The sequence below is a fragment of the Danio aesculapii genome, chromosome 16 (assembly GCF_903798145.1).
Source record: "Danio aesculapii chromosome 16, fDanAes4.1, whole genome shotgun sequence".
NCBI classification, from domain to species: Eukaryota; Metazoa; Chordata; class Actinopteri; order Cypriniformes; family Danionidae; genus Danio; species Danio aesculapii.
The window spans coordinates 16,835,310-16,907,398 of NC_079450.1; positions in this window are offsets into that span (position 1 = coordinate 16,835,310).

The window sequence follows — 72,089 nt, forward strand, 5'->3', positions numbered from 1 at the left end:
GGGGCATATCATTATATAAATATAATTCAATAATTCATTTAAAGCATATAATTCACAAAAATAAAACCATATTAATTATATGAAATTAACATCTGCACTGGAATATGGAAAATATTTAACACAGCCTTGTACAGCATGCTTAATTTGAACAAAATATTCATCCTAAAACATTAAATAAATATTATAGAAAGCAAAAATTTAACTCTCTCAAACATCAACATTTGGTACAAGATATTTTATTATTTTTTTCATTCAATTAATAAGCAGACTGATTGTATTTGTTGAAAAGAAATGCTTCAATGAATGATCTGCCAGATAGAACCTTATACTTCCAAGTGCAAAATGAAAAGGTTCTATCTGCATTTGCCCTGTTTTTTTACCCCAATTTGCAAATGTAAGAAAATTTTGGTAATTTACATTTAGAGCACATTAAGGGTCTCTGTCATGGTAATGTATGAAAGAGAACTCTTACACACATATTGCTTGCTATATGGGATGCAAAAACATTGAAGCTCAATATCTCAAAATCCTTTAGAACGCAGAAAGAACCTTATAATTCCTAGGCGAGAATATGGCAACAATGTCCAATAGTGAATCTAACTATCTAATTTAAAACATTTCTCATAATTTATAATTTTATTGTTGAAATGTTGTTTTAATTTAATTGGTGTTGCAGTATTATAAGCTTTACCACAGAACTTATAGTTGACACCTTATACATTCCAACAACTGATATTCCAACAGCTTTCATTTATTCCATTCTTTTTGCTGAATATTATTGAAAACAAACATAATATTGTATTATCATGTGCACAACATAAAGTAAATATATATACTGTATTTTCTCCAGTAAATATTATAACAAATAATTAACAAGTCTAATATATCAAGATGCATCAGAATAATGTAGCTACTAGCTAACAATGTTTATATATTATACTATATACTACACTACACCTCTCTTATCTGCCTTTGAGCTAACTTATCTAAACTGTTTCCATCACTGCTCCTATAAAATGTCCAATCTGCATCATGGTCATGGTCACTAAAACCCATCTCATCCTCACTTTCATCTGCAGAGCCAGTTCTGCCTTTTTCCTCTTTCACTTATCACAGAACATGGTGGTCCTCACTAATACACTGTTCCCTGTATTTATATCCAATCTAAAATTAGATTTTATCCACAATGCTGCAAATGTCATTAACATATGACTAATAAACATAATATTATTAGCATTGATGTTGTTATTGTTACAACTTAAAAGATGACCGCTGACCTTGCTAGCTAGCTAACCTGCAATATTGGACATTCCACTATTGCCCAGAGTTGCCATTTGGCTGCACATACATTTGATCAATTTACATAAACTAGTTTGACAAATACTTTTTTGAGTTGTGAATATGTCATCATAATGTGATGTCTCAGATTTCTCATATTTTTTGTGGATCTGACATGAATTGATTCTTTGTTTTTATTTACGTTTTCATTTACATTCAGCAACTACTCACTATAAACACCAGTCTGTCAGAAATCACTCTACAGAAAAACACTGCACGTCATGTGACTTAACCAAAGCACATCATTGGCTAAACTAAGGTCTTTTCCTTCCAATAAAAAATTAGAATGTTGGTCTTAAAGAAACAGGGGCAGGAAAATAAACATTAATATCATGTTGCCATAAGGCAACACGATGCAGTACAGGGTTAAGATATTTTAAATCTGAGAGTTCTATCATACTCCATAGACCAGTGTTTCCCAACCCTGTTCCTGGAGGCACACCAACAGAACATATTTTGGATGTCTTCCTTGTCTGACCCGTTCGTTTCAGATTTTAGAGTCTCTTATAATGTTCTGATGCGTTGATTCAGGTTTGTTTGATTAGGAAGAGGTTAAAAATGAGTCGGTTTGCTTCAGGAACAGGGTTGGGAAACACTGCCATAGACAACAAGGTTCCCATACCATAAAAACATCCTCAAAACATATGCCTTTAGTGGTTCAATCGGAACATTGTCAAGCTACCAGAATACTTTTGTGTGCACATAAAACACAAATAATTACTTTATTCAACAGTTTCTTCTCTTTGGTGTCAGTATAAGCCACTTGTTCAGGTCTCAATGCTTGGTATTACCTCAAATATGCCTGCACTTTGTTTCAAACAGAGTGAAGCCCTGTGCACAAGGGCCGTCAGCGTTGACGCTTCCCATTGACTTTGAATGGAGTGAAGTCAACTGTTGCCGAACTGAATGGTGGATGCTTCGAGTTGCTTTGAGTCTGCTGCTCAAGGCAGAAGATAAAAAATTCCAATGGAGGTGTCATCCAATCAGATTTCTTTATGCAAATATTAGTATAGATGCTAGCCACTCCCGTTTGTGCAATGCCAGAGAATAGTGATGTGTCAAAATGGAGGAAAAGCTTAATATCACGGTTGGTAATCTCCCAGTGCTTTATGATCAATCTTTATATACATCTTACTACTACTACTACTACTGCTGCTGCTGCTGTGTATTTTTGTGTTGCAGTCTAAGCTGAATGTGATTCGCTGTCTTCACTATGACGTCAGTGTGACCTTCAGACACACTCTCCAGTGGAAAGGGTGTAAGTCACACTGGCATCCAGGGGGGCACACAACACTGCACAGTGATCATGAATGTGCGCAATATACTGACACTGAGGAAAAGAAACTGTCATATAAAGTCATTATTTTTGTTTCATGTGCGCACAAAAGTATTCTCACAGTATTCCAATTGAACCACTGAAGGCATATGGTCTGTTTTGAGAAAGTTTTTTTGGTATTTTTCTGAACTATGGGGGAGTTGGGACTTCTGCTGTCCATGGAGGATGAGGGAGCTCTCAGATTTCACATGTAAAATATCTTAATTTGTGTCTCAAAAATGAATGAAGGTCTTGGGGGTTTTGAACAACATTAGGGTGAGCAAATAAGTGATTTTTTTTTCAGTTTTGGTTGAACTGTCCCTTTAAGAACAAGGCAACAATAGAAAAACGGAGCAGAAAGTATTTATATTGCTTAATATTTTTAGTTTACAAACCAGTGCTTATACATATAAATTAAAATAATCTGTCTCGTAGCAAGCGTCTTACTCTTTGAAAAAGTGCTCTCTATTTTCAAAAAAAAAAAAAAAAAAGAACTGGCATTTAGTTGCTTAAAGTGTATTTTAAAAATGAAGCTAACAACACATCATTTTGCCATAGCACTTACATAGTATTACTCTTTTGTTGAATTTGATTGCCTCTATTGTCTGAGCTGTCCGCTAAGTCCTTTAGTCGCTGTCAAGCAGCAACTACAGATTACATTTATTCATCAACACTTCTATGTGCCCCTATTGTGCCTTTTTGGATATCATCTGTCTTGTAATATGTAATGTAAATGTGCCATGTTTTCAGGCATGTATATATACATTTTAGACAACACAATACCAATGGTTTAACTTTATAAAAGTTAATTAAGCGACATTTGATAGAATAATCCTGGACATTTGTTATACTGAACAACATTTTAAGACGTTATCAGACCTTCATAAAATGCAACAATACATAATATTGGTCACACGTTATTAGGTTGCATTAGTTAATGTATTTACTGACATGGAATAAAAATGAACAATTTGTTAATCATAGTTCAACATTTACTGATGCAATATTAAAATCCAAAGCTGTGCTTGTTAATATTACACTATAAAAATTTTCTTGTCCTGCAGCAACTGGATGTTTGTTGCCATTAAGTTACTGTTAAACTTAACATCCAGTAGTTTCTGTATTTCACACCACAGTAAAATTACAGTAAAACTAACTACATTAGCGATTAACTAACTGTAAAATTCAAAACAGAATTTTACTGTTTGTTTACCATCACAACAATTAAGTTGTACCCCCCCCCAAAAAAAAAGTAGGAATTGTGTTAATTCAATTTATTGAATAAAATAAGTAGTTCGAACAAGCAGCTAAAGGTTTTTTTTTTTGTGATGTTGAAGCACAGTACTGCTGTAATGAGTGTCGGGTTGCAACAGAGGCAACGTTACAGATGCAGCTTTATTTAGGCAAAGAGATAGTTAGAGAGGCAGGATCAACAGGAGCAAATGGTAGAGCATGGGTAATCTAAAAGATTAATCCAGAAATAAGGGCAAATGGTCAGGTAGAGATGGCTGACATGAAACAGATGTTTTGACACAGTATTGAGATCCAGAAGCACAAGTCTTTCGAAACACTGCATCGAAGCATGATCCAAAACACCCAGGTCACGTGACTAAACAGTTTCAAAACACCAGGTCACGTGACTAAACTGTTTCAAAACACCAGGTCACGTGACTAAACTGTTTCAAAACACCAGGTCATGTGACTAAAGCGATTCAAAGCATCAGCAATTTCAGAAGTGTTTCGAGATTTGGTGAATCTGCGTTTTCCTGACATGGTTGAAAAAAAAAAAAAATCACATGTCGAATCCCGCACAAATATTCTGAAACTATGGCTTGATGCATTTTAATTATATTACTTTTTAATGACCAAAATAAAACATATATTTACAAAGCGTTTGCTAGGATGACAGACCAATGTTAAAACAAAACACGTTACAAGAACAGAGCATGTAAAAACTAACATCTATAGCTGCATCACCCTCAATACGAACCCATTATCTCTGCATGCTAGTCTTGAACTCACCTCTTCACCAAATCACTGGAAACCTCAACTCTACAACGTGGGGTTTAATACCTCAATTTGCGTAACTGTTTCTTTGCTGAAGCTGTTCCAGAGCAATAAACAAAAAATGACCACAAGGTGTCACTGTAGAGATGGGTTTCAAAAAATTTCAAGGCTTTGACACATTTGCTTTGACCATTTCAGTGTTTCACAATGCCTCGCTCTGCCCACCACTAAGTCAGACAGGCAGGGTCAACAGAAGCAAGCGATACAACATGGGTAATCCAAAAGGATAATCCAGAAATACAGGCGAATGGTCAGGACAGGCAGCAAAACAACACAACAGTAAAACAAACAAGGGTCCAAAAAACACGAAAGGCAAAACACGGAAAAATGTTAGAAGATGCTCACAGTAACCAAGACTCAGCAACAATGTGTGTGTGTGTGTGTTTATAGTCCATTGATTACTCCTGAACAGCTTCAGCTGTGTGTGTTTGCAATCAGGGGGAATCTGGGACAGGTGTGTGAGTGAAGTGCATGATGGGGTCTGTAGTTCATTAAAGTGGCAGATTTGTAGTTGTCCAGCTATCTGCAATATGCTAGATCACTGGTGATTGTGCCAATTGCACTGTTATTTTTAAATAATACTGAACATTATTATACGGTAATTTTTCATATTTAGGCCAGGCAAGGCTAGTTTATTTGTATAGCACATGTCATACACGATGGTAATTCAAAGCGCTTTACATAAACAGGAATAAAAGAGACAAATATAAGAAAATAAAAACAAGTAATAAACTGAATAAAAACAGATAAAAGTGGATTAAAATGTGTTAAAAGAATAGGTTTTAAAAGAATGAAAAAGAAACGAAAGGCATAATAGTGCGATCTGTCAGACGTAGCACAGTGCTCATTCAGTAAAAGCACAGCTAATCAGATGTGTTTTTAGTCTTGATTTGAATGTGCCTAATGTTGGAGCACATCTGATCATTTCTGGAAGCTGATTCCAGCAGCAGGGGGATGCAGTAGCTGAAGGCTGATTCACCCTGCTTTGACTGAACTCTTGGAATTTCTCATTTACTTGATTCTAATGATCTGAGTGATCTGTTTGTGTTCAGTAAGCACATCTGTAATGTATTGAGCTCCTAGGCCATTTAGGGATTTATAAACAAGTAATAATACGTTAAAATCTATTCTGAATGTAACTGGGAGCCAGTGTAAAGACCTGGGGACAGGTGTGATGTGCTCTGATTTTTTGGTTCTGGTCAGAATCCTGGCAACATTGTTCTTGATGAGCTGCAACTGTCTGACTGTCTTTTTGGAAAGGCCAGTGAAGAGTCAATTTCAGTAATCCACCCTGGTGGTGATAAAAGCATGAACAAGATTCTTCACTGGAAACAAAGCATCTAATTCTTGCAATGTTTTTAAGATGATAGCATGCTGATTTAGTGACTAATTTACAGTAAACTTTAATTAGTTTAATTATTTTTAGAGTATATAAATTTTTCAATTTTATTTTTAACAAAAAAGTGGTTTCAACATTCTGCTCAAGAACAGATCCTTGAAATTGCAGTTAATCCTTTTTTTTAATGAAACACTGCAGCACAAATGCCAAATGATTAATCCAAGCACACCATTGCTTTTTAAAATGAATGTGCCCTTGTGGTGTTTAATCAAAATTACGTCTTTCTTGCAACAAACATCTTTCTCTTCATGATGATGTGTTTACTGGCAGGAGGGCGGGACGTCTTGTCACTTGCATCAGATCAACCAATAAAAAAAAAACAACAACAAGCATCCAATCAACTCTAAATCAACTCCCACGCTTTTCTTGTTCAACAAACAGATCCAATCAGATACACTATAACAACAGGGAAGAAAATCACACCGTTCAAAGTTGTCACAAAACTGCATACACGTCAGCCCACTGTTATCTGTAGTCATCTATAAATAGATCAGACCTACTGGTGGCGTTTTATGAATTTTAGAAATGACGGGTGTCTGCTGGAAGTAATACAGTTCTTTGAGTTTGTGTTCGTAACATCCATGATGTCTCTTCACAAAGCTGTCATGATTTAACCGAGATGAGCGCCAATGATTGAAGAACCTGAAAGGCTTCAATTCTGATACACACATATGAACAAGCACACACACACATGACAATCTCGCAGAGGGAGACTTCACATTAAGTTCATTGCCAAACAATATCTTTTGGAAAACAAATACAAAACTCTCTCTTTCTCTCTGCTTTATGATACATCACTTTATGCTGAATGTCACTCCACGTTCCTTTAAAACAGAGCCAAAGAATGCATAAAACCTACTCATAAAAAACTGAAACGAGTGGCTGATTCATAGCATAGATTTTTTTTAAACATTCAGGCTGTTTAGGGATTGAAAAAAATATTTGGTAAGTGAAATTCATCAATAAAACTTTTGTTAAAGAGCGGAAAGAAATCAATTAAATGAACATACAATTGCTCTTCTAAGGTAGTTCTGAAGATGAATGTTAAAGGATAAAATACTTTTATTCAGCAAGGACACATTAAAATGACTAAAAGTAGCATCAGAGAGATGTGTAATGATAAAAATGATTTGCATTTTAAATAAAGGCTGTTTGAATGTTCTTTTCATAAAACACTCAAAGAAATGTCTCAAGGTTAAATATTGTTTTCAAAACTGATTATAGCATCAATCGTATATGCACTCACTGGCTACTTTATATCATCATTTGTAACTACTCGTCAACGCAAATATCTAATCAGACAATCACATGGGAGCAACTTAAAGCATTTATGCATGTAGACATGGTCAAGAGGATCTGCTGCAGTTTAAACCGAGCATTAGAATGGAGAAGAAGGTAATTTAAGTTACTTTGAACGTGAATGCCTTGTTAATGCCAGAGGAGAATGGCTAGACTGGTTCCAGCTGATAGAAAGACAACAGTAACTCAAATAACCACTCGTTACAACCGAGGTATGCAGAAGAGCATTTCCGAATGCACAACACGTTCAACCTTGAGGCAGATGGGCTACAGCAGCAGAAAACCACACTGGTTGCCACTCCTGTCAGCTAAACACAGGTAACTGAGGCTACAATTCGTACAGGCTCACTAAAATTGAACAATAGAAGAATGGAAAAACGTTGCCTGGTGTGATGAGTCTCGATTTCTGCTGCGACATTCGGATGGTAGGGTCAGAATTTAGTGTCAACACCATGAAAGCATGGATCCATCCTGCCTTGTATGAACAATTCAGGCTGGTAGTGGCGGTGTAATGGTGTGGGGGATATTTCCTTGGCACACTTCAGACCCATTATTACCAACTGAGCATTGTATCAATGTCACAGCCTACCTGAGTATTGTTGCTGACCATGTCCATCTCTTTATGACTACAGTGTACCCATCATCTGATGGCTATTTCCAGCAGGATAACGCACCATGTCTTAAAGCGTGAATAATCTCGCACTGGTTGCTTGGACACGACAATGAGTTCAGTGTACCCAAATGGCCTCCACAGTCCCCAAGTCTCAATCCAGTAGAGCACAGATAGAAATTTACAAAAACGTGAACAAAAGAAAATAAAAAACATTCATTATTTCAAACATTTTAAGCTGTATATTGAAATAGAGATTAAATCGCTGTCCTGTTTTGGTATGACAAAGTTTAAAGGTGATTTTATATCTATTAAAAGCATATTACTTTAAATAATGCTTAAATAATAGAAATAATGCTTTATTGCAATTCAGCATAACAGATGTATTTATGTAACAACGCGACAATTTAAAATATATAAGAGTAAATGATCATAATAAATGTTATTTTATTTTAAACCATTAAAATAAACTGACAATGGGTAAAACCTATAATGGTTTTAAAGATGACATAGTATAAAGATTTAAAATTACATTTAATTAGTATTCTAAAGAGATTTGTGTGGGTGTCCTTTAAATATCACCATAAAAAAATTAGAAAAATATATGTAGAAAATAAATTATGTTTTTAAACTGAATAAAATTTAATTGAAAAAGTAAAAATATTAATATATACTGTATAAAGCACAAAAAGGTTTACCAAAAAATAAAATTGTATGTTTATATTATATTTAAAGTTATGTTTCAATACTCCTACAATAAAACAGCATTGTGAAAGATTTTTTCAGCTTGCAAGTGCTGTGGTCCGTAATTAAGACTTCAAAGACAGATGTGGGCAAGACGTCGACCACATGGTGGCAAATCAGACAGGAATTGTAGAGAAGCATTTTTTCGAGGGGAGTGATCCTTCAAGTGATAGAAAGATCGCAGAGAAAGTCGAGAGATAAATGGAAGGGGACTCCCAAGACCAAAGCTGTGATTGGGACAAATTAGTTTGGATTCTGAGGACCAGCTGCAGGGGTCTCTTTCACACTCACACACAAATTCTCACAGACACACACACATGAAACAAAATTGCTGCTGCTGAAAAGGCAAACGGAGCAGGAAGCCGGTTTATAAGGCGAGAGATTGTGGCAGAGATTGTGTATTATTCAGGTTTTGATTGTGACATCTGCGGCGATGGTGACTTAATCTTTGCTGCTCTTCGCTTCAGAATGGCTGGCTGCTCAGCGCCTTTTGAGTTGCGTTAGATCCCATCTGAAGAGAAAAAAATGTGACAGCTGCAAACCCCCCTTCCCTTCCCATGGAGACTCGGTTTCATGATGGAACGAAAGAGGAACGGAGGAAAGATGGAGAGTCAATCTAATTAACTCATTCCTGATCGCTCATTGTGTTACACCTGCTTCACTTTTGCAGATTGTGCTTGGTCTTTGATCCTCTGCTATATTACATTCTCTTACACTTGCTAAAATAATTTATGAGTGTGCCTCGGACAGGTGAGTGGGCTTGACAAACCACCCGTAGAAACACTCGTATTTCTACACTCACTGGCCACTTTATTAGGTACACCATACTAGTACCGGGTTACCATTTTGCCTTCAGAATGCCTTAATCCTTAATGGAACTGCCTTCATGGAATAGATTCAACAAGGTACTGGAAAATTCCTTAAAGATTTTGGTCCATATTGACATGATAGCATGATGCAGTTGCTGCAGATTTGTTGGCTGCACATATAGGGATGGACATGATCAGCATTGTTGAGGTAGGCTGGGGCATTGACACGATGCTCAACTGGTACTAATGGGCCCAAAGTGTGCCAAGAAAATATTCCCCACACCATTACACTGCCAGCAGCAGCATTAACCGTTGATACAAGGCAGGATGGATCCATGCTTTCATGTTGTTGACACCAAATTCTGACCCTACCATCCAAATGTCGCAGCAGAAATCGAGACTCATCAGACCAGGCAACGTTTTTTCAATCTTCTATCGTCCAATTTTGGTGAGCCTGTGCGAATTGTAGCCTCAGTTTCCTGTTTTTAGCTGACAGGAGTGGCACCCAGTGTGGTCTTCTGCTGCTTTAGCCCATCCGCCTCAAGGTTGGACTTGTTGTGCATTCAGAGATGCTCTTCTGCATACCTCGATTGAAACGAGTGGTTATTTGAGTTACTGTTGCCTTGCTTTCAGCTTTAGCCAGTCTAGCCATTTTCCTCTGACCTCTGGCATCAACAAGGCATTTGCACCCACAGAACTGCATGCTCACTGGATATTTTCTCTTTTTCAGACCGTTCTCTATAAACCCTAGAGATGGTTGTGCATTAAATCCCAGTAGATCAGCAGTTTCTGAATACTCAAAACAGCCAGTCTGGCTCCAACAACTATGCCATGTTCAAAGTCACTTAAATCGCCTTTCTTCCCCATTCTGATGCTTGGTTTGAACTGCAGCAGATTGTCTTGACCAAGTCCAGTGTTTATATTTATGATTGTTTTTTTATGTAGCACTGTGTTCCTGAGAGACATTACAGTTCATTCCACTTTATGTAAACACATGTAGTGGAATGTCAATAAAGCTCTTTTACTAGATGGGTTTCCATCCTAACCTACAACAAATCTTTTCAAAATTAGCAAAAATATAAATAAATATACCAAATGCAAATCAGGTACATTTCATCATACGATAGAGTGGCTGACTATGGTATTGGTAACCTAGTAACTTATAGTAAACAACGCAAGCATAGGGGAGTTACACAGATGTAATGTTGGTTATGTCAGTTTATTTGACAAATGAGTGTCTCTCTCGTAATCTCCTATTAATCGCATTAAATGTTTTTGCATAAGTCCAAAACCACCTCAAGTAGGCGTAAAAACTTTTGGTAACACATTATAATAACTACACACTATGAATCATTTACTAGGCATTAGCATCTAGTGAATTCATCATTTGTTAAGCCTTAACTCTAATAAACGTTAGTAAGCAGTTTATAACTGCAGCTACAAATGCTGTATTATTGATTTACAACCACATTTATAATGTGCTTAATAATTGTACTTTCATACTTTGTTAATGATTTATTTTTAATTACTAAAAGAAGTATCGCATTATTGACAACCCATCTGTATTTAAGAGTAGTTGGTGGTTAAGATAATTCAGAATGAGTTAGTAAATGATTAATAAATTATTAAAATCAACATTTATATATCTTATTATTTAGGAATAAAGTAATGGTTACTATGTATGTTAATAAATGCTTTATTAACTCAACTTCATGATGTTTTGTGACCTAATCTAAAGTGAGGACTATTTATGCTTTATAAATCCCTTATAAATGACAAGAGAACATGCAAACTCTACACAGAAAAGACCCAGCCGGGACTCGAACCAGCGATCTTCTTGCTGTGAGGCGACAGTGCTAACCACTGAGTCACTGTGCTGCCCCTTCCGGTATGTAGAACTTTTAAAATCACATTTATTTTATTATTCTTTTCGTCCATATTCAACCCAGCTTTGGTTAAAACAACCCAGCCTTCTTTAAATTTAGTGTGGAGATCTCTAAATCGTGTTGGTCTTTTTTTTATCTCAAAAAGATAGATAGATAGATAGATAGATAGATAGATAGATAGATAGATAGATAGATAGATAGATAGATAGATAGATAGATAGATAGATAGATAGATAGATAGATAGATAGATAGATAGATAGATAGATAGATAGATAGATAGATAGATAGATAGACAGATCTCTCTAAAGATTTTGGGTTGTTCGAACCAAAATGGGTTAAAATATGGACAAAACCAATGTTGGGTTATTTTTTTTCCCAATGAAATTAAATTGACACTTTTTAACTCAGTATTTGGGTTTGTTCATATCTATCCCAACATACTTTACAACAGCATTTTTTGAGGATGGATGGACGGATGGATGGATGGATGGATGGATGAATGGACGGATGCATTTATAGATAGATAGACATAGACAGATAGAGCATTATTGTCTATGGCCTTCTGGTTCTTAGAAGTGCTAAGTGTGCAAAAAATTAACCTTAATGAAAAATTCATTTCGTGCTCCTTGACGATTGTGCATTAATTACAGGGCATTTTCTGAAACGTCAGCGTCCACCTTTGGGAAATTCAAAATGTATTCATTCAGCTGCGGCGTAACATTATTCTGTGTTCTGTGGCTGTTATGAGAAAGGATGTGCAGGGGCCGACAAGTTCTAGAGCTTCGCCATCCTCAATGAAATTAATTACCGCTGCTCGTGGGCATGCAATCCAATTTACATTTTCACATAACTTATGTCATTAAGTTTTCTTCACAGCTTGCCACCGTGTCATTGCACAAATATCTATTATGAAAGAGATGTTGTGCAAATTAATGGAGAATATGAAGAAACCTTGAGGACGCAGTGGTTTTCCCTACAGAATAATGTGTAGGATGTGATGTGCTGCATTTCAAGTGTTGCATTTAAAACGTTATAAGAGGTTGTTGTGGGTATTAAGGCCACATTTACGAATACAAAAAAAATAATAAAAATCACAAAAATGTATCATGGTTAATCACATAAATCAAAAATGTACATTTACAAGACAGTGTTTGGTTCAAAAAACATCTGCATTTAACCAAGGTCTTGTAAACTTAAAAAGGTCTGCTGAATGAACATTGCAAAATGTAAACATCTAAAATACAATTCATATGTATTCTTTTTAACATGTAGACATGTATGTTTATTTAACACCCCAAAACTGACGTCTAAAGGATATTTTGCAAATCACCAAATTTTGTAAGAAATGTACAATCCTCCAGATGTAAAGACAAACATTCAATTCAATTTATTATTATTTCTATAGCACTTTTACAATGTAGCTTGTGTCAAAGCAGCTTAACATAGAAGTTCTAGTAAACTGAAACTGTCAGTCCAGTTTTCAGAGTTGAATTTCAGTTTAGTTCAGTTTAGTGTGGTTTTATTTTCACTTCTGAAAGTCCAAACACTAAAGAGCAAATCCATCAATGTGCAGCTCCCAAATCAAGCAAGCCAGTGATGACAATGGCGAGGAACAAACTTAACCAATTGACGAAAGTGAAGGGGGAAAAAAACATGAGAGAAACCAGGCTCAGTTGGGCACAACCATTTCTCCTCTGGCCAAAGTTCTTGTGCTGTGCTGAGAGTCTAGATGCCGGAGGCTGGAGAACAATGGACGTTCATCGTGGAGAAGCTGCAGGTGAAAGTAGGTCACCGGTGGGTGTTCAGGCGAGCCCATGGGATCAATGCAGTGACTCATCAGTCACTTAGGGTCTTTCAGGAATTCACTGCTGAAAGTCCAAACACTTGCTCTCCACTCCTTCATGACTGCCATGGATACCTCTAAAAGTCCCCTATGGTTGGCATCATCTCTTTGAATGTGTTGTCCTTGAGGTCCTCAATGGTTGACATCATCAAACAAACATCAAATAGATGTCTCTTCTATGTATGCATGCTATTTAACCACTATTTACCATGATTTCTCAGGATACAGCCTGGTCCAGGATTATGGATACCTCTAGAAGTCTGCTATGGTTGGCATCATTTATTCGTATGTGTGGTCTTTGAGGTCATCGATGGTTGGCATAATCAAATAGATGTCTCCATGATGTATGCATGCTATTTAACCACAATTTACAATGATTGTTTTAAAAATAAGCTGAATTAATGTGAACAGATGGGGTTAGCAAAAGCACATATCATAAATGAAAATGTGCATTTTTTTAAAAAATAGGCATGGCACCAAACCCCACCTCTAAACCTAACCGTCATTGGGGGATGAGCAAATCATATTAAAATGTACTAATGAGATTGTACGAATTCATACACTGTAAAAAATAAAAAGTTTAGATAACTTAAAATTTTTAATTTTAAAAATAAAAATTTTGAGTCTATAAAGCCTCATTGGTTGAAGTTGTGCTAAATCATTTGTTCAATTTGACTGAAAATGCTGGTTTAAGTCAAGTATACTTTACAGAATAATTTGGCACAATTTCAACCACTGAAGCTTGATAAACTCAAAATTTCTTTGCAGCCAGTTGCTTTAAAATTTTAAGTTAACTCAACTTTTTATTTTGTACTAAACGCTCAAATGAAGAAATCAAAGTTTAAAGGCTCCTCAACTGAATTTTTTACTTTCATTGAACAAACAATTCCAAACATGCAGTCAAATCATTTTTATGTGTAAATTCAACTCTGATCTCAAAAATAAGTCCACCTAACTTACAATATAGAGAGGTAACAATTTATAAGTTGGATTTTTTTACAGTGTACGAATTAGCCACTAAATCAAAGAGTTATGAATTGCAGCGAGATAGCATTGAAATTTCACAACAGTTAAAATTAAATGGACCTTTTACTACTGGAACTCAAAAGTATTTGTCAATTGATGAAAGCAATGAGAGGAATGCAATAGGACATTGTCTAATTCTTTCATATACAGCATAAAAACAAAAATGCCAGCCCTAAGTGGTCACTTTATTCAAATCTGAGTGTGCTGGGCCACTCATTTTTAAACAGTACTAAAAGGGCAATTCTCCAAAATCCCTTGGCCACCTACTTGGATAATTGCCTGTTACACAATATATCCACTTTATTGGAAATCAATTTAGTTCAATAGTGTCTGCAAATATTAAGAGTTTGTCTCTTTCCGAGCATTTGGAGAATCAGCAGATAAATCAGAGATGTTGCCCTTCCTCTACTCCGATAAAGGACTTCAGTGTTAAAGCACTCCATCTCAAGGACTTCACGAAGAAGATAATCTACCGCTGTTTGTGTTTATTGTCAATCCAAAAGTGGGCGAAAGCTCTGATGAAAAAGCCTCAGGCGTTCTTTTAAAACACGTTCAACAAAAAACTAAACTCTCTTTGTGTGTTTGACAGTGCTATTGTTCTGTATGCTAAAGCTGTGTTAAACTGAAAGATGTCACAAGTGGAAAACATGAAGAAAAAAAAGCATAAAAACGTCCCCTGTTGACTGTCAGCTCAAGGAAGGTCTCTGGTCTAGAAGAGAGAGGTGTCTTTGCCGTCTAATTGAGAAAAATTGCAGACCGGCAGCCTTTTCAAAATCACTTAGACATCAGATATAATTGTGACGACTCTCTCTGGTTCTGTGCACATAAATACAGTAGTGTGTGCCGGGCCGTGCTTTTAAACCCTGATTGCAATTAACGTGGAGAAGTTACAGGGGAGGAGAAGCATGTCACTTTTTTCGAAGTCTCCTTTTGCTAAGAGGCCGTGAGATGGTTGATGGTGTTTCCTCTACATGTGGGAGATTTCTAAGGGTTCCACTCTTAAAATGACACTATTGATTTAAAAACAGGTCTGTATCCAAAAATCATCATTCACTATTCCCTAGAATAGTCCACTAATTTAGTCCACTTAAAGGAGTGAATGAAAACAAGTGAGTGAATTTAAGCACTGAGAGCACCGGAAGGGATGTCGTTTTGTTTGTGCTTTGCTGATTGATAAATCCCTCGGACATATTAGATTTCTTCTAATAAAACTTCTTGGTTAGAAATAGGCTCATTTTACAACTCCACTAGACTTAAAATGTCGAGTTTTACCATTTTTGGATCCATTTAGTCGATTCCCGGGTCTGGCAGAAGAACTTTTAGCTTAGCTCAGCATTAATTAATTAAAGAGGATTAAACCAGTGGTCCTCAATCCCCGGGCAATTAATTGGTACCAGGCCGCACACGAAATAATTAATTATTTCCGATTTATTTATTATCTGGGTCTGAACGATATTTTATTTTCAAAAATCTTTTATTTTGATAAATTAGTCACTTGAGTGCCAAAATTTAACCCACAAGCTAGCAAAATTAACCAGAGGTCTTTGGGACGTTTCATTGCAAAGAGGAAAAGGCCCATTGAAGGACCCATAAACTGCCAAGAAATAGATCTGCAACCCATTTGTCAACAAATCAGGTGAATGTGGGTAGATTTTTCCGATGAATCATCTGTTAAACTGCATTCCAATCATCACAAATACTGCAGAAGACCTATTGAAACCTGCACAAACACTATTTTCACAGATATCAGCCAAGCTTGGTGAAGGAAAATCATAGTTTGGGGTTACATTCAGTATAGGGACGTGCAAGAGATCTGCAGAGTTGGTGGCAAAATCAACACCTGAGGTATTAAGACATTTGTGCTGCCCATTACATTACAAACCACAGGAGAGGGCAAATTCTTCAGCAGGATAGCGCTCCTTCTCATACTTCAGCCTCCACATCAAAGAAAACAAAGAAGGTCAAGGTGCTCCAGGATTGGCCAGCCCAGTCACCAGACATTAACATTATTGTGCATGTCTGGGGTAAGATGAAGGAGGAGGCAATGAAGATGAATCCAAAGAATCTTAATGAACTCTGGGAGTCCTGCAAGAACGCTTTCTTTGCCATTCTGGATGACTTTATTAATAAGTTATTTGAGTCATTGCAGAGATGTGTGGATAAAGTCATCTGAGGTCATGGGAGTCATACACAATATTGCATCGTGACTTTATATTCTATACTGTACGTTATATCTGTTAAGTGGCAAGACATCTGTCTAAGCAAAGTCAGACCTTACTGTCCTAATTAAATAATTAATAATCGAGGCTTGATCATATTTTATTTTGGTAAGTAAGCGTAATCTAGAGGCGTTTGTCTTTCATATAAGCCACTTCTGATACCAAATGATCAACTAGAAGTCAAGTTATTATTTGTTGATCCTAAAATTTGGATAGATGACAAGATTTTTATCAGGTAGTGTACTGTATGTGTTAAACTGGATGTTTAATCATCTGCTGTATGTGCACTGAAATCATGGCTGTTTTTGATGTTTTCAAAAAATTCTAGACTATTAGATGTGCATGTATTTCACTCGTCTCTGAGAAATGCACCTGTGGTTTTCATCGTTTGGCAGGAGCAGAGCCAGATGCTGTGTATGTGAATTTATGATGCGGGACGGGTCACGTGGCCCACTTAAAAAAAAAAAACTCCATCTGTGTCTTTAAAAGCGTGAGAAAACGACGCCAGTTTTGTTCTCCTTTGTCACCGCAAAAAGTTCACGCTTTGCACAAGCCTCTATAGTTCACAAGTTCAGCAGTTATATTTAGGGACAGATCTCAATGCTGCCTGTGGCTCTCAAAACCCAGACGTTTTTTTCCCCCCTTTAACTTTGCCATATTTCCATGAAGCAGTTTTGATTTGTCACACACTCACACACACTGGCGGTGAAACAAGCTCTGCACATTTAAGTTGTTAATAAGAGACAGTGTACGAAGTGGAAAATGTGAACCGTGTCTGACTGCATGGTGTCCAGCCCTGACGTCTGCACTCAGACACCATTAACCCTCTTTGGCTGCCGCACATTTTGGGAAAAAAGTAAGACTACATCTACATCCAGAGATGTTTTTGGAGAGCCACTACACTGAGGAGTAGAGCTCCAACCGTAATTACACACACCTGAACCTAATCAAGGTCTTCAGACTCACTTCTAGGCATGTATGTTGGAGCTAAAATCTATGGGACATTGAAGCAGGATTGGACACCCCTGTGGTCTACATTCATCCAGACATGTTTAAACAGCTATTTTCAATCCAAAACGCTTTTGGTTCACATTAGCGATTTTCAAAAGTTGCACATTCTCAATGAAAAGTTGGAAATTGTTTAAATCATTGTGCTGCACATGTGGAAAACATAATAAATGCTCTCTGAAATGGTACTTACAGACCTCATGTAATATATTTCTCATGATATTCATTTGGCTAATTTGGTTTATTGATAAAATATTTGTGCGGCATGGTGGCTCAGTGGTTAGCCTCACAGCAAGAAGGTCGCTGGTTCGAGTCCCGGATGGGTCAGTTGGCATTTCTGTGTGGAGTTTGCATGTGGAGTATTTCCGGTTTCTCCTACAGTCCAAAGACATGTGCTATAGGTGAATTGAATAAACTAAATTGGCCATAGTGTGTGTGTGTGTGACTGTGAGAGTGTATGGGTGTTTCCCAGTACTGGGTTGCAGCTGGAAGGGCATCAGCTGTGTAAAATATATGCTGGATAAGTTGGTGGTTCATCAGGGTGACCCCTGATGAATAAAGGGACTAAGCCAAGGGAAAGTGAATGAATGATAAAATATATATTTGCAGGTCTCACTTAAACGGTTAGTTCATCCATGTTCTGTTCTAAATTACTCACCCTCACGTTGTTTCAATCCCGAGACCTTCGTTTATCTTCAGAACACAAATCACGATATTTTAGACTGTATGGACACATTCAAAATCCAGAAAATGAAGCAAAATCAGACAAAACATTACCTGTGACTTCAGGGGTTCAACAGTAATCATACGAAACTCCAAAAACACTTTTGAGGAACAGAAATCTGTAAAATAAATATATGAATAAAACATTGTTAGTCTTTGTTTCTTTGTGACAGGGTGCATATTTACTACAGGCAATATGACGTATTGTCATTACAGTCAGAAACATAAGCCTTGAATTGATATTTAAAATAATTTCTTAGTCCCTTTTGTGGTACTAAACATCCTTTGTCTATAAAAACTGATGTAATAAAAGCCTCTAAACATATACAATACTGGTGTAAAATGTAAATTATTTGTATACGAGCAACTTTACAAACACAAATAAATCCTGAAATTGTGGCACTAACATTGATTACTGTGTATCCGGAACGTATTCATGGCGCTTCCAAAATTGATTAAACTCGTTTATTTCCTCAAAATTCTACACACAATACCCCATAATGACAATGTGAAAAAAGATTTATTGAAATTGTTGCAAATTTGTTAAAAATAAAAAACCTAAAAAAAATCAAATGTACAGAAGTATTCACAGCCTTTGCTCAATACTTTGTTGATGCACCTTTGGAAGCAATTACAGCCTCAAGTCTTTTTGAATATGATGCCACAAGCTTGGCACCTGTCACCTGCTGGGTGGGAAGTGACAGTGTACAGCCATTTTCAGATCTCTCCAGAGATGTTCAATAGGATTTAGGTCTGGGTTCTGGCTGGGCCACTCAAGGACATTCACCAAGCAGGTTTTGATTCAGGATCTCTCTGTACATTGCTGCATTCATCTTTCCCTCTATCCTGACTAGTCTTTCAGTTCCCGCTGCTGAAAAACATCCCCACAGCATGATGCTGCCACCACCATGCTTCACTGTAGGGATGGTATTAGCCTGGTGATGAGCGGTGCCTGGAGCTCAGAATGTACCTGAACTCAATTTAGAGCTTCACGGCAAAGGCTGTGAATACTTATGTACATGTGATTTTTTTTTTCAAAATAAATTTGCAACAATTTCAAAAATCTTTTTTCACATTGTCATTATGGGGTATTGTGTGTAGAGTTTTGAGGAAATACATGAATTTAATTCATTTTGGAATAAGGCTGTAACATAAAAAATGTACATTTTTTTTAGCCTCTAATATGTACAAACATGACATTTAAATATAACATACAATACTTGGGCACAATAAAAACGTTTACAAATGATTATTATTAAAATTATTTATATATATGAGCAAACACAAATAAATCTTAAAATTGTGACATTAACATTTTGATTATATTGCATTGTTGTTATATCAGCTGCATCATTTAACATAAAACAATTGTTGCTTTAAATTTGATGACTTATATCTGCATATAAACATTATAGTATCTGCTCATAAACAAGCAACAACCTGACATTCAAAGCAGCATTATAACACACAAAATGTGGAAGACTGCAAGGGTTTAGAGGTCCATGTACTGTAGGTATGGGCCATATTTTCTTGACAGATTTGCACTCTGAAACTGATTTTAAAATCTTTTGCATTTTCCAGCCCTGAAAATGCTATTTTCATGTAAATAAATGTTAAAAAATGCATAAACAGTTTTACACTTTTAGTTGAAAATGTTGCTGTGTACATGCCATGTAAGTCAGTATGTTCTGAGAAACACAAGCACCAATCTTTTTCTGCCTCTGATTCTCAGCTAAAAGCAAAAGGTCTTCATTGGATCTGCATGAAAACAAGGCTTGGATGTATCAGTTTCCCGCTCTTACATCCTTAATCACCTGTGATCCTTCATCTGTGTTTCACCACTGATGTTTCTTCAGATCCAGTTGGCTGATACAAAGGCGAGCGTCAAACGTCTTCAGCTTTCCTTTTGCGCTCTCCTCTCTCCTCCCCCCTCGCTCTCCTCTGGGTTCGTGTCACGGTGATGGATTTAACCCAAATAAACTCATTTATCTTTCAATTAGTGCCAGGCCCATAATATGGTGTGGATTATGAAGTAATCCAGACACTAAGCTTTGCGAGGAGGAGTGGGACCGCACCTATTTAAACACTGTCGTGGAAATCACACACAACGCAGCCAAATGTACGTCACCACTGCTGCTTTCATGGATCGTTTCCTCAGGCTGATTTGAATTTTGACTATTATCATTACTCTGATTTATTTGTTTGGCTGTGGGTGAGTAATGCGGTCAGGAGGAGGCAGGGTGCGGGTTTCGATTCCAAAAGTAGCAGGTACTTGGCTGCTGTGTCTGATTATCAATCCTAGTCATCTGTGAAAAAAAAGACCAATGTCATGTGTGGTCTTGCTGGGTTATGGCTTTGCATTATAAAGGTCAGAATCTCTAAGCAAAAGCTCTCTACCAAAACACCTTTCTATGTATTAGACCTACACGAAACTGAGAATGATCAGCTAGCGTTCCCATTCATCTTCATGGCAGCAGTTCAGCATGCGCCGGAGCTCCTGAAAGTATACGATTATTGTGTGATATTGCTTTTATACAACAGTCCAATGAACAAGAAGTCAATACTGAGAGAGCTTCATTTTAAAAACACTATTGCCTGGGAAATCTCAGAAGAATGAGTGTCTTCTAACTTCACGATTATACAAAAACCAGCGTAATTATACATTGCCAGATTCAGATTCATCTGTGTCAGATAAACTAAACACATAAATGATTTGTGCATTCATCAAGCTGTTTTAGGACTAGTCACAGGACAATTTTCACTGAAAGTGGTACGAAACGTACAAGAAATATACTGTAATAGACTTTATTAGAAGTTACTAACATTACTTTGTGTGTTTTTGGGGTGACCATGAAAATTGAATTTTACAAAACATAAACTTATATCAATGTGCAAAGGAGACCCCAGCACATCTATTTTGGTTTTCTTTATTGCTTTTAATGGCAAAAGAAAAATATATACAGTTGAAGTCAGAATTATTAGCCCTCCTGAATTATTAGCCCCCCTTTATAATTTTCCTCCGATTTCTGTTTAACCGGAAACACATTTCTAAACGTAATAATTTTAATAAATAATTTCTAATAACTGATTTCTTTTATCTTTGCAATGATGACAGTAAATACTATTTTACTAGTTATTTTTCAAGCTACTAATATTTAGCTTAAATTTACATTTAAAGGCTTAACTAGGTTCATTAGGTTAACTAGGCAAGTTAGTGTAATTAGGCAATTTATAACAGTGTTTTTTTTTTTTTTTTTTTTGTAGACAATCAAACAAAAATATTGATTAAGGGGGCTAATAATATTGACCTTAAAAAATTTAAATGATTCTAGCCAAAATAAAACAAATAAGACTTTCTCCAGAAGAATATTATAGGAAATACTGGTAAAAATTGATGTTTTTCCTCTGTTAAACATCATTTGGGAAATATTTAAAATATTTGCAATTGTAATTTAGTTTGTAAAGTAGTTTTTAAAATGTGTGCTTTTACTTTCACTTGAGTACATTTTTATTGCAGTATTGGTACTTTTACTCCACTACTTTCCTTCAGTTTGCAGTCACTACATTTTTTCTTGTCTGTGGGGATTAGAAAAATCAGTCCTATTGTTCCTGTCCAATCAAATCGCACATAGAAGATGTAAATCGTATCATAATGAACTACCTCAAGACATGGGCAATTTGTAATTGCAGCAAACTGTTTGGAAGCATTAAAAGGGTCCAATAATATGTCCAAAGCCTTTAAACGCATTGACCCAGAGACTGTTTAGATGCATGTCACTGATAAAAAGATGACGAATGTTTACTGTATGATGACCGAAATGGCCTTAAACACCCAGCAGGCACAAGACGTCAACATGACGTCAGATTGACGTTGTACCCTAATGTCATGGGGACGTTGCGTTTTGTTTGGGAATGAAAATCGGGTTGACATCAGAACCCAACATCAAGCTGACATCAATGTCCAACGTCAAACCTAAAATCAACCAAATATCAACGTCTATTAATGTTACAGCTTGACATTGTGTGGATGTTACCACTATGACGTCTATCAGATGTTGGATTTGGTTTGCCATACCTGATGAATAAATGTCAGTATTTGACGTCAATATGACGTTGATTTAAGATGTTGGCTCAATTGGATTTTGATCGCTGTCCAACACAAACTAAAATCAACTAATATGATCAACGTCATTTGACACCATTAGTGGACATCAAAATGTTGTCCAAAGACAGTTTTGGTCACCTGACACAACAACCTAAATCCAACTACATAATGTTATGTTACACACATTCACAAATTACATGCAAATGCATTAGCTTTCTAGAGTGTAATACTTACTACTCACTACTCTTAAGTACTTTTAAAAAAGGGCTACTTTTTACTCATACTTTGAGTAATATTTACAAGAGATACATTTTAGGCAAGTAATGGTACTTTTACTTAAGTATGATTTTTCAGTACTCTTTCCACTACTGTGCATGACCTTGACCTCTGCTATAATTAGCAAATCATAAAATACATAAAACAGATTTTTTTAACAATGCTAAATTTCTAGTTACTTATAGCAGAACTACAATACATCAAAACAGTCCTAAAAATGGTCTGTAGTTCCAAATCAAGCCACAGCTGAATTAACAGCAGCTCAGTAGTCCCATTCCTGCAGTTTTAAAGCTATTTTTCACTCATGATTCATTGACTCACTGTCAACTTATGTCGATGACATAATTTGGAGCCCAAGTTTCCAAACAAGTGACCATAAATTGAAGCAGCAGTCTCAAAGTTACACCAAAGTCTTTCAGACCCAATCATAACCACACAATCATGACAACACATCCCATTTTTATAGCATCAAAACACTAAGTAAACTTATTAGATATGACTTATTTTAACTAATATATATATATATATATATATATATATATATATATATATATATATATATATATATATATATATATATATATATATATATATATATATATTCTTTTTTTTTTTGTAGCTCCTTGCTTTTTAGTTTGGTGTACATAGATAAGTCTTTTGAGCTATACTGCAGCCAGCCACCAGGGGGTGATTGAAATAGTTTGGCTTCACTTTTCAGGACACTTTTCAACACTTTTGCAATGCTACACTAACAATCAAATTTGACTACAGGAACTAAAGATTTTATAGGAAAGGTGTTTTTTACAGAATAGTTAAAGGACCTTCAATAGTTATAGAAGTTACAGTTTCTAGGTTGCATTAGCGCTGTCACTAGGAACTCTGAAGTGGTGGATGCTGGCCAACAGTGGCATCTAAGCACATCATTCAACAATGTGAATAACTGGAGGATGCCTTGATAACAGAGATGGAATGTAGATGTATGTGTTGTGCAACTAAAAAAAGCAAGATGAAGGGCCAAGCGTTAAAATCAAAAGTTGTAGTGCTGCATATTCTATCGTGGCTAAGAAAAGAACACAAGGGATTAGCTGTCTGTTTTTGTATATCTTTTAACACTTTAAATACAGTGCTGGTATTTTGTATGGCATGTAACCGGCCAAAATAATGTTGGTAATTCCTATTATGCTGGGTTAGACCCTATTCTAAAAACTTAACCCCAAACATGTTTCTATAATTAAAATGGTGTCCAGGTCCTACAGTGTGTAAAGTGAACACTTTTGCTAACAGTTCTAAGAACCACAAAACATTCCTCCACCGCAAAGGTCACCCTTTAATTATTCATGTAATGTAGAGGGGAAAAAAATCATAATCTGATTCTTTAACAAATGAACATAAAACAATTATACCACTTATCAGCCTATAATTTAGGCAGTCACTTAAATTTAATGTCCACAGTGCTAAAGGAGCATGTGAACTTGTTGTGGGGAAAATTCGGTTCGACACCTCGCAAAAGCCTCTAATGAATTTGAATGAGGACTCTATTTGTTTTCCATGTTTTATTTATTTTCGTGCTTTTCCCAGTAAATTAAATCGACCTCACCAATGCCTATATTAATCCTGAGTAATACATCGGCCTGCCATTCTGATTATGTTCTTGTTGCGGAGCTGTTCGTTATTGATTTCCCCCTCCCCCTTTTTTTCATCTCTTTCCTTTTAACCTACCCTCCCCTTCTTCCCTTGTTTAAGACTTTATAGAAGTAGTTCACCCAAAAATAAACTCTTTTGTCATGTACTCGCCCTTATGTTGTTCCAAACCCATATTATTATTTTTTTTTCTTTTATAGAACACAAAAGAGATTTTTATTTTCGGAATATCCTGTTAAAAAATCCATAAAAATGTCATAAAAACTAGTCCAAATGTATACTCTCTGTAAATCAATCTGTTTTTTTAGCTGAATCTTTAAAATTATTCATAATTGTTCACATAAGCTTATAAATTTGGTTTGCAGATGTCTCTCACAGACTAAATTGAGTTTTTTGCAAAGCTTAATATGTGTTAAATGTACTGATATACTGGTGTGATAACAGTTTGATAATAGCAAAAATGTATTTTTTTTTACTAGTAATCAAAGAATGAAAATACTTCTGGTAACACTTTAAGTACCAATTCCCACTATTTAACCAGCTTATAATTAAGATATTGGTTGTTTATTTGTACTTATACATTTTTAATATTTGCTACATCCCTAATCCTACCCAAAACCTAAACCCAACTAATACCTTACTAATTTTTAATAAGCAGCGCATGCTTTATTGAGCTAAAAGTCTTAGTTATTGCTTTGTTAATAGCAGCAACTCTATCTTAAAATAAATAGCGACCAAATGCTTTAAGTTCACTGGGGCCTATTGCACTATTTTAAAGGCTCCATGTCTTCTACAATAGGTTTACAAGGTAAAAAAAAAAACTAATTTCTCACAGTCTAACATGATCTGATTGAAGATTTATTTTTTTCTAAGCCACTCCTTTCAAGAGCCTAATCAACTTTGATTGGTTAAATGGCTTTGTCTTCTTTGGTCTAACAATTACAGCATGTTAAAAGCAATTTTAGATTTTTTTTTCTTTCAAGGTGAATATGAAATGGGTAAACTCTGAAATTATTGGTCACACAGCACCTGATTTATATGTACTGGATTTCTACTCATACCAATAATTCATCAGAATCAATATTAATATTAAAAACAGCAATGCAAGTTTGTAGCTCTCATTATATAATACTATTAGATTATTTTAAGGAAAATTTTATTGTATGTGTTTTAGACACATTTGGCATGTCCAATTGTCCTTGCTGTGATCTGAAAGGAAAAACAAACAATTTTTCACTTCCATTTCCACTCCGTTGCCTTAGTTAAACAAACAATGTGCATAATTTTAACAAATTAAGCCAACTTAGCAGTTCCAAGTAAAGTCAACTTATCGCTTTTAAAGCAATAGGTTTAGCCACTTTTTTATGTAAGGTAACTAAGGGCTCTATCTTAACGATCTAGGCGCAAAGTCTAAAGCGCATGGCTAAGAAGCAATATGCTTTGCACTGCGGTGCATGGTCTAACAGGGTTGTGCTTATTCTCTTAATGAGGCAATCTCTTAATGATAACAATAAAAGGAAAGTGTGGTCAAAAAACTGAGTTATATCCAAACACACGTCCTGTTCATATGCCCTAAATGGTGATGCATACATCTCCAAAACCCGACAGGTGGACAAATCTAAACTAGTTTTTATTAAAAGCAATATAAATATGCATGTAATAAATAATACTGATAATAATAATAACATGATACAAATGCAGATTGTTATGAATGAAAAAAACTGAAAAAAGGCATGGAGGCATGAAGAAGGCATGGAGGCAGTGGTTTTTATGTTTATGTAGAAAATAATATTTTTTGTAACATTTTAATCTTTTATTTATTTTCATATGTAAAGATATAAGTTATATAAAGTTGCTTTATATAAAAGCAACTTTCAGTTGGTCAGTGGCGCAGTCTATTTCAGTTTCAAGATAAGAACACACCAACAATGCGCCTTAACACACCTCCTCTATAGACTACAAACCCATTAATCAACAAAGTGGCACAAATGGATTTGCTGTTTACACTATGTGGCGCACAGCATTAAAAAAATTGGGTTGCGCTGGTCTGAAAATAGCAAGAAATATCAACAAACACGTCTTGCGCCTCATTGCGTTGAGTGTATGATAGGGCCCTATGTGTTACATAAAAGGTAACATTAAAAAAACATAAACAGGCACATGAAACTACAACTAAACAGAAATGCATGAATTATATTGTTTATTTTGGATATCTATCACTCTTAATGGGGCTTTTAATCAGTAAAACACCAGTCCAACTTAACACATTAACAATGAAAAGAAAGATTGTTAAAAATTCTGTCTTCTCAGAACAACACGAGGGTAAGTAAACGATGACAGAATTGACCATGTTGGGTGAACTATCGCTTTAAGGCGTCTCTTGTCATTTGGTGCTCTTAGCTGGAATCCTATTAGAGCGTTGTGGTGGGTGGCGAGCGCAGGTCTTTAAGAGAGACTGACAAGAGCCGCAATCCAGGGTGACTGTGACCTTTTAGACTGTGCCCTCCTTTCCTGCCGCTCTCACAGCCTCCCATTTAATGGTCTCTACTTTCCTCTGACCTGTGGCTTTACTTTGACGTTTTTCATATTGGTTCATTACACCAAGTCTGCAGGAGTGTTATTTTCCCCTTGCCCCTGCATAGCTCAAATACCTGACTCTCATCCGAGTGGGTTGGAGATCCTCGTGGCAAAGATAGCACTTGTTTGGCAGGGTGAACTCAAAATATACCAGTCTCCCAGCTGTTTTTTATCTCTCTCTCTCTCCTCCTGATAGCAAGATTACAGTATCTCTAAGACAAGGCCTGGTTAAAAAAAGAGCCTACACCCTCTGTCAACATGATGGGAGTGAATGTGATATTTATTCAGTGCTTTTAAGTGGATCGGATTGATTTGAAAAGTCTTTGTCAAAGTCATGGGGAAGGAATTTGGGAAATAATCGACTGCAGCAGGGTTGCCAGATCCTTCTGTTCCAGGACATTTTTTGAAATATCTATTCGTCACTGAAGTTTCCAGGTGAAACTCTTTGAGTTTATATCTGGGCTGTAAATGTAACAACACAGGATCATTGTGAACATATACCCCCGTATATATTTCTGGAGAGCGCAAATGATGTAGCCGGAGCTACGTACGGCTGGATTTCTTCTTTCAAAACAAATGCTACAGGACATGTGACGTCGCCGACGGCTTCTTCTTCTTTTAGCGCCACCAGCTAATGTATCCAGGGGTACATATCAATAATGAGCCTGCGTTGAAGTGTAAAGCTAGTATTTTATTAATATTAATGATAATAATAATAATAATTTAAATAACTATTTAAAAAGCAACATAAAAATGTACAATTCATTGCGTTTACAGTACTTGTATAAAGGTTGGAAACATTATCTTTTATATTTAAATGTGCATTTAAATATACTACCGTAAAGTCTCTAATACTGAGAAATTGTATTATAATTTAAAATCTTCATTTTTAAAATTTGTTTTATTTTACCTTGTGATATTGTTACTCTAGTCTTCAATGTTACATGATCCTTTATAAATGATTCTAACAAATATATTTCATGTTCAATACACTTTTTAAAAATTTAATCATTGTGTCATTTAATATTTACATAGAAGCCATTATATATTATCATTCATATACAAAAACTGAAGTATTTATGTGTGTGTGTGTGTGTGTGTGTGTGTGTGTGTGTGTGTGTGTGTGTGTGTGTGTGTGTGTGTGTGTGTGTCTCTGATGATCTCTTAAGGTATATTTATTTTTTGTACTTTTAACCTTTCTTCTTTAAAAAGAGTTCTTGAAAAATGTTTCAACAAATTATTATTAAGGAACAAAAATAATTCTGAAATGACAATAATAATCATTATGAGCACCAATAATAACTGAATGGCAAACAGTGCATATTAAAAATAATGATTACTCATTTTATTAAATCTATAATAATACTATTAAAACATCTTTTTTTATTTTTATTTCAAAGCTTCCATGTACTGCAATAATGCCATTTTTTCTAATAATGGCAACCACAGTCATGTTACAGTCATGTCAGTAGTTCAGATCAGTAACTCCAAATAAGCGAATAAATGAGACTTTCTGGAAAGTCTGGAATGTTCTGGGCATCTGCTCTATGAAATATAAAAAGACTATAACTTGTAATGTGTGTTCAATCACATTTGACGTAAAAAGCAAGTTGGAGTCACTGACCGCTTATGATTCACTGCTGCTGTGCTTTGGCCGTCGCTTTCACCACGTGACATTAATTCGTCCTAATATGACAAGACAGAAACAATATGTGAGCAAAGCGAGTCTTTAAAAGTGGTATTGAAACTTTTGAATGACATCGTCTGTTCCAATTGCCCAACGTACAGAAAAAGGACAAAAAAATGATATGGATGTGCTTACTATTTGTAGCAGTTTAGTCTGGCCTTGAAGAATTCGATGAATGGCTTTTTAGATAGATCAAAGCTGAGGAGGGAAAAAAAAGAGAGGAAGGACATAAACTGTGAAGGACGACACAATGTGAAGAGAATAAAGACTTTGCCAGTAAAATTCATCCTCAAGGATGGCATCGAGACACTGGCACAGATAGATGTGCTGTTATAGAGGCCGTCTTTGTGCTGTGAAGCACTTTGTTAAATGTCCTACACAGCATGGAACAATAACAAGAAATACTGCAGTTTAATAATATTCAAGCTTCTCATTTATTTTTTTCTTTTAAGGGGTTTGTGCATGTATAAGAAATGGAGACTGGGTGGCATGATGGCTCAGTGGTTGCCTCACAGCAAGAAGATTGCTGATTTGAATCCCAGCTGGACCAGTTGGCATTTTTGTGTGGAGTTTACATGTTCTACAGCTTAATTGACTGTAGTGAATGTGTGTGAGTGTATGGGTGTTTCCTAGTGTTGGGATGGGTTGGCGGTTCATTTCACTGTGGTGACCCCTGATGGATAAAGGGACTAAGCCGAAAAGAAAATGAATGAATGAATGTTTTCCTTATAAGGCGTTTGCTTGTGCATTTATAAGACCTGGAGATTGGGTGGCATGGTGGCTCAGTGGTTAGCACGTTTGCATCACAGCAAGAAGAAAGTCGCTGTTTCGAATCCTGGCTGCATCCGCTGGCATTTCTGTGTGGAGTTTGCATGTTCTCCCAGTGTTCGACATAGAGTCAGGACCTCGGTTTAACGTCTCATTTGAAAGATGATGTCCCCTTCACTTTTACTGGGGCATTAGGACTCGCCCCCTGCTGGCCTCACTAACATCACTTCCAACAGCAACCTAGTTTTCCCATGTGGTCTCCCATCAAGGAACTGATCAGGCTCAGCCCTGCTTAGCTTCAGTGAGTAACCGGATTTGGGCTACAGGGTGATATGGCTGTGGCACAAAGAAATAACACAAGCTATGTGGTCACATAAAACGAGACTAGAACATGCAGCCAATGAGAGAACTCATTAACCGTGTGTTCACATGAAACACAACACTAAAGCACACGGCGCATGTAAACATTAACCATGTGCTAAACACAACACCAACACAAGACTGAATGCAAGACATGAGTAAAAGATAAATTAAAACACTCACCGTGCACTCACAAATGCGACATACATGTTCCGATCCCACCACCAACTGAAACCGGAACCGACTAAAATGGAGCAATGAGAACGAAAACATCATGCCACGAACAAAACAACAAACACACCAGGATGAGAGCGCGCATCCCGACCACACCCAGACCTCACGCGCCAGCATCAAGCGGGAGCACGAAAGGCCGAGCACGGCCAAGACGGCGTTCATTCACACAATGACAAAAAATGAGTGCTCGACCTGAGAAAACTCGAGCCGAGCACAACATGCAAGACATGACAGGACTAGTTTCTGGACTCTGCCACCAAAACAAGAATTAACAAGACCGAAGTGGCAGAATCCTGACAATAAGTGAATCAACCAAACTAAATTGTCCATAGTGTATGTATGTGTTACCCAGTACTGGGTTGCTGCTGGAAGGGCATCCGCTGCATAAAATATATGCTGGAATAGTTGGCGGTTCATTCCGCTATGGCGACCCCTGATAATCAGGGACTAAGCCGAAGGAAAATTAATGAATGAAGAACTGGAGATTTACAAAGCTCACAACCTAATTAAGATACTTGGTGTTTGGCCAATCACAATGCACCATTTTAACTGGCCAATAGGAGTACTGTGGTCTTTTCAGAAGGAAAAGACTTTTTTTTTAACATTTTGGTTAATTATAATAAACCTGCTATTGAATGCATTAAAGTGTGAGTGCTTCATGGGAAATTAACGCTGGAGTTTGGTTATTTCATGCTGCATGGCTCTTCAGGAAGTAAGGCATTGCGTATTCCCTCTTTCATGAGCAGCCAAAAACGCTCCGGGCAGCAGGGAGATTTTCGGGAAGATAAAGTCCAGTAAGACACAGAAAACAACATGATTCATCCGGAGGAATCTAGAGTAACCACAGCCCTGACCAAACCACAGAGACGGAGAAAGTGAGGGATGGACAGAGCCACAAGTGAAGAAGATGAAAGGATAAATAACTTTCTCAACAATTCCACTATTGTCAATCCATTTACGTTAAGTCACTTTCAATTCTATAGCACATCATTCAATGCACACTGTGTCAAATCCACTTTACAGTTCACTCAGTTCATAAGACACATTTAATTCAAGTTCTTTCATTGAGTACGTTTACATGGACACCAATATTTTGATTTTAGTATGACTAAGACAATGCACAAAGGTTATAATAGTTTAGGATTTTTCATTAGTTTTAGTTTTTATTTTGTTTTGACTTTTTGTTTTCAAATTTAGTTAGTTCTAATTAGTTTTTAGAGGGAGATTTACTAGTTTTTACTACTTTCTGTATTTTGAAATTGCTTAGCTTTAGTTTAGTTTTTATTAGTTTCATATTAGTTTTAGGTTTTTTGTAAATAAGGATATTTGTTAGATGCAAGATTCAAAATCATCAGAATAAAAATTGTATAATAAAACCTTAACCAAAGATAGGCTAAAATATTTTGACACATGAGCACTGTCATCTACCACTACTATCTATCCATCCTCAAATTGAAATGAAAAAAACACCTTAGGTAAAATATGTGTGTACGGCTGGTTCTGAGGTTAAACGCACAGTAGTGATGGGCAGTTTGGATCTTTTCCGTGAACTGGATCTTTCATGACAATTCTCCTCAAGTTTGCACTCAACATACCAAAGATATGTAGTCAGCAATCATAATTTCAGTCAGTTAAAACATCACCGTGATCTGAAAGAAAGTTTGTTACAATTATGTTTTGCATCCCAACTGAAGCATGATTCACTTATTTACATTCCATTATGACTTTCTGTTATGAAACAAACTTACGTTTCGCCAGATCCTCTTATTTAAGCCCTCAGTTTACAAGAGCTGCAGTTGTTCAAGATTGCTTTAGTCACAGAAGGCTATGTTCTGTTTGTGTTCAGTTCACTGAATCATCCATGCGCAGTATTATTATGCATCGATTCTCAAATCTGATCTCTGTGTACTGTTCTAATAACTTGATAACCGAATAAAAAGTGTAAAAAGCAAAGATGTAGAAATAACTAACTCAGATTGTCAGATTGAACTTTATATAAACTGTAAACGTGTCCCTCAAATCTGATTGGTTGATCAGAAAGCTGTTCCAGGATCAACAATGATGTTGATCCAGGAACATTCTGCACTTGATAAAATCGAGTTCCTCAAAGCCAACAGTGACAAGGAACCCAAACTTCACCAATTGACAGAAATAGAGAAAAACCTTATAGGAGAAACCTGGGGGAGGCATTTTTTACTCAGTCTAGTCTAGTGGAAGGCAAGATTGTGACCTTTGTAATGCCAGAGTTCCTGCATCACACGCAGCCTGACATCACATCCTTCATTTTTCAGCAGGCATGTCAGATCTGTAGCCACCCTCCATTAGTCCCCAGTGGGCGCATGTACAGTACATGACAGCAATTTTCTCCAGCATCAATAAATCAATATGGGCTCTATGTGCATGGCTCTTCAGTTACTACAAGGCATGCTTTCATTCCTATTCGAGTTGCAAAGAAATGGCTCACGTGTAGGCTGTTCAAATTCCTGTTCATTCATTGCATGTATCGAGCTGGATACAGAACCAACTCTTCTCAACCTTTGATGAATTACATACTTTAGGTGAAAATATTCCCACAAGACATCCACCATTGACCTTCAACAAGTAAACAGGCAGACAAACAACTGAAACGCAGCCTTGAACGGCTTTCTAGATACCAATATTCTTGAAAGAAAAGAGCTGTCTGAGTTGTACCTCTCTGCCTTTTTCCAAGATCAAATAAATAAATGTTTCAATTCAGTTCCAGTGGATCCAGAGATGAATTGAGAGCATTTTCGATGACCCAACCTTAAAAGGCTGATCAGTTTTTATTTCTAGCAATGTTATTTTACTATTTACACAATTGTATGCCAAGTAAAGTAACCATGTGTGCATATTATACTATTATTTTGGATAGAATGAACTGAGAATTATTTGACAGCATCAACAACATCCTTGACATTCTTTAAAGGAAAACAACAGAATGTGGTTTCATTATCTTGGGAAGCCACAAACGAAACTAAAATCCTATTAATAGGGTATATGCCGAGCTAGTGTTTTTCCCATACCGATAATCTTCCGGTGATCGGTTATTGTGAGTTTTTTTTTCCATTTTATACGGTTCCTTCAACAGCATTGATGTTGTAATGTAATTAAAATACAATCAGTTAAACAGACTTTGGCATTCATTTAGTTGCTGATGCATAAAACGAGACAAAAAGCCGTTTACTCGCACACGCCCGTCAGAATCGGCAGGCTAGCGCAGAAGCTCCATTAAATATACTGGGGTAAAATAAATGCTCATATTATAAAGACATGGCGGGAAAAATGTAATTCAATTCTGCTTCTTGTACCATCTGAGACCCACTTTATATCGGATATCACTCAGCCAGTGGAGATCGCTGATTTTTAAACAAAACAGACCTTAAACGCACCGAACTTGCATTGGCAATTGGCATACATGCACCGGAAACGATTAATCCAGGTTACTGGCAAATTAAAAGTCCCATTAGCATGCTTCGGCATATACCCTATTGCACTGCCCTAGCCATTAAATCATCTTTGATAGCAAGGGGGGCCTTCGCAGGACCTATAACTGGAGTACTGGAGTACCTTCCATATAGTATATGAGGAATGGCACTGATTGGCGTAATTAAATATTCATTTAGTTATTATCAAAGCCTTAGGTTTTATTGTAGATTGTTAAGTCTTTATACTGCCTCAGAGAATCTGTCTAGAATTAGTTTTGTGAGCAACCTTCATGTGAAAACAGATGTAGTCTGGCATCATGGCAATAACTGAGTTTTTGGATGATTGCCACCATTTTTGTGGTGACAAATCAGCTAAATTCATTCATTCACTTTCTTTCGGCTTAGTCTCTTATTTATTATTCATGGGTCGCCACAGCGGAACGAACCACCAACTATTCCAGCATATGTTTTACACAGTGGATGCCCTTCCAGCAACCCAGTACTGGGAAACACAGCTTAATTTACAACAATAATTCAAAACTCATGACAGAAAGGCCTGATTTCACAGACATGGTTTAGAGTGAACTCACACTAGGGTATCTGAACTGTGCCCCCATATTCTGGATCGTTTGACAAGTGTGAGTGTGCCATGCTGTGCCCAGGCATGGTTTGATTGGCCGGCCCTGGTCCGGTTGAAAGAGGTGTGCCAGAACACGGTTCGGTTGTACTTGTTCAAGTAGTATGACTGTAGTGTGAATGCAAAGCATGCCCAAACATGAAACTGAAGTGACTGTTTCTGGATTTATTGTTCATTCTTACTTTACATTTTTTTCTTAGGTCAGAAAATAAAATATACATAATATTAATACATATTAATATACACACTGATACAATTCACCAAACGAAATGATCAGGAAAACATAATTATACACTAAATAAGTATATAAATAAAGGGTAAAATACCACATCTGTACACAAAGATATACAAACATAATAAACTTAAATCTGAAACATAAAAATAAGAATAATAAAAACAAGAATAAAAACAAACAAAATAATAAATAAACAAATAAATAAATAAATACATAAATACAGAGAAAAGAAAGTAAAAAAGGCAATTAAGATTTAGGTGTCTCCTTAAAAACATTAATAAAGGAAAAGGAAAGAAACTGTTCTGGTTTTTCTTTTATTGCGAATTGGATCTTTTCCATTCGAAGAGCATGAAAGAAATCAAAACCCATTGCAGATAAGAAGGGGGAGCTGCTGACTTCCAATTCATAAGAATAAGTCGTCTAGCCAGTAAAGTTGCAAAGGCTACACTATCGGCCTGTAATGAATTTAATTCAACATATTCTGGCAGGATTATGAACAGTGCTGACTCATTCTTACTTTTCAGTGAATGAAAACTGTCATAGTTTGTCAAAGATGCAAACTCCTCACTGTACTTGAGCTGCAACCTTCAGCAAACCTCCTAATAAATCCAAAACGGCTCAAAATAATACAAAACAATATAACTAAAGCAATCTCCATTGTACTGAGTGAGAGCGCTTCTCTTCCCTCGCTAGTGTGAGTGCACCCCTGGACTAAGCCAGGATTAGGCCATAGCGCAATTAGGACAATTAATTCATTTTAATTAATGTGCCATATTAAAAAAAAAAACAAAAAAAAAAACGTGTGTCCATCTTGAAAAAAAAAAAAAAAACACAGATTCAATATTTTAAAGGGCACCTACATGTATGATGAAAATCAACTTTTGTAAGCTGTTTGGACAAAGCTGTGTATGTCCACAGTCATATTGGAGTGATATAAACACAAGTCTCTTTTAAAATTTACTGATGTTAAAAAGAGGATCCAAAGCCCAGTAGCCCAGTGATTTTGAGGCCCACCGCAACATGATGGATTTCCCTGCACACCGAATTGATTGACCGGCACCATGTTTCAATAATAACATGTATACACATTTCCACATAACATTATTTTCCAAAGTAACTGGGATTAAAATATCTGTTAAAACTCTCTGTGGTTTTTATAAGTTTTATAAGTTTAAAATGTTTTTAAAACAGTGCACGTTTGTAATATAGAAATATCGCTATCTAGTTCTTAAGCGCTATTACTCACCATGGGCGCATGGTGTCAGTAAATGTGCATATATATGAGTGTGTACTGTAAATGGCATTTGTGACTCATCGTTTCAGAAAGGCTTGAATAAACAACCACAAATACATAAAATAAATTTTTGACTAATGAGCTGTATTTCAGCTTCATCCGTGTCTGTCTCTATCACTGACTGCTGTTTATCTAATGTAACGCAGGAGAAGCAGACATGAATGAGGGAGCAGTGGGCGGGGAGAAGCCGCTCATTTGCATTTAAAGCCACAGGCTAGAAAGACAGCAACACTGAACCCAGACACCAAAATGGGCATATTCTGGAGGCTATAATAAATTATCTGATGGGTATTTTGAGCTGAAAATTTACAAATACATTCTGGAGACACCAAAGTTTTATCTTACATTTTGTAAAAGGGGTAAAATAGGTGCCCTTAAAGATAAATTAAAGCAAGTTTCAAATGTTCCAGGCTCAGACTGAGACATTTTAGTCTGGGATTAAGCTTAAGCCTTGTTTGTGAAACCGATATAAATTGATAAGAACAAAAAATATCTGAAAATGTACGATTTTTAGCAGCAGCTCATCAATGGCCCAAAAAGACGAGTGACATTTCTGTTTCTGTTGACATATGATCAACATGAATCATGATTAGCTCAGACCCTTGTGTTTGTTCAGAGTTAATTGTGGCTCTCTATAATAATGCCTGACATTTACAAGCAACTCCCAAAACATTTTGTGGAAACGTGCTGCCCTCTGAGGCGTAAAAGTGCATCTCCCTTCCCTTTACAGATAAAACTTCCTGTCTGGCTTGATACAGAAGCCGCTGTGGATGGCTCTGTAAATAACTTCACCCAGTGGCTTTACCGACATTCGCTAGTGAGAGAACACTCCAACTGTCTGAGGCTCTGCCAACATTAACATAGAATAATCTGGGCCCAAATACAGTTAGCGGAAACTGGCCAGCCCAACAGGAAGAAGGGGAAGAGGAGTTGCCTTACCCTGCGGAAGCCCTGTTGACTCTTCTGGCAGCACGACTGTGTCTGCTAAAAATGCTGTAGGTCATGGAACAGCATTTGTTAATGTGACACAGTGTTGAAGGGGCTATTTTGAAACTGAAGCCTTCAAAGCTACTCAATTCATAGCACTTCTATGAATAAGCAAGTAACTTTGTTGGAAAAAAATAATACAGCTAACAATAGTGAAGCCATTTACATTAACAATTAAAGTATGATTTTATTTCAGTAAGATATATACTTTATTTGGATAAAACCGTTAAACCAATAAGGATCTTTAATTTATAGCATTAGGAATTTTGTTATTTTCTATTATTAGAGGTCATTTAGAAGTTTTCAATACTAGTTCCTCTAATGCAGTGGTCCCCAACCTTTTTATCACTGTGGACTGGTCAACGCTTGACAATTTTACCATGGACCAGTGGGGAGCTGGTTCGTAGGTTGCTAGGCAACCATCAACCATTTTCTCAGAGGATGACAAACTGAAAAAACATGGCTGTCACTCTGATACAAGTTTTATTTATGAATAAAATTAACAAGGCACTGCAGTGTTTGGGTGTTTTGTGTTTGTCTGAGATAATTAATCGAAATGTGTATCTTCCATACAAGCTGAAGTTGATCGGTCAATTCCTGTCATGTGACTTGTGGTGCGCTCCGGCATTCATCTAACTGTGTGTGCCTGGAAAGCTCGAGCATGTCACGCCGCTTGTGCACACAAGCCGCACACAAGCCGCAGTTGCCCAAACTCTACAAAAGATGTGATATGCGAACGGCCCCTAAGACCACCGTCATTTGCGATCACCATCAGTTGCTCTTTTTGCACAGACATGGTGGATTCCCTGGTTTGTTGAAAAATGGGTTGCAGATCTATTCCTTGGCAGTTCTTGGGTACTTCACTGGGAGTTTTCCTCTTAGCAAAGAAAGAAACTTTCCAAAGACGTTTGTTTCTTACTCATTTTGCTGCTTGAGGGTTAAATTTGGGGGGTCAAGTGACTGAGATTTAACCGAGAGAATACAGTCCTTTTTCAAAATAAAGGATCATCCAGACTCAGATGATAAATAAAACGGAAATAATTAATGATTTCTTTTGTGGCCTGGTGGTTGAGGACCACTGCTCTAATGAATGGTATATTCATCAGACTTCTAGATTTGTTGAGAACATAACTGTAAAAACAATTCATAATAAATGTACTCACTTGATGTTTTTTTAAAGAAAAAAGTGATTCTCAATGAATTTCAGTTAATGCATAAACTTTATGATAAACTGACCATATTTGGAATTGTCATAAATTTTAATTGGCTCATTTCCATGCTATATTACTAATTGAAAAGATAAAACATTTTAATAATGGGGCTTCTACTCAACCTAGTATCAAAATAATGGCTTTACTTGCTCATTTATAAAATCACAGGAATTACCCCTAAAATGCAATGCACATTTTGACCATATTTGGAATGGCCGTGAATACTAATGAGCTCATTTCCATGCTAAATAAATAATTGAAAAGATAAAACATTTTAATAATTGGGCTTCTACTTAACACAGTATCAAAATAATGGTTTTATTTGCTCATTTATAATCACAGGAATTACCCCTAAAAAGTAAAGCTCATTTTGACCATATTTGGAATGGTTCTGAATATTAATGAGCTCTGTTCTGTTGCTTACGAGTTTGTCTGAGTGCCTGCTCTCTGTTTCTATCTCTCTCAAACACACAGCGTGATATAATCAGAAATACACACATGCAAAATAATCAAAAACTAAAAAGAAAATTTAAATTCAGTAGATGCCTTGTTAACATTCTTTTCAACTAAAGTGGTTCAGAGGTTTATTTGAGCAAGAAGAAGTGAGGGCATATTTAGGAATGATAGTCAAAACAAGGGCGTAGAATTGACATGGACGAAGGGTACATGTCTCTACCAATATCCACCAATTACTGAAATGTCCCTACCAATAATTTAATTGACTTCAAAACAAAGTAATACTCCACCAACTCTTAACCTACACGCGCACCAAGCGCAATTCATTAAAATTCCATTTTGATTTTGGCCTCCATGGTTATGAAAAATAATCGGAATAAAACTTTATGACACACCTCTCTAGATTTCTCTACATTCATACCTCCTCAAAGCCAGACTGCAGTAAAATCATGTAAAATTACATTTGCAGCATGGGACGGGATTGTTATTTGTTTTATTAAGTGTTTATTTTATATTATTAAGTACTTTTTGTGCTATTCAATGCATGTGTTCTATGGGATGTACAGTATGTCCCCACCAGTCAAAAGTGAATCTATGCCCTTGAGTCCAGGTCCAAGATGTATAATTTATATGTACTGAACTCTTATTATTAAGCTATGCCTACAGTCATTTGTAATAATTGCATTGCATAAGAAAATTTTTTTTTTCCCAAAAAGTACACAATTTGTATATTCGTCCAACATTTTTAGATGCAACAGTTCAAATGAACCGATTCCCTGAATCACCAAACACGAGTCACAACTTTCAACAACTGTGCATTCAACACCCTTCCTTTAAAACATTTTGAGGACGACTCTGCAGATTCATTGACAGTGGATAGAGCATGCGGGTCTGTCCATTTGACTGCTCATACGTCAAAATAATGATCATGTTTATGTCTCAATGTGCTCGCAGCTCGTTCCATTTATAACGCACAAATTAGTCAGGGTGAATGAGGAGTGGCGGTGGCAAAGTGCTGACTAATGCGGCAGGCAGCCCGTCCAAACTCTCAGAGTGACTGTACGACCTTGTTGTCGGTCAGGAAGAGACCCCTCCAGCGCACCGGCAGACAGGTGATCTGTCAGCCCCCGTGCCGGTGTAGCAAAGCCAGGCAAAGCTAGCGAGAGGCAAGACACTGGAGGACACGCTCTCACACGCGTGCTCCTCGCTGCGGTTTAATCTATCACACAAGGACAGCGCTCCTCTAATTCATCATGTGTTTTATTTTGCACGGCGCTTAAATCTCTCCAGTTCGCGGCGGGAAGCAAGAGGAGAAACTGAACTGCTTAACAAGTGAAAAATGGGCGATCATCCTGCGGCAGGTCTTGGGTTTTAATCTGAGCCTGGTGCACGGTGGAAGCAGCTCAAGTTTGACTCCAGGTTGAACTTTCAGATTAATCCACAAAAGCCGTTTATTATTTAAATGTGTGAAAAGGATTTTAGGGGACCGAATGTGAAACATTACTCTTAATGATGTTCCGAAATGCGGTTACATTATTTATCCCTGCAGTAGAGCTGTCGGATCAAATTTATCAGAAAAAAACTTCAACAAAAGGCGGTAGGGGCAAATGTGCCTTCTCTGCTGGGAGTTTGATCTGCGAATTTGGAACCGAATATGGTGGACAAGAAGACGCAGCGTGTCTGTGTTGCTCAGGATTGCATCAGATGCTTTGATGCTTGTGTCATGTGTTTTCATATCAATTCAGATTGCAATATAAAAGGGAACATCACCTCCATTTGCAAACATTGTTTAGATCAGCAGTCTAATGTGTTGCGTTCAGGTTTGCCTTGTTCTGTCTCGCTGCATAGGCAATCATTATTAGTGATTTGGATCATTTCCTCCACAAGCTCCAATTAGGTCCAATGCTATTGCTGTTCCTTTTGGTTATTTAATTTCCTAAACACCTAGCATAAAGTGTGAAACACAAAATCTGTGATTTTTTTTTCATTCACAAATATGACCTCTTTGCATGGCATGCATACAGATAAGAAAAAAAAATCTTAGGATAATGTGGCCCAACAGCAGTGGTGGAAAAAGTACTGAAAAAAATCATACTCAAGTAAAAGTACCATTACTTGCCTAAAAATGTAGTGCAAGTAAAAGTATCTGTTCTAAATATTACTCAAAGTATTGCGCAAAGAGTATTGCGCTGTGAAAAGCGGATGTGTTTACATGTAATTTGTGCATGTGTGTGTAAACCTAACATTCTATAGTGCATCTAGTTATTGCCCAGCAGGCACACACGTCATAAGACGTTAATATTACGTTAGATTTAGGTTGTGATGTCAGGTGACCAAAATTCAACATCTAGCCAGTGTCTAAGGCCAACGTTATTTTTATGACCAATAATGACATCAAATGATGCTGATATTTGTTAATTTTAGGTTGTTAGAAAGTGACCAAAATCCAACGTCGAGCCAACATCTTAAATCAACGTCATATTGATGTCAAATACTGACATTTATTCATCAGGTATGGCTACCAAAACCAACGTCTGATGGACATCATAGTGATAACGTCCACACAACATCAAGCTGTAAGACCATTAGACGTTGATATTTGGTTGGTTTTAGGTTGGACGTTGGACACTGACGTCGGCCTGATGTTGAGATCTGACGTCAACTCGATTTTCATTTCCAAACAAAACGCAACGTCCCCATGACGTTAGGGTACAACGTCAATCTGACGTCTTGTTGATGTCTTGTGCCTGCTGTGTGTTTAAGGCCATTTCAGTCATCATCCAGTAAACACCTGTCATCTTCTCATCAGTGACATGCGTCTAAACAGCCTCTGGGTCAATGTTTGTAAAGATTTTAGACATCTTCTTGGACACTTTTAATACTTCCATACAGTTTGCTGCAATTATAAATTGCCCATGTCTTGAGGTAGTTCATTATGATGCGATTTACCTTCTATGTGTGATTTGCTTGGATAGGAACCACAGGACTGATTTTTTTAATCCCCACAGACAAGAAAAAATTAAGTAGTGACTGCAGGTTGAAGGAAAGTAGTGGAGTAAAAGTACCAATACTGCACTAAAAATGTACTCAAGGGAAAGTAAAAATCTACAGTTTTAAAACTACTTTACAAACTAAATTACAATTCCTAATTGTAAAGAAAAACTACTCAATTACAGTAATTTGAGTATTTGTAATTAGTTACTTCACACCACTGCCCAACAGTCATAATAGCACGTTTCATGTAATCTTTAGATGGATAAAAAGTTAAAATCTATATTGTCATTAACTCACCAAATCCTGTTGAGCAAAAACAAATATACTTTTACAAGAAATGGGCATACATAGGAGCCTTCAAGGCAGATATGTGTAAAAAGGACTACAAAAAAAAAGTGTCGTTTACTGTAGGTTTGATCTTAAAAGTGACCGTGTAGATCAAAGATGCCCAAAGTAGGCCAAAGCTGGCCCATTGTAACATTTGATTTGGCCCACCAGATCGTCATTTCTAATTTGAGTCTCGCTGCATAGGTAATCATTATTAGTGATTTGGATCATTTTCTCCACAAGCTCCAATTAGGTCCAATGGTAATGCTGTTTAATTTCCTAAAATCTAGCATAAAATGTGAAACAAAATCTGTGTTTTTTTCCCAAATATGACCTCTTTGCATGCCCTTCATTCAGATAAGGAAAATAAATCGTAGGATAATGTGGCCCAATAGTCATAATAGCACTTTTCATGTAATCTCTGGATGGATAAAATGTTAAAATCTATATTGTCATTAACTCACCAAATCCTGTTGAGCAAAAACAAATGGTTGTGAGGCAGAAATGTGTAAAGGTGGCATTTACTGTAGGTTTGGTCTCCATTTTGTTATGAATGAGATGAGTTTTTACTGTAATAAGTTAATTATAAAATTGAATGTAAAAATAAACTGTATTAGCTAATATAAAGCAATGTTTTCTAGTTATTTTTAAATATTATTATTCAAATGAATAAAGAAATTACACATGGCACCTATATTTACTTTCAGCCCACTAGCCTCAATCAAGTTTTTGGCCCTTCATAAGAAAAAGTTTGGACATCCCTGGTGTAGATGCTATGCAAACAAGGACCAAACATAGACCAATAACTGCACCAATAACTGTCTGCTGAGGCTACAGTTGCTACAAATTTTGTACATGATGCTACTTTTCTTGCAGAGGCTGGATATCTTGTTTCATATGACAAGAACTTACTTTTGCCTACAGTATACATGTTTTTTTTTTACTCTCAAAATGCCATTGGTATGCATTTTAAGATTCACAGAGGACCATGTGTTCATCTAAATATATTGTTCTTCTGAGAAAAAAACATCATTCATCTTAAATGGCCAGAGCATGAATCAATTAATAGTATTTTTTTCAATCCATTTAACTTCTGTTCTCGCTATCATATGGCTACACTAAAGAAAAAAAAAGCAGGATCTAGTTGAGTTAAGATACTAAGGTACTTTTTCAAACACAGTCAGCCATGCAGTTTTTGGAACGACATGTAATTGAATACACGATGACAGAATTTTCTTTTTTGGCTGAACTGTTTCTGTAATAGCCCTTTAGAAGGTCTTTGAACAAAAGTTAAAGTACTCAGCGAGAAAAGCAATGAGTCACTAACAAGTCTCCAATGCCACAATAAACAGCTTACACGGCCCAAGATCAGCATGGCTGAGGTGGCAGGTGTGGGCAATCAAACAACTTTAGGCAGAGAGGACTGCGCGGTGCCAGGATCACACGTCCAACACACAGCGGGAGTTTCGAGAGGAGCCCAGCAAGATTCACGGTTTCTACGCTCAACTCTCTCGCTTTCAGACTGTTCTGGGTAGTTTAATTAACACCTTCTCTTGCTAAAATGAGCTCGGGCCAAAGTGTTCCCCAACACTGGAGGAGAGGACAGGACGGCTGGGCCTCAGGGTGAGGCCACCCTCTCTGCGTTTGATGAATGAGCTGCTTGACAGCAGGACTTTTTTTGGGCCCCTCTTCGGTCTGGCTGCCAGCATCCTCCCCCAGCCCGCTTCCTTTGAATTCTGATTTATACATCTGGTCCACTCCTTCCTGTGTGAGCAACCAGACCAGAGGAACCGCAGACGCACTGTATCAGCCGCAATTGCGATGCAAAACCCAGGACCCTGCTTAACTCTGCCCGATTTTCAACCGTCCCTCATGTAATGGATCCTGACAGGGCTCCATTCTCATGTTCATCATGACATGATTGAATTGGCAGAGCTAAACTAGCATGTAAATGGCGACTACGGTTCCTGCGCCATGATAGAGCAATTGTATAGTCGCTCCGAGGGACGGCAGAGACTCCCATGACATTCATTGTGCTTGACATTCCTGACGTGCACCTAAATCTCTCTCTACTTCCTTTTATCTCTTCATCCTTCTCCTGTCAGTACATCTTTCCATCCGTTCATCACTCTTTTCGCATTTCTCCCAAACCGGCTTTTTTGCCTTCAGGACGGTTGTGAGCTAGTCGAGTTTAATATCCCTTCCGCTGTTAAAAATCTCCTTATACCTAATCCTTTCCCTGGGAAATAAAAGATTTTCATGCACGTCTTTGTTCTTTGTGGTTTTTTACATCTATCCTTTAGTCCTAAGTTTAGATGTTGAGCTTAAAAGTGTGTGTCAGGGTTGTTTTTCAAAAGTTAGAGCTAGCGAAAAAGCTATTATTGGATGGCGCACAAAATAAGACAATGAATCCTACAGTACAATGGGACTGCATTGATGAGGGCTGCAAATTATAAGACTGACTCAGGATAAACATACAAATTAGATGAGGAGTTCTCAGAGTGACTTCAGAAATATGCTTTGTTGATTTTGTTTTTTAGCAACTGGGAAGAACTGTGTATAAGAAGTGCCTCATTACCTGCTGCATAGCTATTCGCATTTGCTTTGTTTCAATACCTTGTGAGCTGCCTACAAAGGTAGCATTTTAAGGCACTAGAGGCATGCGAAAGCTACTGAAAAGATGCTTAATTATGCTCTATCCTAAAGCAGTTTCGGTCAAAGTCTAAGTCTTGTTTAAAGTTCCATTGAATTTAAATGAAAAAAAAAAGTTAAGGACATCTATTGAAATTATACTTTAATGCACAAGTGCGCTCATTTTTGCGATTGTTTTAGAACTTTCGATTCAGTTGTCTATGGGAGAAAATACTAGGAATAATAAAAGGCAGAAAATGGTCAAACTACTTGCTCTACAAACAAATGTGTTCATGACTATCCATACAAAGCAGAATAATAAAATAAGAAAATCTCAGTTTGCAACACAACAACCTGTTTTTAACATCTACAAATGAATGGAAGTGAATGAGACCGGAAGTCTCGAACCAAGAAGATTCAATTGGCTGCGACCCACTCGTTCGGGAGGAATAAGGTCAATATGTTTGTGTTCTCCAAAACTGTGACAAAATTCATATTTAGGAGATATAAAACCGATATAAACATGTAAACCTTGCAGTTTGTCACTTCTAAATGGATCAATGTTTTTTTCCCACAGTTTCTCATCAAAGCTTGACCAATCAAATGCTCTATAGTATCTAACAAGCCCCGTCACCCCAAGACACTTCTTATTTGCTTTTCACTTCTCATTTGCTTGACCTCAACCACTCTCACTGGCAGAGCTGTGATAAAAACAAAACACCATTGGCTGCTTTTTAAAAAGGGGTGGGGCTACTCTACATCCCATTTTTCAGTTGAGATTACGTCAAACATTGAATAAAAATGCACATTTCAAAGCCCTTCACGGGACCTTTAATACTCGCCTGGTTTCCAATTACAAGTGGACAATGTTGAATACAGAAAATGTTTTGAGGATTTCTAGTTTGACCATGTCCAGAGGTAGTTGAAAAGCATTTGATTAGATTGCTTTCATTGTGTAAATGTTTCTGTGTTCAACTACATTTGAGAAACCACGATAAACCACATACCCTCTGCCCACTGACCTGTCATGTGGTTTTTATGGGACATATTGTGAAAAAGCAAACCAAAATGAGTTTGTGTTGTACTAAACCACACAATTTGACGAAAAGCATAGTTTTCGCATCAATTTTATTTGCTTAATTTCGTACTTGCTCATAAGAGGCGTAACATGACAGACTAATAGCTCATTTCCTGCCCCAGCCTTCGTGCAGTCGCATAGCCCTCGCCGTAGCTGACGCCGACATGCACCTCTCAAAAAATTTTACTTCACATCACAACGACGCATAGCACAAGCTCTGTGATTGGTTGGCTTGGTATTGGTGACGAGTGTGGGCGGTGCTGAGAGCCGTGAGCCAGATGAAGCAAGTGTTTACAAGTGTCGAGTCCCGTGAAAGAGCTCCACATAGAAACTTTTGTTTTGTGTTTACCTTATGATTAAATTTGTTGCACGTCCGCCGGTTCCCGCCTCTGAATAAGCGAGTTTGAGCCACTTGTACATTAAGGTAGCGTTCAGAAAAAACAAAACACCCACGAAGAAACTCAACACAGAGGAACATAAAAACTTACTGCCAGCCAGTGTTTTGGAAGTGTTATTGCAGAGCAACACAAACAGCATGCAGAAGTATAAATGCGCAACTAAGCGCAAGGCATGCAACATGGGTCACGCCGATAACTCGAATTTGAAGTATAAATCAGCCTTAAGCCCTCCTGTGAAAGGGATGTAAAGCATGATGAAGTAAGAGAATCTCGGCAAAATCCCAACACAAGTGGACACAGGAGACATATTTGAACAGGTTGTGAAAACAGTAGTGTCTCAACTGATCACTTGAGATTGGATCACTGAAAATGCATGTTGATACCATGTGGAAACAGGAAGCATCCTTAAATGTATCTTTGAGTTTTACTTAATTTGTCTACACATTTGTGTTTACTACAATTAACTTAGAACATTACGTTTAAACTACTGAAATCTACTGCGAGATCTTTAAAGCAGTTTGTACACTGTAAAAAAGTAATTAGATGAGGCTATTATTTTTGTAGACTTTGTCATAGACATTATGTCAATCTGGTTTGTAATAAATGAAGTTAATTTGGGTTTATTTAATCCTCCTCTGCTGAGATCTAGAGTGATTCATTACTGTTCTATTGGGATTTAAAGGGTTTCTGCTTGATGAGGTTACCATTGGGCTGAATAGAAGAGCCACAGGAGCAATCAGTTAGTATTCGCTTTCAAAATATTTACAAGGAACATAAACAAGCTTATTAGGAAATAAAGATTTAGGCCTTTCTTTAAGTTTAGTGTACCTAAATATTTACTGTAAGTTAAGTAATCTGTACTCAAAAAATGACATTTGCTATTTGTGCAGACTACTTATTTAAAATGAGCTGAAATAGCTAAATACTTTAGTTTTGTTTTCAAGACAAATTATTATTTATGTTCAATCCAATGACATTTGTAAAAACTAATAGGTTAACTTAATTCCTTCATGTTGCCCCAACATAAATCAATAGTGTGGAACCCAGCATTGTGTGTAGTCATTGCTACATTTTTTTTCTAGTTTTATCAAATCAGAAATTCATTCATTTATAATTCCATTTTACAATGTGTAACATATAGTGTTGCTGCTTACTGTATTTAGAATTGCTGCAAACTTTAACTGGTTCCATGATAATTATGTTTTCTTAAAGTGTGTTCACATCAAATTTTGCACTTGAAAAATGACTTTTGCTGCTTTTTCATTTTCATTTTTAAAATAAGTGGTCACACTTTACAATAAGGTTCATTAGTTAATGTTAATTAATGCATTTGCTAACATGAACAAACAATGAACAATACATTTCCTACAGTATTTGTTCATATTAGTTAGCGTTAGTTAATGAAAATACAGTTGTTCATTGTTAGTTCATGTTAACTCACAGTGCATTAACTAATGTTAACAAATATGCACTTGGATCTTAATAATGTATTATTAAATGTTCAATTATGATTAATAAATGCTGTACAAGTGTTGTTCATGATTAGTTCATGTTAGTAAAGGCATTAACTAAGGAACCTTAAGTTGTCACAATTCTTACATTTTTTAAGGACAACATAATTGTTTTATGTTCAATCCACTTACATTTGTAAAAAAATATTACGGTACAACATAAAGGAATTGTGTGGATCCCAGCTTTTTTTACAGTGTGCAATCAAAAAATGTTTGTTATCTGCATTTACATGTGTTCATTTAGCAGGCACTTTAATACAAATTATGAAAATTTTAAACAAATGAAAAGAAATAAAAGAAGCCAGTCATATCACCAGAGATCTACAATAGATGTTGTGACAAGCCTAGGATTAGCATCAACAGTCAACAATGAAGTGACAGTTTCACAAGCATCGCTTTTCAAAAGCAGCAGCTTTCTAGTGGTTTAAACACAGCAACTTAAATCTCAATAACTAAAACCTTGTGACATTGATTACTATTGAGATAACTGGATTTGCTCATTTAGTTTTTGAAAGGAAGCACTAATGTAGCATGAACCAACCCTTGGACGCCCAGCCTGGCCAAGCTGATGTTTTGTTGGTTTCCTGGGTAGGGTTGCACCAGCTGTTCACAAGTTCTCTCTTAAACTGGAAGGTAAAGTACACAGTAGGGAAATAGTAACTACTTGCTAGTTTGTAACTAAATTTGTTCTTACTTCAGTTGCACCACATGCTCTTAAGGCAAACCGTAGTTAGTAGGTTGTAAGCTCTCTGTAATGTCATGCATAGTCGCACTGAATGGCATAATATCCAATAAAAAGCATTTAAATCATTAAAGTGTTTTAAAATTTTTAATAATGCATCTATATATAGCGGTCCTATGAAAATGAAATGATAAATTACATTTTTATAATACATTACAATACAACCAGTCACTATACAGTAATAGATGACGTACATACCTGCCATGAATGCACACGAAATACAGTTATCAAAACATTAAACTTGATTGACCTTCAAACAAAATTAAACTCTTCTTTCACAAACCGAAAAAAAAGTGAAATTAGTGAATAAATTAGGGCTGTGAGTAGAAGAACATCATTCATTATGATAGCAAGCTCCTCAATGTAAACTAATCTCGCTGTCATCTTTCTTCCACCGTTATACATGGGGGGAGGCTGGCGCAAATTTTTAGTTGGAATGTAGCTATACGTTTAAACTAAGTTCAGTGGTGCAACACAAAAATATTAAGTAATGTGTAAATTATAACTTAGAGTCCCTTTAACTCACAATTAGGCTATGTTTTAACTTAAGCCTCATTTACAGTACCAGGCAAAGCAACAAGTGACCATTCATTTCAACGGAGAGTGAGCGACTTCCGGCTACCTCAGACTACTTGAGCAACAGCGACCATTGTCACCCAGGTGGGCATGTCTAGCGACGCAACAAAGTATTTTTCAACTTTATGCAAATGAAGAGCGACTTTCTTGAGCGACAGCCAGTAGGAGCACCAGTAGAGCCCACACGATCTTCTCTCAGCTCGCTCAGAGGCCGGTTGTATTCTCCGTGCTTTAGACCTACACACCTCTGCGTTTGTAGCAGGTCACCACCCCGAGTGACATGTAGCTACAAAGTCACTGCTAAGTGTGAATGAGGCGTTACGCACTGCTAGAGCAACCGACCCCTGGTCCCAAACTAGCCCATAGATCAGCTAAACTCGGAGACCATCTTAGACCAACAGACTTCAATTTTTACCAGAGTTAATAAAGGATACCTTGGACACATCATGCAACAACAGACTGACATATGATAATTACACCAATTATTTTAGGTTTACAAGGCACACAAAAATATGTTGGACCAACGATAAGTGTCTGGTTGTAGTTCAGTACATGTTATTTTTTGATTTGTTTTGAAGCACGGCTGTAGTGGTTTATATCACAAACACAGTTTTAATCAAAGTTTGACATTTTATGAGTCTTTTGAAGCTGATGTCAGCCTGCTGGTTTTGGCTTTTACAAAAGCTCACAAAAGTAAAAGTTTTTTTTTATAATAGCACAAAACAACTCATAAAACGTATACGCAAAATAAGTGATGCAACAATGCTTCACCTGAAAATGACGCTAATATACTTAATAATTATTTCAACATACACCACGTCTTAGCACGATAGCTGTAAGGCATTTTTTTCCCCTGCCACTTCAAAGCAAGCGAAACCTTCTGGGGAAAGTTGGAAACATTTGGGGCAGAAAATAGAGATGTAAACAGATCAGTGCATATCTGCAGCAAGAAAAAAAAAAAACATCAGCCTAACCTTCTTTACACATTTCTGCCTGCTTCTCATCACAGATCCAGAGGAAAATGAGAATCCTCGGGCTTGGAACATGAAAGACATCAGTGCTGAGTTTTTTCTCCCCAGAGGTTTGGTCACACCAGTGTTTTTGAGATGGAAATGAGACCGGAAGCGGCTCTGATTGTGTACTTCATCAAAAGTGTGCCGCTAGTGTCTTCATCAAAAGGACAACTGTTTAGCTAAGGCAGAAATGAAGTAGTTATGAATAGTTTGCCCAAACATGAAAATTCTGTCATCATTTACTCACCCTCATATCTTATCGCAAACACATCTGTGCAACATAAAAGAAGATATACTTGAAGAACCAAACAATTTACAGTTCATGCAACACAAATTTTTGACATTTAAGACAGAACTTAAAGAAATTAGTCACAAGAAATCTTTCCCACACTAAAAAAAGTAAAACTTCTACAGTGAGTGACAGTTGAAAATGACCACTACTGCCATGTATGAGGCTGCAGCAGGACAAGGGATTAGTAAATGTTTTCAGTTGTAACAGCAGTTTGTGGCAACGCCGCCAGAAGGCACAAAGGGACAAGATGCGAATGGACAGAAATACACAGTAGCTGTAAATCACCTGCTACTTGAAAATGAAGATGAAATAACGAAACAAAGCATTATAATTCCTTCATAAATCATTTAAAATAAAGATTTCATATAAATGAATCAATTAAATCGTTATAAATTAATCACTTAATGCATTTATAAACTTGTTAACAAGCTTTATTATCACTGTAAACTTGTTAAGTACAATGAGGATTAAGTTTGTAAATTAAAACTAAAGAAATAAAGACAACTAAAATGAAAGTACAAACATACATACATAAATAAATGAATAAATAAATAGAGCAGTGTCTTAGGCTAAAGTTAGAAAGCTGTACAGTGTTTGTTATCTTAAAGTGATATGACTAAGACAGCCAAAAAATAAGCTTTTATTCAAAGTACATTTCATTCAAAGTACATTTTTATATTGGATAAGTGTTCCTGATTATAAAATTTTCATTATTATTAATTTATAATTGTTTATATTTTTATTATTTCTGATAAGGGTTTCTAATTTTGTCCTGTATTATTCAATTTGCCATAAAGTAAGAAACCTAAAACATTCGATAGTCAAACAATATTTTTGCTTTAAGCAGCAGGTTTTGTCATGTGACCACAAACAAAAGTACTGTTTATTTGCTTTCAGTTTTTAAGTATTTCTAAGCTGAGTTTGATCACAGTATTGCGTGACATTTATAGCCATACTGAAAGCACAAGCAGAAAGCTTACCTTATTATGAAAATATAATAACTTGCAATAGCATAGACTATCATTACATGTATTTATTATAGTTCAGTCTAAAGTACAACTTTACTTTGATTGGTCTTAAATCAAAATAATTTATTTAATAAAGTAATTTAATTAAAACATTGTCTATAAAATAACATTTTACATTTGAGTCAATGTATTTTATTTTTGTTGGGTAGAATAAATATTAAGATTAATATTAAAATACATTTTTCAATTTTAACCAAGTAAAAATTATAATTTGAGGGGTATTTATTCAAATTAGCTGTAACGAATTACATTATTTTTTAGATTGTTCCAAAGTAAGATTATCAACATAGGCTCATTGTGAATACGTACAACTGTCAACATTTCTGGAGAGTGTGAATTATGTAGCCAGAGGTATATCGGGTGGTATTATGCCGCCAAAAGCTTCTGTTCCTTTTTTTGAACTAAAAGCTGATTGCTTGCCTCGCTTGCCTTTTCCGGTGTTACCAGTTTGCCCAGTAGCCTGCCACGTATGTCGGTGGACTTAGGACACAGAGCGGAGTTGACCGTGACGACGGGGTTCGAGCCTGGTGAAGAATGGTTCCAGAAAACAGGTAAAACAAACACAAAAAAATAAATAAATAAACAACAGGTTGGAAACGTGGTGAAATCACGCGGTCGTGACGGCTTTTCTTTTTCTAGTTTGCTTTTGAAAACACTATCGGTTGGGTTTAGGGAAGGGGTTGGGTCAGTCAGTCAGTCGACAACAAGTTGGCTGAAGTGTATATTGCGCCCTCTGGTGGATTTATGCGAGAAGAGGATGTGATTTGAGATCATCAAAAGGTGTACACAATGGCCTCTGGTGGATTTGCACAAACAAAAACTGCAAGCAGACATACCTCCGGTTACGTATTTCGCAGTCCCCAGAAAAGCAGGTATCCGCATTAAGCCTGGGTTGAAGATTATAATTTGATAAAAAAAAAGAGTTTTCTACTTTGTACTAAATTAAAAAATATATTTAGTCTCTCTATATTAAACAACACTTTTACTTTGTGTGAATGTATTTTTCTTTTTACCACAATAAATATTTTTGATTTAGATTAAATAAAATGTTATTGAACCAAAGTAAATTTATTACAGTAGTTTTTTTTTAAGTTGATTCAAATTGTAATTTTTTTCAGTGCATAGGTAATTTTCATTTTACATTTACACAACTTTATACCATGCACAAGATTATGAGACGGCGATTCTGTGCAAATCTGAAGCAAATGTGAAAAAAAGAGATCTGAATGACAGAAATGAGGACAAAAAATGTCTTTACCCAAACAGTTTGGAAACTTATACTAATCTATATATAGATTGGAGTGGAAGAGTTGGAGAGAAAGCGTGCGTGGGAAGAGAATGTTACATATTGTAAGGCAAAATGAAACTTGTGCTGAGTATGTAATTTCCATCCATCTCCACCTCAACCTGAAACTTTGTTCTATCACTTTTGAGAACTGTGGTTTCTCCTCAAACCCAAAGTGTGTTCTGTGGACTTGACAACACAGCAACTCAGCCAGTAACCATTCACACTGACGCTTCAATTCCCACAGCTCTCACTGTACAAAAAAAGAGAAAAAGTCAGTCATCTTTACAGAAGTTAAGAAGCAGAAGCAAAAGCTAAGAATGTATTACCTAAAAACCTGTTACCTGGTTAAATTAGGTATATATATGATCAAATATTGTGCTATTTTATCTTGTTAAATGCACTTTTACATATCACATTGTAATAGCTGATAACAACAATTGATGGACTTTTATTGCTAATAATTGATATGAATTGAATACACATTATACGTTCATTCATTCATTCATTTTCACTACGGCTTAGTCCCTTTATTAATCAGGTACGCCATAGTGGAATGAACCACCAACTAATCCAGCATATGTTTTACGTAGCAGATGCCCTTCCAGCTGTAACCCATCACAGGGAAACACCCATACACTCTCATTCACACACATACATTACGGCCAATTTAGCTTACCCAATTCACCCATAGCACCCAAAAACTTTATTTTGAGTAGGAGTTAGGTTGTTTTAGAAGTTATTTTCTTGAGTGTATGCATGAATCATGAGTTCAAGAGCTGCCAGTGAGGTTAACAAAATAACTTTTACTGAAAAACAAGATAATTTTACTTACCCCTAAAGGCAGATATTTCTTGCTGTAAGCATAGACTCACTTCATTTTTATACACTTTCTTAAAAGACATAATATCTTGTAAAGCAAATATGTCTTCATTTCTAAAGGTTTAGATGTATTTGGTCACAATTTATTTTAAGGTACAATTCTGGCTATTAATAAATCATTAACTATGACTTTTGCCACAAAAAAAAAACTAATATAGTGCTTATTAATAGAAAGTAAGGTAGTAGGTGGGTTTAGGTATTGGATGGGATTAGGAATGTAGAATAAGATCATACAGAACATGTGCTTTAGAAGTACTAATAAGCAGCCAATATGTTTTTTTTTTATTAATAGTCATTAATACCATCATTTACCATCATTTAGAATATAATTTTCCCCCAACATTTGGTGATCTATAACACCATGGAATACTTGATATTGAACTTTTGTCAATATAAAAATCTGAATGACAATATTCATATTTGAAATTTTCAAAGATATGTTACTGTAGGGCTATCAGTTGTTTATTGACCTTATTTCTTCACTTAAAAGTGGGCACAACCATTGGAATCTTATGTAACTGATGTTTTGTAATTATATTATTTAATATGGTATATGTTATATTATGTAAATTCATGAACACATTTGTTTGTAGAGCAAATAGTTTAACCATTTTCTGGCATTTTGTTCACTCCTAGTCATTTCTCCCAAGGCAAATGAATAAGACGTTCTAAAACAAATCGCAGAAACGAGCACACTTCCGTATTGCAGAATAAGGTCAATAAAATACTATTGAAAACACATCTCTATTGATAGCAAAATCCAAAAAACAAAACAAAAAGGAATCTCATAAATTTTCCAAGAGCTGTATATTATATTTTTATACAGTTAAAGTCAAAATTATTCGCACTCCTGTGATTTTTTTCTTTTTTAAATATTTACCAAATGATGTTTGACAAAGCAAGGAATTTTTCACAGTATTTCCTATAATATTGTTTCTTCTGGAGAAAGTCTTATTTGTTTTATTTCGGCTAGAATAAAAGCAGTTTTTAATTAAAAAAAAAAACATTTTAAGGTCAATATTATTAGCCCCCTTAAGCAATACTTTTATTTAGATTACCTACAGTACGAACCATCATTATACAATGATTTTCCAAATTGTCCTAACTTGCATAATTATCTAGTTAGGCCTTTAAATTGCTCTTTAAGCTGAATATAGTATCTTGAAAAATATCTAGTAAAATGTCATGTACCGTTATCATTGCAAAGATAAAAGAAATCAGTTTTAAAACTATTAAGTTTAGAAATGTGTTGGAAAAAAATCTTTCTATTTAACAGAAATTGGGGAAAAATATACATGGGGCTAATAATTCAGCAAGGCTAATAATTCTGACTTCAACTGTATATAAAAGCTTTCTTAAAACATACATTTAACAAGATTTATTTTACAGTGTAAAAGTTTCCCTTCAAAGAAAGTAACTGCTTACAGGTGAAAACACGAGTTTCACTCCTAGTCCAGTTTTCACTGGCGGACAGGCCGAGCTGCAATGCACGACACATGTTTAATGAGAAAGATAAGGATTAAGACATTGATGAAATAGATAGTGCTGTTCTCCGCCCTGCAGTGCAAACATGAAGGGAAGTGGGTGAATTACGACACACCATGTCTGCCTGCAGTGCTTTTGTAATTACAGTGGAAGTCACCATATTTCTTACCATTAATATGGCATGAAAGTCCCTAGGGGAGCTGTCAAATTCACACAAAACAAAGCATCATGGGTAGGTGGCGCTGATGATAATCTCAAACCTTTCTTCTCTAACTGGAAAATGTATTCTGGAAGAAAAAAGCAGCACTGAAAAGCAAGCTACTACAGTAACTTATGACGAGATACGTGCAGAAGCGGTTATTGAATCTATAAAATAATGTTGACGTGCCCTTTAAAGCATCGGCAATATTATTTACATGTAAATTGACAATGAGATTGTTTTCAGGATGGGTGTTATTTTATACATCTCCGCAACCATGCTGAGTCAGAGAACAGCGAGTGCTTGAGCAGGAGCCGTGGATTATGTAAACCAGACAATTTAATGTTATTGCAGGACAAGGATGTTTAAGTTCATGGCATCCTTTACAGGAGCAGCTCATTCCCCCGTTCCCTGATCTCCTGCACTGTGGAGTCTCTCCTGTCATTAAACTCACCAAGTGGAAAAACAGAAACCATCACGGCAAAGAGCTTTTCGCAGCTGCTTCCAGGGAGACAATCCTCTAAACGGCCATCTTCCTAATATAACACCTGATAGAACAACTGTGCAAGGAACACATCATTAGGACATACAATTGATGGCAGATTCCCACTTACAATCTAATAATTGTATGTTTTGCACATCTGCCAACTGATTGTAAAAATTATATTCTAATAAAGAAATGTTTTACAGAGAGAGACTGCATTAAAGAAACACTTTATTTATTTATTTATTTATTTATTTATTTATTTATTTTACCTCCCCTAAAGTTAATTCAATTGACTTCCGAGTCTGGTGGAAGCCCTTTTAGCTTAGCTTAGTATAGATCATGGAATCAGATTAGACCATTAGCATCTCGCTCAAAAATGACAAAAATAATTTCAATCGTTTTCCTATTTAAAGCTTCACTCTTTTTTAGTTATATCATGTACAAAGTCCAAGACAAAATGCAAAGTTGCCATTTTCTCAGCCGATATGGCTAGCATATACTCAAATCCCACCAAGCTGAATGAATTAAAAAAAATAATTTAGGGGGGTGTAAAAATGGCCTTTTTTAAAAAGGGGGAGTGTTCCTTTAAGTACTGAAGAAATGTTACAAAAGGGATCAACAATTCAAGACCTAATCATTAATTCTAATGTTTCAGTGGAATGTTTTACAGCACATTGTTGAAAACCATGTATAATAAAGGTTGTTGTAACAAAGGCTGTATGGAAAGTTTTATAGACCTCATAACAACAACAAACATTTGCCATGTTTTGTTGAAGCACATGAACAGTAAAATTCATTTTGAAATATACTGCAACGGTAAAGTGTTTCTATATTTAAATTTACATTCTCATATGTGTGAAGTTTTGTGTTAAATGAAAGGGAAAATGAAATTAGAATTTAAATTCACCATTTCCAAATATAGTTTTAATATCTTAATTTCATACTAATTTCGATGTTATTAACCAAATTTAATTGAATATGTAACATACTGTAATTAATGTTTAAATGTTTATTGCCCTAATGCATTTAGACTCATGCTAAGAAAACATAGGACTGCATTTTCATCATAAGACTGTGTTGTTTGTAGTTAAACTCTGAGCCAAATGTGTAGCAAAAAGGTAGCAAAGTTGTGAATTAAATGTCATATTGTTACATATTGAATTCTTGTTTGCATATTAAATTTCAAAATGAATTTTGCTACTTATATGCCCCCCTTTATGTGTTCAAATATGCATACAGTGAATCCGGAAAGTATTTTTAGCGTTTCACTTTTTCCAAATTTTTTCCAAATGTTACAGCTTTATTCTAATATGGATTAAATTAATTTATTTCCTCAAAATTCTACACACAATACCCCATAATGACAATATGAAAACAGATTTTTTGAAATTGTTGCAAATTTGTAAAAAATAAAAAACCTGATTAAAATCACATGTACATAAGTATTCACAGCCTTTGCTCAATACTTTGTTGATGCACCTTTGGGAGCAATTACAGCCTCAAGTCTTTTTGAATATGATGCCACAAGCTTTGCACCTGTCTTTGGGAGTTTTTGCCCATTCCTCTTTGCAGTACCTTTCAAGCTCTATCAGGTTGGGTGGGAAGTGACAGTGTACAGCCATTTTCAGATCTCTCCAGAGATGTTCAATAGGATATAGGTCTGGGCTCTGTCTGGGCCATTTAAGGACATTCACCAAGTTGTTGTGAAGCCACTCCATTGATATTTTGGCGGTGTGCTTTGGGTCATTGTCCTGCTGGAAGATGAATCGTTCCCCCAGTCTGAGGCACTCTGAAGCAGGTTTTCATTCAGGGTGTCTCTGTACATTGCTGAATTCATCTTTCCCTCTATCCTGACTGGTCTTCCAGTTCCTGTTGCTGAATGGTATGGTCTTGATTTATATGGATGGTCTTAGCATGGGGATGAGCGGTGCCTGGTTTTCTCCAAACGTAACGCCTGGCATTCACTCCAAGTTCAATTTTAGTCTCATCAGACCAGAGAATTTAGTTTATTATGGTCTGAGAGTCCTTCAGATGCTTTTTGGCCAATTCCAGGCAGGGAGTGGCTTCCGTCTGGTCACTCTACCATACAGGCCGGATTGGTGAATTGCTGCACAGATGGTTGTCCTTCTATAAGGTTTTCCTCTCTTCATAGAAGAATGCTGGAGCTCAGACAGAGTGACCATTGGGTTATTGATCACCTGTCTGAAGGCCCTTCTCCCCAATCACTGAGCTTAGATGGCCGGCCAGCTCTAGGAAGAATCCTGGTGGTTCCAAACATCTTCCATTTACAGATGATGGAGGCCACTGTGCTCATTGGAACTTTCAGAGCAGCAGAATTTTTTCTGTAACCTTCCCCAACCTTGTGCCTCAAGACAATCCTGTCTCGAAGGTCTACAGACAATTCCTTTGTCTTCATGCTTGGTTTGTGATTTGACATGCACTGTCAACCCTGGGACCTTATATAGACAGGTGTATGCCTTTTCAAATCATGTCTAATCAACTGAATTTACCACAGCTGAACTCCAATTAAGCTGCTGAAACATCTCGGGAATGATCAGTGGAAACATAATGTACCTGAGCTCAATTTAGAGCTTCTAGGCAAAGGCTGTGAATACTTATGTACATGTGATTTTTCAGATTTTTTATTTTTAATAAATTTGCAACAATTTCAAAAAATCATTTTTTTCACATTGTCATTATGGGGTATTGTGTGTAGAATTTTGAGGAAATAAATTAATTTAATCCATTTTGGATTAAGGCTGTATAACATAAAAAATGTGGAAAAAGTAAAGCGCTATGAATACTTTCTGGATGCACTGTATACAGTGTATCTATATTTTAACTTGACAAATCCTAAAAAGGATAGTGCTCCTTTTCAGACTTCACCCTTCACATCAAAGTTCCTGAAACCAAAAAAGGTCAAGGTGCTCTAGGATTGGCCAGCCCAGTCACCAGACATGAACATTATCGAGAATGTCTGGGGTAAGATGAAGGAAGAGGCATTGAAGATGAATGAACTCTAGGAGTCCTGCAAGAACGCTTTCTTTGTCACTCCAGATGACTTTATTAATAGGTTATTTGAGTCATTGCAGAGATGTATGAATGCAGTCCTCCAAGCTGATGGAAGTCATACATTCAGTCTTTTTCCACTGCACCATGACTTTATATTCTATACTGTAGATTATTTCTTTTAAGTGACAAGACTTTTGTCTAAGCAAAGAAGCCTTTACCTTTCATATAAGCCACTTCTTATACCAAATTATCAACTAGATGTCAAGTTATTATTTGTTGTTCCTAAAACTTGGATAGGCGACAAGACTTTTGTCAAATAAAACAATATTTGTATTAACATCTAATATATGACTGTTATTTAATATTATTATAATTTTTTTTTTTACTATTTTCATTATTATTTTTATTATTATTAAAACAATATAGTCCTTTAAAGCAAGCCTAAAAATGTTAATCCTTTCCAGACGAATTAAATAAACAGTCTGAAAAATAAGAATGTGAATGGTAAAAGCTTGAGTGCACTTTATTAATTGTTAATGCAGCGAGAGAGAGAGAGGAAAAAGAGAGAGAGATGAATCCATTAGCCTTTACTCCAGCTCTCTAAGACAGTCTGAACGGTATAGTTGTATGATGGCACTCAGCCAGTGTTCCCCATCAAAGGGCCATTTTCATCCAGAGGTTTATTTTTAGAAGGAAAGACGTCTTTTTTTATCCTCCTTCCATCCTCTCAGAACCCTTTGTCTGGTTAATGCAGAGAAATAATGGGGTGCTTTAAGCTCTCAAGCACTATACGTTCTGAATGAAGTCGCTTTTCCAGACCGGTAGTTACTGTATATACAGTCATGATACAGTACGTCTGGCCAAGCAGGAGTTTGCAGGGTTTTTTCCAGCGATCTGTCCGCACTCGCTGCTCTGTAATCAGCAGTGAAAACACATTTCATGGGCCTGATTACCCGGGGCTCCGGCACAACTACAGAGGCAGGACCTGGAGTTTGCCTTACACACTCGCGCATAAAACGAACCAATGTGTGAGCCCTCCATCAAAGCGTTCTCTCTCCAGCAGGGGTGAGAGGGCTCGGGAAAAGCCTTTGGACCTCTAGGGTTCATGGTAACACTGCGAGTGGGAGGGTAACACGTCTCATTTGGTGGAGATGGCTTTTTGAAAATTCTCTCTGTGTTTCTTTAGCCTGCTGTTCGGCATGAAAGGCTTTCAAGTTAAGAAACCCGAAACCATATTTGCTGGAGAAATACAATTTGGGATCTGGAAAATGGCAACCGGGTCCTCGTTGGAATCTACAGTCTATCTTGTTTTCATTTTCCGAGGCCTCGTGTGCCACTTTTCTCAGTATCGCAGTCTGAAAATTGCACCTCTATTTTGTAATTATTTCTGCATGGGCCCGGCGTGAGGAATGACATTAGAGGAGATGATTACGACCTAGTGGATGTGGAGCTCAGAGGAGAGAGCATTAATTCCAGGGCACACGCACACGTTTCAGCACACATTCTTTGATATTACATGCGTCTTTTTTTTTTTTTTTAAAGCTCTTTGTGCCAAATGTGACTGCTTTGCCACCAGTGCTGGGGGGTTAACACACTGCTAAATTATTTTTCAGTAGTGTGATAGCAGCTCAGATTTTTTAAAAATAGAAATAGTGGTTCTTCTAGTAGTCTGTCATGAGCCCCAAATCATGTTCAAACTGTCTATTCTTGTAGGCAGTATATGGGAAAATTGTGAATGAACAGTTATAATCATGCAATTATATCCTATACAATATACACTTTTGGGTGTAATTGAGTTTAATTATGATACACATTTCCACTCATAGGGTGGCACGATGGCTCAGTGGTTAGCACTGTCACCTCACAGCAAGATGGATGCTGGTTTGAGTCCCGGCTGGGCCAGTTGGCATTTCTGTATGGATTTTGCACGTTCTTCCCGGGTTGGCATGGGTTTCCCCCACAGTCTAAAGACATGCGTTATAAGTGAATTGGATGGACTAAATTGAGTGTGTGTGGATGTGAGAGTGTGTGGGTGTTTCCCAGTAATGGGTTGCGGCTAGAAGGGCATCCACTGCGTAAAACATATGCTAAAATAGTTGGCAGTTCATTCCGCTGTGGTTTCACTAAGCCGAAGGAAAATGAATGAATAAATTTCCACTCATTTGAATTGCGTTATTTCACCTAATTTTAGAGATATTTAAGCCAAAATTAATTTAATTACTAATGAAAATTTGAAAATAAAGTTTATTAGCATAGTTATGGCTCACTGAGTGAAACATGAATGTTTTTAATAAAGCTGCCAACCCCAAATGCATGAGCGCTACTTTTCTGCAAAGTGGTAATCTCAACTTAAAACTCTTCTTAATCTTCAAACTAATGAAGATTCTCTATACAAGACCTCTATAGCACTCCTTCTCATACTTCAGCCACCACATCAAAGTTCCTGAAAGCAAAGAAGGTCAAGGTGCTCCAGGATTGGCCTGCCCAGTCACCAGACATAAACATTATTGAGCATGTCTGGGGCAAGATAAAGGAGGATGAATCCAAAGATTCTTGATGAACACTGGGAGTCCTGCAAGAACGCTTTCTTTGCTATTCCAGATGACTTTGTTAATAAGTTATTTGAGTCATTGCACAGATGAATGGATGCAGTCCTCCAAGTTCATGGGAGTCATACACAATATTAATTCTTCCTCCACTGCACAATGACTTAATATTCTATACTGTACGTTATTTCTGTTGAGTGACAACACTTTTGTCATAGCAAAGTCAGACCTTAAGGTAATCTCAAAACCTACTTGAAACTCTTATTAATCTTCAAACTAATGAAGAATAAACTCTAACAAGTGTTTCTCTTAACTTAAACTTGTAAGTTTACTTTATTGTAAAAATTTTCTCCTCTTAAAGCAGTCTCATGCAAAGCGTGCTAGGAACTAAAGCATCCACTATCCATGTCGTTACCCCTAACCTGATTTCACCCAGAAAGACATGTTCCATCCATGTTGATTCTGGAACAACATTAATTGGGGGAATTAAGGGATACGTTTATTGTTTATGTTAAGTTTAGGCTTACGGTTAGGTATATGCACCTACATGATTGTTATCCAACTATTATTCGCCTCTGATCTTAGGAATAATTTACAGTTATGGTTGGGTTTAAGAGTAAGGAATAGATTTGGATTACATTTTTGAACAAAAATAATGTTCCAGAATTAACATAGATGTTAACTCAGGATCAAATCAGACTTGGCAAAATCATGATGTGCTGTAGCTACACCAACACAATTTGTTCATGTTGGCACAACACAAAATGATTAGGTTAACTCAATATTTTTAAAATAAATTTAAGTGGACTGAAAAAAAATAATTGTCCAAAAATGTACAATAATTGTGTTGTTTACTTGTTAACTCATTGTATATAAGTAGTGTATACAAGTAGCAAAAATATTTTTCAAGTGTACTATAAAAAATGATACAATTTTGTTTGAATAAATAAAAATCAAAGACAAAAAACATCATTTTAAATACTAGTGAGAGTGAGTAGTTTGTGAAATGTCAACAGACCCATTTACACCTGGATTAAGATGCATTTTCATCAATTCAATTCACATGTTAATGACATGCATATAAATCATTTTGAACTTGTCCACTTTCAATCACTTGCAGAGGTAGTTGAAAACGCATTCAGCTGGATTGCTTTCATAGTGCAATGTTCCAGTCTGCGGAAAATGTGACGAACGTGTGGACTATATTGACGAGTCACAGTCACACAACCACTAAACAGCACTGTGAGATCCAGCAAGTTTAACATTTCACCCATACAGGTGTCATTTAAAATAGTCTAAAGACAAATAAATCTTAGCACTGACTGCAGAAAGCCGATTCATTTCAATGTGTTTAAATCCAGATTTACAGTAGCAATATTAATGGTGACCATGGTATGAAATGTGGTATGTTCATATTACAATATTTATTATAGTGGTATCATTTTCCAGTACTGGCTTGCAGCTGGAAGGGCATCCGCTGCGTAAAACATATACCGGAATAGTTGGTGGCTCATTCCGCTGTGGGGACCTCTGATAAACAAGGGACTAAGCTGAAGGAAAATGAATGAATGAACGGTCGTATCACTTGTGCTTGTGTATTTGAATATCTTTAGGCTGAATACTAATGTTTTTGTTATTGAAAATTATTTAAAATTATGCAACTCAAGCTACAGCAAAATTAGAATGATTTTAAGAGACCAAGATTACAGGTACAGTGCTACAACAGCTCAGGTGCTGGTGCAACCACTGGTAAAACTGCTCCAAAATGTTAGTCTGGAGTACTTTATATCATTGTGATCCTAAAATAAAATGGCTCATTGTAATTTATGTACATTATATCAAGTCTTATTGATCTGTATATGACATGTGTCTCTAAAATTTCTACTTTTGGGCCTAAAATGAACAGTTAAGGGCTTCAGTGTTCCTAGTGGAACAAAGGTATACTGGGGTCTGTTTTCAAATACTTGCGTGGTTGAATACATTCAAACAACCACAATTGACTACTTACCTTGCACCTACCTACTTAATGTGTGTTATGGGATATTAGAGATGTAACAGTATCATAACTTCAAATCGCAATTACAGTGAGCAAAATTATGATGGCTATTATGTTCAAAAGTAAATGTCAACCAGCTTTTTTTTTGAGACAATCAACATAAACATGGATCCCTGCATCTTGGATTAGTATACTTAGGTTTGTTTTTCATGCGAATTGTCTTTTGCATATTTTTATAGGTGCATTTGACTTTTTTATTCAAAGTATTGTATGTTAAACCTGCACGTTACCTGGCATCAATGTTTGCGTTGTTTTATATTACAAAATTGCATAAAACTGCTTTATATAAGGCAAAAGTGACAAAAATATCAAACTGAGAGATTGATATTGCGATTTGATTTGATTTCCTTTCATTTTGTGAAGTCAAGCTTCAGCTCAGTATTCCCAATAGTATGCTGCACACACAGTAATATACTGTAAAACCCAATATGTTAAGGTAACCATTTGAGGAAACCGAAGAGTATTAATGAGTACTGTGAACTTAATCCATTTGAGTAAACGAAGCAATTTGAGCACAGTAAAAGCCAATAAATGAAGAGAACTCAAACCAACCGAGTACTGTAAAACCCAATAAGTTAAGGCAACTCAAACTGTTTAAGGAAAATGATTGCTACAAACCATCTGAGTTAAAAAACTATATGAGTACTGTGAACTTAATCCATTTAAGGTGAAGTATTTCATTAACTCATTACCTTCAAAACTGAGTTCAAAACTCTTTTCAAATGAGTGGAATTAACTTTCAGTAAATTTTGAGTTAACTACACTCATTTCATTTGATAAAGTTGACTGTTGGGTTTTACAGTGTACAAAATACTTTAACTGTATATATAAATATACATTTATTGACTGTTTATAACATGCATTTCCTATGCAGCCTTTCGCATTTAGCTAATTGTGATGCAAAATTATTTACTGGGAGTTATCAAAGTCGTCATAATCAATAACAATATTAACCTCCTAGGGCTTGAGTGTCCACATAAGTGGACAGCACATTTTAGCTCTTAAGTGGCTATTTAAAATACTTTAAATGTTTTATATTTTGTTACAGACATACAGTGTCATCCTGCAACTGTTTTGCAGCATATGACATGCCCCAAACCCTATTTTTAACTGTCCAAAATGAGGAAAAATTTTGTTTTTACTCTCTGATAGTTAAAGCAAGTAAAAAAAAAAAAAAAACTATGTTAAATATGCATTAGGGGCAACGCAGTGGCGCAGTTTGTAGTGCTGTCGCCTCACAGCAAGAAGGTCGCTGGTTCAAGCCTCAGCTGGGTCAGTTGGCGTTTCTGTGAGGAGTTTGCATGTTCTCCCTGCGTTTGCGTGGGTTTCCTCCGGGTTTTCCCCCACAGTCCAAAGACATGCGGTACAGGTGAATTGGGTAGGCTAAATTGTCTATAGTGTATGCATGTGTGCGAATGAGTGTGTTTGGGTTTCCCAGTGATGGGTTGCAGCTGGAAGGGCATCCGCTGCTTAAAAACATATGCTGGATAAGTTGGCGGTTCATACCACTGTGGCGACCCCAGATTAATAAAGGGACTAAGCCGAAAAGAAAATGAATCAATGAATGAAATATGCATTAAAAATTTTTCAGGAAAAAGTGTTTTATGTAAATTCGGACCACGAGTCCAAATATATGGACATTATTTTTCTCTAAAAGTACATCATATCAAAAGATGATACTTGGATTTTTATTCTAACTAGGTTCCAATAAGCCCAGATGGCAAAGAGAACAAAAAAATGCATGTAAAAAACACCTTGGGTCTTAAGAGGTTATTGATAATGAAAATTAGTTATGGTAATACTAACCATCAGAACATTTAGAGCGGTTTACCTTGAAAAAAGTGAGAAAGTAGACCAGGTAATTAAATTTCATTGCACCATATCAAAATGCATGGATTACGGTTAAAAATGTAGTTTGCATCCCCATCCTTTTATGTACTTGCTTTACTGTTTCCTTTTAATCTGCGTAACCTTGGTTCAACATTCATTCAATAGTACTCGTGTCATGATGAGTGCTCCCAAAAATAATATAGAGTCAAGGATCTCAACAAACTCCAAACAAAAGTGGTCACAAGAGATGCATTTTAATTCCAGGTGTAAGCACAGCCAATGATCAAATGACATTTTTGTTTCCATTTATAAATAAATGAGTGAATCATTCACCCTACAGATTTAGTTAAAAACACTGATTCATCAAGAGCCTGTTTTTTAGGGATCAGTGACTCATTGAATCATTGACTCAAATGATTTGTTCATAAACAATGACACACTCATAAAGACAGCTACTAGTTTCAAGCCTGAATGAATGAGTCAATAATAAAGGCTGCATCCAAAATACGGTAGATGAAAATGTGAAATGTCTGTGTACTCCAAAACAGAGGAATCAAAATGCACCCAGATGACCTGTTACTTAGATTAAAGTAACGGATCACTCCAAATGGAAAATTGCCTCATAATTTACTCACTAGTATGTGGTTTTAAACCTTTATGAGTTTGTTTCTTCTGTTAAAAGTTGGTTGCTGGGACTTCAACGAGAATATTTGTGTTCAACACAAAGACTATAGAATACAAAGGACTTGTCACTCATATAGTTTTGAAAAGGGAAAAGTGTAATGGTCAATGTGGTAAATGAAACCCGCCTACTAGTACAGGAGCCAATCATCGATTGCTATAGACAGATGTTTCTCTGGGGGAGAAGCTCGTACCAGATGTGTGCTTGTATGACAGATTGGTGGTCAACAAATGTGCTGGAATTCTAGTGAGTTCTTGCTTCACATACTTAAGAAATATATCCAAATAAAGCTTGAAATTTGTACTTTAAAATGAACCAAGTGCACTTAAAAACAAAAGATTCTTGGTTTGATAATCTGTATGAAATGCACGCGAGGTACAGTCCGTCTTGTCATTCGCACATCACATGACAGCAATTACTCAAACTCCCACAAACTTGTAAACAAAGAGTCGCTGTCGTTTCTGGAGGAGATTTGCCATCAAGAACAAGTTGTGAATTACTTCAGAAGACCAGCGCGATCTGACGAGGCATTATTCAGAGAATGATCATGTGTAACACGGCTATAAATGAGGTTGGTGTTGTGATGTTGTTCCTTTCAAGTGCGCATGCGTATTTGCTTGAGCAACCTGAAAATATGCCGACGCATTGATTCGGACGTTTAGAAATGAAACTTATGAGACAGTTGTTGTTTAAGTTTATTGGTGGTTCCAAATATGTATTGTAATTGTGAGCTTGGCAAACAGTTTTGAAGATTTTGATGTTTCCCGATTCAGACAAAGTGCCCGATCATACTGCCCGAGAGGTATTTCAAAGATGGTCGCAGAGTGAAATGACTTGCTTTAAAGGGATTTTGGCTCAACAGAATAAAGAGACTTAAATAGGTTTGGATCAAGTGAAGGGTGACTAAATGATCACATAATGTTCATTTTTGGGTAAACTATTATTCTACGATTTAAAATTGCTCATAGCCTGTAAGAGTTACTGTAAAATTCAACCAAAGCGCTCACACACACATACACACACACACACACACACATTTTGGTTAGACAGCAGTGCAGCTATGTTTTCAAAGGTCTAGCCTGACACTAAATTATGAGCAGTCCCCAATTTGACAAGCTACGATTTTCAAAGTAGCTTCCCAATGGTGTCACCCAAAGAGTAACTGGTTAAACAGAATCACAAAAAAGGCCTGATATTCAATATATGCATTACATATGCACAGAATGATTTCTAGACTGTCCCAGAGTGCTTTGGGGGAAGTTAATCATTTATATGATATGTTTCCTGTAGGTCTGCGCAATGTGCAAACACTGGAGAGTAGAGTTATAGCAGACAAGGGCTCACATTCCATTCGTCTGCCATATGAAGTCACCAAAGAAACTCACAAATGTCACTTTCCACACAAACGGCTCATACCATTGCGTGACATACGCAGGGGTAACGCCAGATTCACAGAATGATTTATAATGCTTATGTGACAGCGGAACGGTGGCCATAGCATGTGATGGAAGCTCATTCAAACTGCAAGTGCAGGTCTATTCACATGGTCAGCGCTTTACGTTAATTTCTCTCTCTCTCTCTTTCTCTCTCTGACTCTGTTCCACTCGTCTCTGTCAGCTCCCCTCAATGGGGTTGGTTAAATCGTCCATAACACATAAACGCTCGTTTATAAAAGCTGACAGACATGGCAGTCGTTTACAGAAATTAATTACCTTCCACTGGTGCTTCATGCGTCAGTCACGCTACACCAGGCTCAACTACCTCCATTAGAGACACCTCCACCTGCTGAGAGACAGACAGAGAGAGGGAGACCCATAAAACACATCATTTCTTGCCAATAATTTCATTCATGATGGAATTCCAGAGCGAAAGCCAAATTGTTTTGCTTTTTTTTTGCTGTTGTTGTTTTGCTGGAAAAGGCTGTGACTTTCATTAATCTGTGGTTGGTTAATGGAGCCAATCTGTTGGTTCATACGACGCTGCCATGACTCTCTAATTATGGACGCAGATCAGTTGAGCTTGGTTAGCTTTTAGCTTAATGAATGCAACATGGCAGAAAACGCTACATCCCGGCTCTATTAACGGAATATTATTATTTTTTTCCATTGAGGCTTTCTAAAAGATTCAAATGAACTGGAGTTTTTGGTGTCGTTTCTCCAGCTCTGTTCTGGAGAGTATTGGAGTATTAATGCAAACTTGACAGCTGTAATCTCAGCTTGGTGTGATCTTTTAAAAAAAAAAAAAAAAAAAAAAAAAAAAAAAACCTTTCCATCATTTGTTTATCAGGACATACGCCAAATGGAAAAACAGGAACTACTTTAATATCCCACCGTTTCAACATGAAATGGCACATGCAACCCATTTTACTTTAGCAATGTGATGTATTTCAGAGCACAACAGGATGTTCAGTGAGATAAAAATGTAGGATGGGAAATTACAAAGACAAATAGGCCATGTATATTTCTTTGGAATAACATTTACATTGAGACAAAGCATCTGAGTTCTAATAAAAATGGACATTTTGAAAATAAATGTCAAACATTTTTATCAGTACAAGGAAAGTCTAAGGGCCCTATCATACACCCGTATCCCTATCATACAGGGATATCTTCAGTGGAGTGCGTACAACACTGTTTCCTCATCCACAAAAGTAAAGGAGTAAAGTAAAGAGTAAAGGGTAAAGTAAAGAAAAAATAGAGGCTGAATGGAGAAGGTGCATTTTTTCTTGTGCACATTGTTCATTTAACTGTTTTCCTCTTAGAAAGTCTACCATGTAAATAGCAATTGCGCCATGATGCAAAGCAACTCACTCTTAAAGGCAATGGAAGATGAGACTCTGATTGGTTTAATGCATGTTATGCTCAAAACACATCCATAACTCATTAAGAGAATAAGCACAACCCTGTTAGACCATGCACTGCAGCGCAGAGTATATTTTTCTGTCCTTAAAATAGTAAAAGTGGATTCAGACACGCCCTCAATGCTTTTGCACCATGCACTTTAGACTTTGCATCTAGATCATTAAAATAGAGCCCTAAGTGTCCAATCTTGACCCCATTTAATGAACAAAAAAAAAAACATTGAATTATTTCATCTTCATTTGTGTTCAACCAAACTGAAATTAATAAGCATCACTTGTGCAATCGCATGTGAAATATGTGGAACGCACCTGAAAATTTTTTCAAAAACACATTTTTGGGACATTTTCATTTCTTTCTTTACAGGAAAAAAAAAAATCATGTTTGGATCAAGATTAAGCTGAATAAATGAAAAGTAAATTGGGTTAATTTTGATTTTCTTGTTCGTTTTCATTTCTCCCTCTCCGCCCAGGCCTCTTTTATCTCCATTCAACTACATCCTCTAAAACAATTTTCCTCAGACACAGAAATATTCACACACACTCATCCCACCCTCCTCTTCAGGCCGGCTCACTGTAGTACCGCCAGTTACTCAAATGACACACTTAAAGGAACGTAGGATGAAATCAGTCATTTGAAGAGCAGAAGATTGCGCTTCTTGCCATGTCGTGTGTCTGGTGTGAATCTGTGGCCGCTCTTTGCCGGCAGAGGATCTAATAAGTGTGCTGCTGTGCTGTGGGTCGCCCAGTGTGAGATTAGAGGAACTCTATTAAACTTTATGGCTTCGAGTCGAAGCGCGGGGAACAAAGCTGTGTGAAATGAACCTCAACTACCCCGGGACTTAACAAGGCGCTCATAAGTGATAAAACACATTGGGACGTTTTCTTGGAGACGGGTGGGATGGTTTCAAGCCCACCTACTACACCAATATTTCAAAACATATCATGTTTTCTCACCCATTTCAGTATTGCTTTGGAAGGAAGTTAAAACATTGCTGGTGATGTGTGCGCATCGGTTCAAATGTTTGCACTAAAGATTTGCTCTTAACCTTTTTGTGATGTATTTGTGGGTCATCTTTAACTCAGGTTATGTTTGGGATTTCATACTATGAATCATTGCTGCAGTATATAAAACGTATACTGTTATTGTATGCAAATTTCCTGTATGAACAGGGTACCTGAATGACCTGCTACATTTGTCAAAATGAGTAGTGTACATCAGCCATGCTGTATGGTATACTGTATTCCACAATACATGTGCTAAGTTTGACCTTTCGTTTCCAATATGATGGATGAACCAGAAATAACTTCAACTCACTCTCTCTCTCTTTTTAAAAAAAAAACTGCACCCAGCACTTTTTTTTTTGCTCACAGCTGCATACTAGCTTACATTTTATTTATACCATGTCCACTCATTAGCTTGCAGAATTTCAAATGTTGCGAGTTTTACTAGGACTGAGTATAAGTTAGCTGGTTTTCTGGGTATTAGTGAACTGCTGTACTGGTTAAGCATTTAGGGTACCTTGAATAGGTAGATGAACGTCTGTAAGATAACTGGTTTTCTGGGTATTAGTGAATTGCTGTACTGGTTATGCATTTAGGGTACCTATAGGCAGATGAACGTCTAAGGCATTTACCACTGAGGCATTACACTTCATAAAAGTTTTCTTGTAACTTTGAAAACCTTCAAATTGTTAAGTTACACATCAGTGATGTTACCTTTCCGTAAAGGTAAAGAAACAAAGTTAAACAAAATCCATCAAAAACATATCAAGCCATTTGTAATTGCCAGTCCAAATGAATTGCAAGCATAATTTTTCAGACCCATGGAGTCCCTCGGTTGGTGGAAAAGCAACACCAATCATTTTTGTGCTTTTAGCTCCTTCTTGATCTAGACATTTTTCATTCAACCCGTTTTTAAGATTGCATTTTCTATATTACTTCCTTTTCCTGTGCCAGGTTGAAGATTCAGGAGGAATGTAAAGTAGCTACTGTTTAGCTTGCATTCTCTCTAGTTCTCTTAATGAAAAACTCTGCTGTTATGTGATTGTCTGGTCGAGAAGGGTGAGCAGAGGTACATATTCATAGGTTAACATGTAAAATAGCCTATCATTGTATTCTGACCAAATGCAAAGACCAGACAAATATTTAATGGCCCTTAGCTTTTCACAGATATTTCTGGAATAAATTTCCCTCCATGCCTTTAATTACAGAACATTAAAGTCAGCCGTATTGTGATAGTCTTTTCATAACTATTATGACGTTTATTTAAGTGAAATTTATGGCGGGGCTTGTTTTTGTCCTCCAGGAATTGACTGGATTATTGTTGATGGGATTTTTGGAATTTTTATCATTTGATGTTGCTCTGATCTCATGTGAGTGACAGGTTGTCTCGCTCCTATGCCAGTAAACATGTCATCAGAGAAAACAAAAGATGTTGTTGCAAAAGGGAGGGGAAGTTATTTTGATTAAAGTGTATGAGGGAGAAGAATGATAATATTTGTTTTATTCTTTTAAAGGCTTGTGATATTATGTAATGTAATGTGCATATATATATATATATATATATATATATATATATATATATATATATATATATATATATATATATATATATGCACATTATATTAAAAAAATGTTCTACTAATATCTGATGATAATTCCCATAATTGTGATAAGTAGCCCAAACTGTATGTCAATAAATGTAGATTGCACATCTCTGTTGACGCAGATCCACCGATGCGCATTCACTTGGGCTGCGGACATGTGGACACGAGTGAAAGCAGTAAAAACAAATGCTGAATCAATATTGGGGTTACTTCTGCATGCTGGAGGAAGGATGACACCATGGCTGAAGTATTTCTTTTAGACAGACAATGTTCTGTTTTAAAACTATTTTAGTCACACAAAGCTTTTGTAGATTGTGTTGTTATGAATGAGCTGAAGTTGGTTTTATATTCACTTCACATTGGTTCATTTTTGAACTATGACAACTTGTGACACGCTCCCTATATTGTTTACCATGCTACTCTAAATATTTGGTCTAAAATAGCATGTTAGTATGGCTTAGTAATAAGTGTAATTCCTGCACCCCGCCAGCCAATCACTAAGGATACAGTAGCCGCTTTAGGACAAGGTGTGAGAGAGGGATACCAGCGATCCATGCATGCGTGACATATTGCACATCATGACAAGTATTGATTGCTACACAACTGAAAACATGCTAGATATAATACAGTTTTTCGTTCAGAATAGTAGTATAAAGTAACATAAAATTTTAGATCTAGTGGGTCTCTATCATCTTTAATGTGCGCGTTCGTGATTTAAGGAGGCGTGGCTTAGGACGGCAAGGGAGGGACTGTATTTGAAAGATATTATGCTAACCGGTTAGCATTTAGGCAGATCACCTTCTGCACCTTTAAATGATAATAGGCCAAAATAACAAATGTTGTCAATTGTTGTGGTTGAAAATCAGGTTCATTCTGTCAAGTATTAATTTTCTTAGATTTTCTGAAATTAAAACATTGGTATTGTGTTTTGCTCACAATCTATTGTCTAAAATGTTGCATGCTATTTGTTTTTAATTTTATTTCTGAATAAATGTCATCAGTAATACCAATAAATCCAGAGAAACATAATTTTCAAGCAGCCTCTATTTCACACAGAAATGCCAACTGACCCAGTCGGGACTCAAACCAGCAACCTTCTTGCTGTGAGGTATACCACTTTTTAAAACGTTAACAGTTTAGAATAGGCAACGCAAGGTAAGTTTATTTGTGTAGCACATTTCATACACAGTGGCATTTCAAAGTGCTTTACATAAACAGGAATAAAAGAGACAAGTGTATAAGAAAATAAAAACAAAGAATAAAAATGATTAAAAACAGATAAAACGTGTTAAAACAGGTTATAAAACAATGAAAAAGAAATGAAAGACATAATAGTGCGATCTGTCAGACGTAGCACAGTGCACATTC